The sequence below is a fragment of the Euprymna scolopes genome, chromosome 46, assembly GCF_053919585.1.
Source record: "Euprymna scolopes isolate OS-2025 chromosome 46, ASM5391958v1, whole genome shotgun sequence".
NCBI classification, from domain to species: domain Eukaryota; kingdom Metazoa; phylum Mollusca; class Cephalopoda; order Sepiida; family Sepiolidae; genus Euprymna; species Euprymna scolopes.
In genome coordinates, this window is record NC_136527.1 from 122,824,782 (window position 1) to 122,896,870 (window position 72,089).

A 72,089-nucleotide genomic window follows, 5' to 3' on the forward strand; every position below is an offset into this window, starting at 1 on the left:
AATACACGCTGATATGCCTTGGTCTATAAGATTGTAACCTATCTATACCTACATCCCCTCTTGTTTGGACTTAGAAATTTTTCACTTGAATACACGCTGATATGCCTTGGTCTATAAGATCGTCACCTATCTATACCTACATCCCCTCTTGTTTGGAATTAGAAATTTTCCAATTGAATACACGCTGATATGCCTTGGTCTATAAGATTGTCACCTATCTATACCTACATCCCCTCTTGTTTGGACTTAGAAATTTTTCAATTGAATACACGCTGAGATGCCTTGGTCTATAAGATTGTAACCTATCTATACCTACATCCCCTCTTGTTTGGACTTAGAAATAATTCAATTGAATACACGCTGAGATGCCTTGGTCTATAAGATTGTCACCTATCTATACCTACATCCCCTCTTGTTTGGACTTAGAAATTTTTCAATTGAATACACGCTGAGATGCCTTGGTCTATAAGATTGTAACCTATCTATACCTACATCCCCTTTTGTTTGGACTTAGAAATAATTCAATTGAATACACGCTGAGATGCCTTGGTCTATAAGATTGTAACCTATCTATACCTACATCCCCTCTTGTTTGGACTTAGAAATTTTTCAATTGAATACACGCTGAGATGCCTTGGTCTATAAGATTGTAACCTATCTATACCTACATCCCCTCTTGTTTGGACTTAGAAATAATTCAATTGAATACACGCTGAGATGCCTTGGTCTATAAGATTGTCACCTATCTATACCTACATCCCCTCTTGTTTGGACTTAGAAATTTTTCACTTGAATACAGGCTGAGATGCCTTGGTCTATAAGATTGCACTCTATCAATACCTACATCCCCTCTTGTTTGGACTTAGAAATTTTTCAATTGAATACACGCTGATATGCCTTGGTCTATAGGATTGTCACCTATCTATACCTACATCCCCTCTTGTTTGGACTTAGAAATTTTCCAATTGAATACACGCTAATATGCCTTGGTCTATAGGATTGTCACCTATCTATACCTACATCCCCTCTTGTTTGGACTTAGAAATTTTTCCATTGATTACACGCTGAGATGCCTTGGTCTATAAGATTGCACTCTATCAATACCTACATCCCCTCTTGTTTGGACTTAGAAATTTTCCAATTGAATACACGCTGATATGCCTTGGTCTATAAGATTGTAACCTATCTATACCTACATCCCCTCTTGTTTGGACTTAGAAATTTTTCACTTGAATACACGCTGATATGCCTTGGTCTATAAGATCGTCACCTATCTATACCTACATCCCCTCTTGTTTGGAATTAGAAATTTTCCAATTGAATACACGCTGATATGCCTTGGTCTATAAGATTGTAACCTATCTATACCTACATCCCCTCTTGTTTGGACTTAGAAATTTTTCACTTGAATACACGCTGAGATGCCTTGGTCTATAAGATTGTCACCTATCTATACCTACATCCCCTTTTGTTTGGACTTAAATTTTTTCCATTTAATACAATCTGAGAAGGCTTGGTCTATAGGATTCTCATCTATCTATACCTACATCCCTTCTTGTTTGGACTTAGAAATTTTTCAATTGAATACAATCTGAGTAGGCTTGGTCTATAGGATTCTCATCTATCTATACCTACATCCCCTCTTGTTTGGACTTATAAATTCTTTCCATTTAATACAATCTGAGAAGGCTTGGTCTATAGGATTCTCATCTATCTATACCTACATCCCCTCTTGTTTGGACTTATAAATTTTTTCAATTGAATACAATCTGAGTAGGCTTGGTCTATAGGATTCTCATCTATCTATACCTACATTCCCTCTTGTTTGGACTTATAAATTTTTTCCATTTAATACAATCTGAGAAGGCTTGGTCTATAGGATTCTCATCTATCTATACCTACATCCCCTCTTGTTTGGACTTATAAATTTTTTCAATTGAATACAATCTGAGTAGGCTTGGTCTATAGGATTCTCATCTATCTATACCTACATCCCCTCTTGTTTGGACTTAGAAATTTTTCAATTGAATACAATCTGAGAAAGAGTTGTCTATAGGATTGTCATCTCCCTATACCTACATCCCCTCTTGTTTGGAATTAGAAATCCAGAATTATCACATTCTTTCACCTTTGAGGACATGAAAATTTTCCAATTTTTCAAGGTATTAATTTTGTCTTTATTTTATGTCTTAATCAAAGAAAATCATCAAAAAATACCAAAGAATAGCATTAACAGCTTTCGATTCGATAGGAAACATTAAATATAACAGATGAATGATTCCAGAATCACCAAATTCCTCCACCTATGAGGTCATAAAAATTTTTCAAGGTATTAATTTTGTATTTATTTTATGTCTAAATCAAAGAAAACCATCAAAAAATACCAAAGAATAGCATTAAAAGCTTTCGATTAGACAGGAAACATTAAAAATAACAGATGAATGATTCCAGAATCACCACATTCTTTCACCTTTGAGGACATGAAAATTTCCCAATTTTTCAAGGTATTAATTTTGTATTTATTTTATGTCTAAATCAAAGTAAAACATCAAAAAATACCAAAGAATAGCATTAAAAGCTTTCGATTCGATAGGAAACATTAAAAATAACAGATGAATGATTCCAGAATCACCACATTCTTTCACCTATGAGGAAATGAAAATTTTCCAATTTTTCAAGGTATTAATTTTGTATTTATTTTATGTCTAAATCAAAGAAAATCATCAAAATATACCAAAGAATAGCATTAAAAGCTTTCGATTAGATAGGAAACATTAAAAACAACAGATGAATGATTCCAGAATGATTCCAGAATCACCACATTCTTTAACCTTTGAGGACATAAAAATTTTCCAATTTTTCAAGGTATTAATTTTGTATTTGTTTTATGTCTAAATCAAAGAAAATCATCAAAAAATACCAAAGAATAGCATTAAAAGCTTTCGATTCGATAGGAAACATTAAAAACAACAGATGAATGATTCCAGAATCACCACATTCTTTCACCTTTGAGGACATGAAAATTTTCCAATTTTTCAAGGTATTAATTTTTTATTTATTTTATGTCTAAATCAAAGAAAATCATCAAAAAATACCAAAGAATAGCATTAAAAGCTTTCGATTAGATAGGAAAAAATAAAAATAACAGATGAATGATTCCAGATTCACCACATTCTTTCACCTATGAGGTCATGAAAATTTTCCAATTTTTCAAGGTATTAATTTTGTATTTATTTTATGTCTAAATCAAAGAAAATCATCAAAAAATACCAAAGAATAGCATTAAAAGCTTTCGATTCGATAGGAAACATTAAAAATAACAGATGAATGATTCCAGAATCACCACATTCTTTAACCTTTGAGGACATGAACATTTTCCAATTTTTACAGGTATTAATTTTGTATTTATTTTATGTCTAAATCAAATAAAATCATAAAAAAATACCAAAGAATAGCATTAAAAGCTTTCGATTCGATAGGAAACATTAAAAATAACAGATGAATGATTCCAGATTCACCACATTCTTTCACCTATGAGGTCATGAAAATTTTCCAATTTTTACAGGTATTAATTTTGTATTTATTTTATGTCCAAATCAAAGAAAATCATCAAAAAATACCAAAGAATAGCATTAAAAGCTTTCGATTCGATAGGAAACATTAAAAACAACAGATGAATGATTCCAGAATCATCACATTCTTTCACCTATAAGGTCATGAATATTTTCCAATTTTTACAGGTATTAATTTTGTATTTATTTTATGTCTAAATCAAAGAAAATCATCAAAAAATACCGAAGAATAGCATTAAAAGCTTTCGATTAGATAGGAAACATTAAAAACAACAGATGAATGATTCCAGAATCACCACATTCTTTCACCTTTGAGGACATGAAAATTTTCCAATTTTTCAAGGTATTAATTTTAGCCAAAGGTCAGGGGTCAAGGTCACACTAAAAAGCAAAGGTCAAGGTCAAGGGTCAAGCCGGAAACGGTCAAAAAGCGTGAGATTTTTACCAAAAAGTAAAAAACTTAGTCCGTACAAACATCAATGGCTTCCCCCCGCCTCCCCCCTCGTTGCCACAGATCAAGGTCACGTGTGCATAAAGGCCAAAGGTCAGGGGTCAAGGTCACACTCAAAAACAAAGGTAAACGTCTAGGGTCAAGCCGGAAACGGTCAAAAAGCGTGAGATTTTTACCAAAAAGTCAAAAACTTAGTGCGTACAAACATCAATGGCTTCCCCCCGCCTCCCCCTCGTTGCCACAGGTCAAGGTCACGTGTGCATAAAGGCCAAAGGTCATGGATCAAGGTCAACCTCAAAAACAAAGGTCAAGGTCAAGGGTCAAGCCGGAAACGGTCAAAAAGCGTGAGATTTTTACCAAAAAGTAAAAAACTTAGTGCGTACAAACATCAATGGCTTCCCCCGCCTCCCCCCTCGTTGCCACAGGTCAATGTCACGTGTGCATATAGTTCTCTTGCATTTTTGATTACTATTTTACAGTGGTTGCTGGCGATTCTGAAAGCAGCTTTAGTTTCAGTGCATCTATTACGTTGGTAGCTATGGAAAAAGTGATTTCCGTGTGCGATAGCAACAGCACATTCAGGGGAGAACCATGGCTGGCTGTTAGGTTTTTGTTGGAATTTTTTAGATGGTATGAATTGGTCTGCCTACAAGTAACCATTCGGTCAGGTCTGATACTATAGAGGACACATCCTTTTTAAACATGGAATGGAGAGGTAGATCAGATATGAATGTACGGAAGCTATCCCAGTCTGCCATAGAGTATCAGTATACAGTACGGTGGAGAGTTACGTCTGTAGATTTATTATATTTCATTTTTATCTTAACTGATACGACGCAGTGGTCGAAGGATCCCAGAGGCGATAGAATGGAACGTGAGCATAGCTCAGGGGGAGTGGATAGAGAAAGGTTTAGAAGGCTTGCATACTAACCGGTAGTATCGGGCACACGGGTGGGCTCGCGAACAATCTGAGTGAGGTCATAGGCAATGGCAAAATCATGACAGAACCTCCCCTCATCATCAGTCTTATTTGAGTGGGTCAGCCATTCCACATTATGGACATTGAAGTCACCGCAAATGTGAATGTTAGCCGCGGGATGAGCAGACAGGATGTGGTTAATTTTCTCTTATATACTCTTAAAGACAGCAACTCCGCTGTTGTGGGGGCGATAGAGGGCAAATATAAATGCAGTGGTGTAAGCAAGTGCAACTTGGAAGCACATATAGGGTAAATTAGGGTCTTCTCTGGAGATATCCCTGCCACATGGGAAGCCATCTTTAATGTAGGCACATATTCCATGCCCGTTGCGATCTTGGGGGTCAGATTTAGATGTTAAGTTAGAGTATCCTTTAATTATGAACTCATCTAGGGAGGTGGTCGGCCCTATTCCAGTTTCGCTTCGAAAGAATATGTCAGGTTTCGTCTCCTGTAATTGGGTTTCAACCTCTGGAAGGTTAGAACGTAGACCCCTGATGTTGGAGAAGGAGACATGGTAGTAGGGGTCTACGTAGGAGGATGGGGTTCTAGGTTTATTCGTGTTTTCTTTGAGATATTTCATGTTGAGGATTTTGGGATTTGTGGAACAGGTCAGCATATTTGGTTAGAGCAGAACAGAGAGGGAAAGTAAGAGAGGAAAGATGGGAAATTTTTTTTTTTTTGTAGCACATAAGGTAAAGCCGTAACAATTACCCACTAGTATGGCATCAAGAGACCCCACCAGAGACTACTGCATGGTCCAGAATCCATTCACCAAATGGCAATACAGCAGCCCCAGTACTTTACACCTGCTGATAAGACAGCCTCCTTCCTGAGGGACAAAAAAGGAGAAGCGAGAGTTACTGGAGCTGCCGATAACACATCCACTGCATTATCTACTCTCCATTAAAAAAAAAAAAAGAACAAAAAAGGAAAACGGTAAGAGGGACTTATTTTTTTTTTTTTGCTTTAGGTACCTCGCAATAGAACCTTCAAGATTCACCTTATTACGTTTCAATAGTGCAGCTTGTGAACAGCTTATGTTTTTAGATTGGTGGCATCTTATTTAAAGGCTGGTTTAGGGTAATACCAGACATATTTAACAAAAACGTTTAAAACACGAGTAATAAGACATGATAAGTTATGTTAAGGAGTTTCAATTTTTAGTAAGACTGCAATAAGAGAACAAAGATAAATAAATAAAATATATATATATGTATATATATATATATTTTATTTATATATATATATGTTAATACACAAAAATTGGCAAAATTAAGACAGGATACATTTCAACAGTTATGGATAAAGATTTTAATTTAGCTCTGAAGGCACCAACCCTTTCTTCAGAGGTCATCTTGAAAACTGAATAGTAGCTAGCAGACCTGGGTTGTTCTGGTACTTAAGGGATGTGGTGGGTGTGGGGGTTAAATGCTTTTAACTTTTTTTTTTTAATTATTTATTTATTTTATTTTTTTTTTTGCTTTAGAACATTCCAAATTCACCTTATTACGTTTCAATAATGCAACTTGTGAACGGCTTATGTTTTTAGATTGGGGGCATCTTATTGAAAGGCTGGTTTAGAGTAATACCAGGCGTATTTAACAAAAAAGTTTAATAAATAAATAAATAATACACATCTCAATAAATTCTAATTAATTAATATATATATACCAATCGGCACGGACCCGACCATGGAAGATGAGATAATAAATAAACGTGGATTTATAAGACCGAAAAATCCAAGTAGTTGCTGCCCCTGATAATAGCCCCCTACACCAAAGTGGCAATGTGCCTTGTTTGGGGTGAAAATGTAATAAAAAAAAAACACCCTCCTCTCCCCATGTTAAGAATAGGTTTCTAAATAATGACATTATTTCAGTACGGTTAGATAGATGCACAAGTACAAAAACATTTAAGTAGGGCGTTTTGTCACATTTGTTGCACTACTTTTGCCACTTTGGTGTAGGGGGCTAGTCGGGTTAGGGTTAGAGTTAGGGGGTTATTATCAGGGGGCAACAACTACCGGGGTACTTTGTTGTCTTTCCCTAAATAAATGATAGCGAAATAATAATAAAAAAAAAACTTATTTAATACTTATTTGTCGTGTCAGTTGACCAAGAAAAAATTGGAGTTTTTTTTTTTTTTATTATTTCGTTATTTTTTATTTTTTTATTGGATTGTGTAGTGGACTTTCGGTCAGCGTTCAAGTTGCGGATAACTTGGCAAAGACTAAAGTTACCTCTCATGAAAGAGGAGAACTATTTATGGCACAATGGGAGATTCCATTGTGCACACATGGGCCAGTCTATTCTTTGGATTATGATTGGCTGAATCACCTGATTGGATATGCTTGTACATAAATACAAGCCCTCAGTCCAGCTCAATCTGGTGTCTGTCTTGTGCATAAGCTGGACCCTTGGTAAGTGTTGCTGCTATTATTATTATTATTTTTGTTGTTGTTATTGACTACTACAGTTCTTTTGATAAAAATATAAAAAATAGTCATAACTTCCTTGATTTTAATTGGATTTTAAAAATTTAAAAAGATTCTTTCTTAGCTCATCAAGCTCTTTCTATATATACCAATATTGAAATATTTTAAGCCAATTAAATTTTTTTTATGTGCATTGCTATAATAAATAAACGTAGATTTATAAGACCAATATTCTCAATATTAAGAATGGCTTTCTAAAAAACTGTTTTTATTTCAGAACGGTCCCTATTCCATAATAGTAAAATACTAATAAATAAACGTAGATGTATAAGACCAATATTCTCAATATTAAGAATGGTTTTCTAAATAACTTTTTTTATTTCAGAACGGTCCCTATTCCATAACAGTAAAATACTAATAAACAAACGTAGATTTATAAGACCAATATTCTCAATATTAAGAATGGCTTTCTAAATAACTTTTTTTATTTCAGAACAGTCCCTATTCCATAATAGTAAAATACTACCCCCCTCCTTATATTAAGGATTATTAAATTGCCTTATATTAAGAATTATTAAATTGTTACGTGAAAGTACAGAAGAATTAAAAATGATCACCCTCCCAATATTAAGAACGGCTTTCTAAATAATAACATTTGTATTTCGGCACGGTCCCTATTCCATAATAGCAAAATACTATCCTCCCTCTCTATATTAAGAATGAATAAATTGTTAGGTGAAAATACAGATGAGTTAAAAAATTCCCTCCCCTCTCCGTATTAAGAATGGCTTTCTAAATAACGCAACCACTGCCTTCCATAGTTGTCGTCTCACCACGTTTTTGGCCAAGTAAGTCTCTGGCCAGCTTTGGGTAGGATCAGATAATGAATAAACATGGGTTTATAAGATCACATAATACAACCTTGATCGCCCTTCAGGGCCCGTGGCACAGTGGATAGAGACGTTGAATCTCTACGGTTCCAGGTGAGAATTGTCTGAAGATAGCGGTTTCAATCCTACCCAAAGCCGGCCAGAGGCTTACTTGGCTAAAACCTGGTGAGACACCAACAATAACAGAAGACAGTATAGCGCAATGGATAAAAGCCTTGATTGTCATTAGGCAGTCGGGTTTCGATCCTGGCTTGAGGCAGCTACCTGTCTAGTTGCACTGATGAGCTTTGATACAGCGAAACAGTACTCCATAATGCTCCCTATCTTGGGTTGAGCATACTGGGAAGTGATAAACAAACTGCCATTAACATATTAAGTGACGCTCTTTGTGTAAACAAATCGAGCGGAGGCATTTGAACGATGTCAAAACATTGTTAATTCATGACCCTCACAGCAGCAGCCATATAGAGCACTTGGACAGAGACCTTGAATCTGCAGAAAAATAAATTCTGAAGGACAAAAATTTGATTTTCATTAATTAAAATGTTTTTTATCTTCACCAATTTTTTTTTTTTTTTTTTAGGTAAAAAAAAAAAATTGGCGGCTTTAGTTTTGAAATGACCATCTTGTGTATCTTCTCGTTTTCGTCTTAGTCATTGTTCAAATCTCAAAATAAAATCAATTTGCAAACACTTTTCGATTCCTATGCAGAGAAAGACTAATAATTGTGCCAAGTTCCGTTGCTCTACTGCTATGAGAAGAGGATCAAGGGCATTACTTATTGAGCGCCCTCGTGGATGAGATTTCTCTGGTCAGTAAATTTAAAAGATACAAACTTTCGACAAACATACCAATATTTTCAGTTACTTTACAACGGTATTATTTGGTGCCATATAAACAGCTCCATCCCTGAAACAAATTTTCAAAGAAGAAAGGATATTAAAAAAAAAAAAATTTTTAAAGGAAAAGGATTAAAAAAATAATTTTCAAAGAAGAAAGGATAAAAAAAATTTTTAAAGGAAAAGGATTAAAAAAAAAATTTTTCAAAGAAAAAGGACTAAAAAAAAAATAATAAAAAACGATTAAAAACAATTTTGAAGAAAGGATTAAAAAAAATTTTTTTAAAGGAAAAGGATTAAAAAAAAATTAAAAAAAAACGATTAAAAACAATTTTGAAGAAAGAATTCAAAAATAATTTTTAAAGGAAAAGGATTAAAAAAAACTAATAAAAAAAAACGATTAAAAAAAATTTTTTAAAGGAAAAGGATAAAAAAATAATAAAAAAACGATTAAAAACAATTTTGAAGAAAGGATTAAAAAAAATTTTTTAAAGGAAAAGAATTAAAAATAAATAATAATAATAATAAAAACGATTAAAAATAATTTTTAAGAAAGGATTAAAAAAGGATTTGGTCAAGGTATTCCAGCTGTCGCATTTACTACATTGATAATAATATATATATATATATATATATATATATATTCTTCACAAAGTTTGTACATGCAAACCAGTACTTTATTACACTTCTGGCCATCCATACAAACTTAAGAGGCCTTGATCAAAATCTGATAGACATCAGTTGGGGATCAGGGCTCTTTTAAGAATAAACACTGTTCCCTTTAGGTGAGGGTTCGGATGCAGGTGATCAATTCAGAAGTTTGTTGTTTTGCTAATTGGAAGCCTCCATTTAATAGCTTCGTCATTTTTTTTTTCGACCAAACGCCAAAAAATCAACTGCACTTTAGAGCCTTCCAGCAAGTGCACTTTAAAGGAACTTTTCGGCTTCTGTGATGTGCTATTAAAGTTCTTTCTCTCTCAAACATTATATTTGGTAATTCTTGGAATCGTTCCCAGTCGTACTGAACCTCTACTTACCACTGTTATTCAACAATGTTGACTGTGAAGGCATCCTTAGTGTGTGTGTGTGTGTGTGTGTGTGTGCGCAGTACCAATCCTATTCAGAGTAAAACCGGCTTCCTCTAAAGGAGTAAGTTTCATGGGAGTATGAAATTCACAAGCGTTCCCCAGTCGCATGTATATCCCCGTTAGGGAGATGATGACATTTAATTTTTGCAACTTTGTGCAGGGAGGTGTCGACGTCCTCCTCCATACAGCACCTGGTCTTCCCAAATTGGTCACCCACTTTAGTAATGACCAGGCTCAACGTTGCTCAACTTCAGTGATCTGACGGGAACCGGTGCGTCAACGTAACTATGGCGTGTGTATATATTTATATATATGTATATATATATGTATATAAATGTATATATATATATGTATATATATATGTATAATGAATTACCGTCGAAAGCGGTAGACCATTACCCGCATTAATTCTTGGTCTGAAGACGTAATCCCCCAACGTGGGTGATTACAAAAACATGTACGCACATATGTAGCCATTAATGTTTGTATAAATAAAATTAATATACCTGCTCTGTTCACTCATAGAGCACTATTTTGGTAGATACATGTTGTTTCATTGGATGTACTTCTAGGAAACTAAACTCTACTGGCTATATATATATGTATGTATATATATATATATATATATATAGATATAGATATGTATATAAATATATGTATATATATATATTTTGGTCTCATGGTCTTACTGGATTCCAGGACAAAAATTTATCTGGTCTGGTGCTCAAACTAAGGACTAATACTTTATCACCATATATGGGCACCCAGGGTAGTTAGATCTTTTTTATATTACTTACTAGCAAAAGTACCCGTCGTTGACTGGGTTCAAAAACAACCTACAGAAAATAGACTCTGATTTATGAAAGTATGATAGGTTATGAAAAGGAATGGTTGTAAAGAGATAGCTTCGAATTTGGGGGTATCAAAACCAAAGCAAAATATGATGAAAGTAAAAATAACATAGATAAACCCCATAATTTATTATACCATACCTGTTTGCACTGAAACACTTATCACAATATTCTGTGGATCTATATTAAAAAACCTTATAAACTTTGTGACAAATTTCCATTCTATGGAGGTCAGGTGCGAAGGAACACCCCATAATTTTATTATACCATATTTCTTCAAACTGAAACATAATTATCGAAGTATACTTACGCAGATAGATATGAAAAGTCTTTATTAAAGTTTGTGCCTATTTCCATTCTATGGAGGCTAGGCGCAAACGCAGACCCCACAATTTTATACCATCCCTATTTAAGTTAAAACATACTAATCAAAGTATTATTATGTACATCTATATCAAAAACACTTGTTAACTTTTTTTTTATTTTTAATTTTTTTATTTCAATACTTTGTGGACCAGGCACGAACGCAGACCCCACAATTTTAATGAACCACCGTTCTGCCAGATCAAACATACCCATTCCTGTGTCTCGATACATCTTCTATCATTATATGTAATCAGTTTTTAAAATAGTCAACCATATAGGAGCCTATTCGTGACCAGACACACACACAAAGTATTCTTATGTACATCTATATCAAAAACACTTGTAAACGTTTTTTTTTTAATTTTTTATTTCCATACTTTGTGGACCAGGCGCAAACGCACACCCTACAATTTTAATGAACCACCGTTCAGCTTTATATTATAGATATATATATTTATTATTTCCATCTTCATAGTTATTGTTCTTTCGCCATGTTTTGGCAAACTCATCCTCCGGCCTTCTTCAAGTGGTTAACTGTATCCCCACTAATTACTGCCTTCCATAGTTTTTGTTGGCCAACCAATCCTCTGGCCTGCTTTGGGTAGGATTGAAACTGCTATCTTCATACATTTTTTTTTTTTACATGGAAGTCACCACTTATCAAGGCCTGGAAGCCACTCGGGGATAAGGGTCATTGCGTGTACAGTACGTTAGTATTGGAGATTTGATAAAGTGTCTTACTTAAGGGGGCGGTTCATCAGGAATTTGTTTATGTTGGGCTTGAAGACATTCAGGTTGTAGTCAGGTGGGAAGCAGGCAGACGGAACAGAGTTCCACAGGCGTGCAGTTCTAAGAAAGAAGATTTGTTCATGGAATCTACGTTTTGATTTAGGCACAGATAAAGAGTGGGGAAAATTTTTGACAGTGGATACAGCTAGACGGGTGCTTTTCATGAAAGATTGGAGAGGGAGGACCAGAGATTGGAGTGCAGACGAGCACCTGCCATGGAAATAACGATAAAACAAAGATAGGCTCGCAATGTCAGAACTGTAATATGTATAAACGTCTTCTCTCATCACCATCGTTAGTTCCGTTATATATGATCCCCAATCTGGACCTCTATATTCATGATGTAATGCATTGACATAAGATGTCATATTCCAAAAATCACATGGAGTTCATATTCTGGTCCTTAATGTCCTCATGGCAGTAATTGCAAAATCTCTTCTTATGAAGGGGGAAATTAAAGTCACTGGAATGCTAAGAGAGAAATTCATGTTGAAGTAATGGTTGCCTAATCCCTAACTGGGTTAATGTTTTTTATGTATCAATTTCGAAAAGATGCTAAAACAGTTTATGATTTAAACATTACTTTATTTCATGTATAGTGTTGCAAGAGTTGGGTTTATATTATATTATCCATAATTTTTTAGTTTAATTTTGTGTATTTCGACACTTTGTGCTCTTTATAGTTATTGTTTTATGGACCTGGGAGCAATGGTAATTAAAGGGTGGCTCCACACTCCCCAAAGCCCACAAGCTGGGGCCTCAGCACTGGATATAGTTTAAGGTCATATCCAGGACCCCCATTGAGGGACTTTTACCCTCTGCAGGGTGGGGGGGGGCAGTCGGCATATTCTAATGCCCCACCGACAGGGCCCAGGGATAAGGGTCATTGCGTGTACAGTAAATTAGTATTGGAGATTTGATAAAATGTCTTACTTAAGGGGGCGGTTCATCAGGAATTTGTTTATGTTGGACTTGAAGACATCAGCTTTATATCATAGATATATATGTTTATTATTTCCATCTTCATAGTTATTGTTCTTTCGCCATGTTTTGGCAAACTCATCCTACGGCCTACTTCAAGTGGTTAACTGTATCCCGACTAATTACTGCCTTCCATAGTTGTTGTTGGCCAACCAATCCTCTGGCCTGCTTTGGGTAGGATTGAAACTGCTATCTCCATACAATTTTTTTTTTTTACATTGAAGGCACCACTTATCAAGGCCCAGAAGCCACTTGGGGATAAGGTTGGTTGGTTGTTTTTGTTTTACGGCATATCAACCCTTTTCGGGTTATTTAATGCTGAATCCAAAGATTTTGAAGAAAAATTTTTTCAATAGAATATATTTGTTGTTTTCACGTCGGTTTCTGTTTAACCCATAGTTGGGACCCTAACAGGTACTACCATTCCGAGTCAGATTGGACCTGGGAGCAATGGTAATTAAAGGGTGGCTCCACACTCCCCAAAGCCCACAAGCTGGGGCCTTACAACTGGAAATAGTTTAAGGTCATATCCAGGACCCCCATTGAGGGACTTTTACCCTCTGCAGGGCAGTCGGTGTATTCTAATGCCCCACCGACAGGGCCCAGGGATAAGGGTCATTGCGTGTACAGGATTGAAACTGCTATCTTCATACAATTTTTTTTGTTACATGGAAGTCACCACTTATCAAGGCCCGGAAGCCACTCGGGGATAAGGGTCATTGCGCGTACAGTACGTTAGTAATGGAGATTTGATAAAGTGTCTTACTTAAGGGGGCGGTTCATCAGGAATTTGTTTATGTTGGACTTGAAGACATCAGCTTTATATTATAGATGTACATTATCCATAATCTTTTAGTTTAATTTTGTGGATTTCGACACTTTTAGTGCAACCAGAAAACACCAAATAAAAGAGTAGCTCTTTCCGCTTGTCTCGGCATTGTTTCCAGTCGTCCTGAACCTCCACTTGCCACTGGTATTCAACAATGTTGACTCAGGAGAGGTATGGTTGGAGATTGCGCAACTCTTGCCACAAAAATTTCCCGCGCAGGCATCCTGACAGTGGGTATCCATAGTCTGTCAAGTTGGTTGGAGATTGCGCAACTTTTGCCACAAAAATTTCATGTGGAGGAAGTCACACATATACATTATTTTATGTTACTCCAAAGTTCTCAGAAATAAAGAGGTGCCCTTCCTAAGAACTAATACTTCATTGCCATATATGGGCACCCAGGCTAGTTACATATGAGAAATATATTTTTTTACTCGCATGTTATCTTTTCCTCCATAATGTTGACTGGATAGCGGGGGCATTTTCTTCAATTTTGGTGTAGTATATATATATATATATATATATATATATATATATATATATATATATATATATATATATATATATATAGAGAGAGAGAGAGAGAGAGAGAGAGAGAGAGAGAAAATAAAAAGGAACAAACCGTATTATGTGTTCACCGACGTTTCGTCTTTATTTCGAGACTTCCTCTGGATGAATGAGATTTAAAAAAAACCCAAAAAATATACCAGTACAAAATATTTGAAAATGTTTCACGTGCACAGTGTGACGCAGTTCTATTTCCGAGAAACGGAAAATTAATGTTGGAAATTCAAAAAGGAGGGGGGGGGGCTGGCGCTGTTAAAGAGAAGGAAATTTACACCCCCTGTAATAATTAACACATAATCTCAATCAATAAATTACATAAAAAACACTCATTTCATTTCTGTTACAAACTTATATTTGAATTTCAACAGATATATCTTTTTCCCAATAAGAATATAAACTTGCGTTCATAGTTTTAAAATTAAATTAACGACTATATGACGTCACTAAAATTTCCTTCTCTTTAACAGTGCCAGCCCCCCCCCTCCTTTTTGAATTTCCAGCATCAATTTTCCGTTTCTCTGAAATAGAACTGCGTCACACTGTGCACGTGAAACATTTTCAAATATTTTGTACTGGTATATTTTTTTTTTTTTTTTCTAATTTCATTCATCCAGAGGAAGTCTCGAAATAAAGACGAAACGTTGGTGAACACATAATACGGTTTGTTCCTTTTTTATTTTCTCTATTTTGTCGGAATACTATTTCCATTATTTTCATCATATATATATATATATATATATAGCATCTCTACACACACACACAAACACACACTTTCTTCCTTTCTTTCTTCCATAATCATTATCCATTAGCGTCGGTTTTAAAACGATATTTTTTTTAAATATGAAATTCTGAGTCTTAAACGCTCGTCTAGCGTTTCTTCTATGTTTGTTCATTTTACATTAGTTCCAGTTTTTTCTTTGTCGCCGAAGAGATTATACCGATTTTCCACAGTATATTATTACTGTTTTCGGTGTATCGAAACCAATGGTACGGCCTTGAAATATGTATACATAGTGTCATAATAAATATTATATATATATATATATATATATAAGGAATGTAAAAATACCAGCGGTGGTTGAGGTTATGTTTTGAGAAAAATAGAAAAACCGAATGAAATTATTAAAATAATCAACGTTTCGTCCCTATTTCAGAGGACATCTTCAGGATAATTGAAGTAAAAATGCAAAAAAAGAAAAAGTCATGATTCAAAGGATTCAAAAACGTTTCTCTTTTTTGTACGATCTATGACTTTTTCTTTTCTTGCATTTTTACTTCAATATCCTGAAGATGTCCTCTGAAATAAGGACGAAACGTTGATTATTTTAATAATTTCATTCGGTTTTTCTATTTTTCTCAAAACATATATATATATATATATATATGTATGTATGTATGTATTTTTCAGGGCTCTTTTAAGAATAGATGTTCCCTTTAGGTGTGGGTTCAGATGCAGTTGATCAGTTCAGAAGTTGTTTTGCTAATTGGAAGCCTCCGTTTTAATAGCTTCGTCATTTCTTTTGTTTTCTTCTAAATGCCAGAAAATCAACTGCACTTTAGAGCCTCCCAGCAAGTACACTTTTAAGGAGCTTTTCGGCTTCTGAGAATGCAATGTGACGTGCTTGGATAAAGCGGACGACGTTGAAAACGAAGATCCGCACGCCTGACAGCAATAAGGCCTCTCCCCTGAGTGGGTTCGGACATGTTTTTTTAAATCGTATTTTCTTGCGAAAGACTTGCTGCAAATTTGGCAAGAGTAAACCTTCTCTCCGCCGTGAGTCAGCATATGCGATTTCAAACAAGTCATACTCCGAAAGGCTTTGCTACAAACGTTACAAGAATAAGGTTGCTCGCCAGAGTGCAGTCGCAAGTGTGTTTTTAACTCGGGCTTCGTTTTAAACCGGGAACTACAGACAACACAAGAATGCGGTTTTTCTCCAGTGTGGCCCAACATATGCTGCTTTTTAACAGATTTGTACACAAATGACTTATCGCATATGTCGCAGGAGTATGGCTTCCGTCCGTGTTTCATCATGTGTAGTTTTAAATCGGTGTTTAGTGCAAACGTCATGCTGCAGATGTCGCAGGAGTATGGTTTCTCTCCAGTGTGAGCCCTTAGGTGCACTTTCAAGTCCGGTTTGTGTTTAAAGCAAGAGCCGCATGCTTCACAACGGTGCGGCTTTTCTGTCGTGTGGGATTTCTTATGTCTGCTCAGACGAGACGAGGTCGCAAACGCCGCATCGCAATTGTCGCACGCGTAAGGATTCTCACCGGTGTGAGCTCTAACGTGTGCTTTTAAGTTGTATTTGGTTTTGAATGACGACCCACACGCTTCACAAGAATATGGTTTCTCTCCGTGTGTTGGCAAATGTTGTTTTAAATTGTCTTTTACAACAAATGACTTGCTACAAATATCACAAGAATAACGATTTTTTCGTTTGGGTTTCATTTTGCTTCCTGTCGGTGTTCTCCAAAATCAAGGGGGGGGGGCGGAGCTAGCAGTACCCGTGCAAATAGTGTTATTTATTTTTAAATGTATTTTTTAAATAAGTTTTATTCATTTATTTCTTAGCATTATTTTTTAAATGTATTTTTTAAGAAAGTTTTAATTTCTTTCTAAGTGTTATTTTTTTAAATGTATTTTTTCAAAAAGTTTTAATTTCTTTCTAAGTGTTATTTTTTTAAATGTATTTTTTTAAAAAGTTTTAATTTCTTTCTAAGTGTTATTTTTTAAAATGTATTCTTAAAGAAGTTTTATTAATTTCTTTCTTAGTGTTATTTATTTTAAAATAATAATTTTATTGATATATTTCTTAGTGTTATTTACTTTTTAAATGTATTTTTAAATAAGCTTTATTCATTTATTTTTTAGTCTTATTTTTTAATGTATTTTAATAATAGTTTATTCATTTATTTCTTAGTGTTATTTATTTTTTCATATATTTTTTAAATAAGTTTTATTCATTTATTTCTTAGTGTTTTTTTTATTTTTTTCATATATTTTTTAAATAAGTTTTATTCATTTATTTCTTAGTGTTTTTTTTATTTTTTTCATATATTTTTTAAATAAGTTTTATTCATTTATTTCTTAGTGTTTTTTTTTTTTTTTCATATATTTTTTAAATAAGTTTTATTCATTTATTTCTTAGTGTTTTTTTTATTTTTTTCATATATTTTTTAAATAAGTTTTATTCATTTATTTCTTAGTGTTATTTATTTTTTCATATATTTTTTAAATAAGTTTTATTCATTTATTTCTTAGTGTTTTTTTATTTTTTTCATATATTTTTTAAATAAGTTTTATTCATTTATTTCTTAGTGTTATTTATTTTTTCATATATTTTTTAAATAAGTTTTATTCATTTATTTCTTAGTGTTTTTTTTATTTTTTTCATATATTTTTTAAATAAGTTTTATTCATTTATTTCTTAGTGTTTTTTTTTATTTTTTTCATATATTTTTTAAATAAGTTTTATTCATTTATTTCTTAGTGTTTTTTTTTATTTTTTTCATATATTTTTTAAATAAGTTTTATTCATTTATTTCTTAGTGTTTTTTTTTATTTTTTTCATATATTTTTTTAAATAAGTTTTATTCATTTATTTCTTAGTGTATTTTTTATTTTTTAACTGTATTTTTAAAGAATAGTCATCATTCCATTTCGATTGACTGACTTGTGTGCATTTTTTGTGCATGGAGGGGGGGTTACTGCTTCTTAGAACCTTTTATATGCTACCTAGTTTATAATATCTACAATTTATAAAACAAATTCTTTTTTTTTCTTTTTTTTTTTACACAGTGGTCACCACTTATCAAGGCCCGGAAGCCACTCAGGGATAAGGATTATTGCAAGTACGTACATTACGTTAGTGTGGAGTTGTAGTCAGGTGGGAAGCAGGCAGACGAAACAGAGTTTCACAGGCATGCAGTTCTTAGAAATAAGCTTTGTTCATGGAATACACGTTTTGATTTAGGCACACATAACGAGTGGGGGAAATTTTTCAAAGTGGATTAAATAATAAGTCGAGTATAGTTTTAATTTGGGCGACTCTTACACGCTATTTTCGCAGTATTTTTGGTCGATGGGCGCTTGTTTGGCTTTTAATATAAAAAAAGCGACACTGGATCCGTAGCATAATGCAGCTCCCAGGCACTCGTGATAAGGACATCCCTTATATCAGCCGAATAGGACTCGTAGAAATTCCACAGAAGGAGAAATATACTGGTAGCAGTGATATTGTGTTTGTGTGTGTGTACATTTCCCTACCAAACTACTCTGTCAATTTTCAGTCTACAGATTCGAGATTTGACATAAGGGGTATTGAGATTTGGAAAAATCTTTTTAATAGGTTTTTAGCCAGAAATTTGGCTGTCAAGGGGTCAAAGTTCAACGATTTGACCTTTAAAAACTCTACCAAACTCCTCCGCCAATTTTGGGTCTAAACGCTTGAAATTTTAGATGTAGGTTACTTGGACATGGATCAAACTTTTTAATTCGATTTGAGCCCAAAATACAAAAGGGTAAGGGATCAAAGCTAAAAAAAAAATTTGACCTCTGCGATCTCTACCAAATTACTTAGCCAATTTTTTGTCTAAATATTTTAAATTTTACATAAAGAGTATTCAAACATAGGGCAAGAGTTTTAATTGGTTTTGGGCCGAAAATTTGGCTTCTAACGGGTTAAAGTTGAAAAGGTTGGATCTTCGCGGTCTCTAGCAAACTAGTAAGCCAATTTTTGGTCTAAATATTTGAAATTTTACATATAGGGTATTCAGACATGCAGCAAGCTTTGTCATCAAACTGAATGGAAATGGCACGTTGTTTTGATTCATTTAATTTGTTTTATGGGGGCTCCAGTGCACAGGCTGCCAAAAATTCTTCTGTTCTTTCCTGAAGGGTTTCTCAATATCCTTAGTATGGCGGGTATGTCCAAACCGAATTACATGTCCACAACGCCAGGTATCCATGCTAGTACGAATAGAAAATAGAAATATAATGTTTAGAGAAATAGCATAAACAAAATGGGGTTTAGACATTTAATTCGTTAACAATAATTTAAAAATAGGTCTGACCTCTAGTGTTATGTAATGGATGGCTGGAACCATCCGATACATAACTGAAAAGAAAAAACTTCTTTAATAAAAGATTTAAAAGAGTGGGCATTGAATAATCGATTGTCCACCAGTCGAAACGAAAAAGTTTACGTCGTAAACAGAGAAATCGGACGACGATTTTTTTGTTTACAAAACAAGGAAACGTGACATTCCTCGTAACTCTGGAATGTATAGAATTTAGCATGAGTGATAAATTCACGTGTCGGTCAGCTGAAGAGAAATCGGACGATGGTTCGAGGTCAGGAGGCAGCGAAAAATTGTCAAAACGTGACCAAGAAACACGCGCACCGGTATCGAGCAATATGATTGACAGATCGCGTGGATGGGAAAAATCATGCTAATATAAGAGGTGAAGAAGAAGAAGAAAAAGGAGGAGAGAAAAGAGAAGAAGAAGAAAGAGACGCCGATAGGAAACGTGCGACTGTCGAGAGTATAACGTTTCCACACACCCCTCTCCATCACTGAAATGAACAGTAAGCCACACTGTTAAAGTTTGAACTATTGACAATCTCTGTGTAAACGAGAAAATAATTTGAAAACAAAATATATTTTTATATAAAATGCCAGTGTGTCTTACATCTTGATTTGTTATGCTGAGTTACGTCGGACCTTTGTATGCATGTTAATTTCTTTTGAGTCGAGATCGCTGTTATGACAAGCAATGACAGCTACAGAGAGAAAATGCACAGTCAAGGGGGAAATAACTGTCGTCTTAACTGTTACCATAACAACCAGAAATTAAACAACTAGACGATCACTTAAAGACGGCTACTGGGTTTTTGTTGCAGCGGGGAACTAACTAATTACGATCGTTCCCAACCTAGGAGTCCTGGCGCTATATAACACTAGCAGGCTAACACAGTATGGGGCCCGGCATTGTGTGTGCCCTTTCCAACCGGTCAAGTCTTAGCAAACTCTCTCTCCCATTTGTGTTACTCCTAAAAGACACTAAAATCTTCATATGATATTTAGAATTTCCAAAGAAAGGACATAAATTACAAATTCTTGTTGCCATTGCCAAACATTTTAGTAAGTTAAAATATTGACTTTTGTTTACATCTGTAATTATGCTAATTTGTTACAAAAATTGGTGCTAATGCAGAGAGTACACTTTTTTTTGGTTTGCAGTTAGTTAGCATATTTGTAAAACTCGAACTAACTTAAAATTCAATCGTAAAAATAATTGTAAATGTAATTGTTAAATAAGTTTTTTTACTGAATTTCTTCCTTGATTACGTTTTTTTTTCTTAACATAGAAAAAATATGAACAAAAATAATTCGGCACTTGTTGCACTAGTGCAATGTACACTTTTTTTGGTTTTCAGTTAGCATATTTGGAGAGTGCAGATAAGGGGCAGATAAGCGTATGTCAGGGGCAGATAATTCGATTTTGTGTATACAAGTTTCTTAAATTTATTTTAATTTAATAAATGTGTAAAAAAACAAACAAAAGAACTGGCGCTTCTACACTATTGAGACGATATTTTGAAGTTGATAAATGGAGTTTTGGTAAATATCCAGATACGCTACTACAGAACACCGACCACTCTAATTTGTTTTTTTATAGGTAATTGAGGTCGCTGACAACGAATCTGATAGTCAAACTTGGGGCAAATTTACCGTTTGCATGGTATTAACCCCCGAACCCACGAACTTCTTTCCACCATTTTAGTAAGTTAAAATATTGACTTTTGTTTACATCTGTAATTATGCTAATTTGTTACAAAAATTGGTGTTAATGCAGAGAGTGAGCCGCGCTATTTTTTTAAAAATCGTACTTCCACGTTTAATTAAAGTTTTATGATATGTTTTTTTACTCAATTGTAAGGTTAAAGTACAGAATAGGTACAAAACACCCTCCCTCATGTTAATGACTTTTTAAAGCACGGATCACTCTCTGCATGAGTATCAGAAAGTGGCCATTAAAAGTGATGATCAGAACTTTAATAATTCAACTTACTATTTTTCGAAGCTTATAACTTTTTTTTTTTTTTTACATAGGCGTCACCACTTATCAAGGCTGATAGGCCACTCAAGGATAAGGGTTAAAGAGTGTACAGTAGTCAAAAGGACAATATAGTAATCGATAGTAATGGAAGTTCGGTAAATTTGTAAACTTAAGTGGAACGGCTCATCAGAAACTTGTTCATGTTGGACTTGAAGACAACCATATTATAGACAGCTGGAAAGCAGGAAAACGGAAGACAATTCCACAGGCGTGCAGTTCTAAGAAAGAAGCCTTGATCATGGAATATTGATATTTTTTTTTTTTTTTTTTTTACAAAGGCATCACCACATTATCAAGGCCCAGAGGCCACTCAAGGATAAGGGTTAAAGAGTGTACAGTAGAAATTGGTCAATATAGTAATCATTAGTAATGAAAATTTGGTAAATTTAATAACTTATATGGAACGGCTCATCAAGAACTTATTTACTTTAGACTTGAACACAACCATATTGTAGTCAGCCGGAAAGCAGGAAAACGGAAGACAATTCCACAGGCGTGCAGTTCTAAGAAAGAAGCTTTGTTCATGGAATCTACGTTTAGGTTTAGGCACAGATAAAGAGTGGGGGGGATTATTGATAGTGTTTTCAGCTAGACGAGTGTTTCTTGTGAAAGTTTGGCGAGGGGGGACCATAGATTGAAGCTCAGTCGAACACTTTCGATGAAAATAACGATAAAGCCTAGGCACAGATAAAGAGTGGGGAGAATCACGGATAGTGCTCTCAGCCAGTCGAGCGTTTCCTGTGAAAGCCTGGCGAGGGGGGACCACAGACCGACGCTCAGTCAAACACCCTCCATGAAAACAATGACAAAGCAGAGACAAACTCGCAACATCTCCTCTGTGAGACAGAGGCTGCAGCGAAGAGAAAAGGACACCTCCCACCAGGCCACGATTGAAAAATGTAATTCAACCCTAATTTTTTTTTTTCAATTAAAGGAGCAAAGACCAAATTTTAAAAAAATAACAGGTTTAATAGCAAATCATGCAATATTTGCTTTTTAAGCGGTTTTATTTAAAAATATATAAAGAAAATCAACATCTTTTGACTTGCATATATAAATGCCAAAAAATCACTTAAAAAAAATATGTTATTAAATGGGTAGTTCCATTCTTCATTGTTAAGAATTTATCCATATTTATATTTTAAATTCCATGTATTTTTAAATAAAAGGATCTTTTTAAAGCGAGGGTCCTAGAAAATCGCATTTTCGTAACGTGTTTTGCAGCAAGCTTAAAGCGCTGCTGCTGCTAATATAAAATTTATCAAATATGGAATCGTCCAAGTGAGATAAATAATTTCTCTTTTTTATTGCGTGTGTTAACCAAAATTAGTATTTTTCATCCTCCATAGTTAAATAGAAATGCACATTCACTTATAAGTTTTTCCCCTAGAACAAAAAATCCACTTCATCGAGTTTTAAAAAAATTCTTTTAATGAAATACACGAGTTTTTGATTGATATACTTTAATACTTCTTTATCAACTGGATTTTTTATTTTTTTTAAATATCTAAAAAAAAAAAGAAGAAAACATTGAATGAAATAGAAAAATTTGCCGTCAGCATCTGGTATTTATTTGACGATAAAAGCATAAAGAAAAATCAACACTTTGGACTTTATAGGTAAATTTCCAAAAAAACTATTATTTTTTTTGTTTTAAATTAGAATTTTTTTCTTTATCCTTTTATCCCCCTTCCACTACAGATTGGAGGTCTTCCTCTAGGGTTTCTGCCATTACCTTAGATATTTGTTCATTCGTTACCATTTTCCCCTTCTGTCTTATAGAGCGTGGTGTTGTCAGCAAATATACCCGTCTCAGAGACAATTTTATAAAGGGAGGTTATTTATGAATATCAGGAATAATAAAGATCCAGGGATCGATCCATGAGTTACACTTGCATTTATATTTATATCCTACTAGCATTTCAGCCCGGCGTTGCCCGGGTGTTTGGAGGTGTATGCTGAGCAAAAAAAAAAAAAAAAGAGTAAATTTTTTTTTAATTTGACCCCTATTATGACCCCTTAAAATTTATAGTTTCGGGCTCAAATCACTTTATTAAGTTAGATCCAGGTTCAAGGAACCTATATCTAAAATTTCAAGTGTCTAGACCCAAAATTGTCGGAGGAGTTTGGTAGAGTTCTTAAAGGTCAAATCGTTGAAATTTGACCCCTTAACAGCCAAATTTCTGGCTGACACCCGTCACATCGATTTTCCCAAATCTCAGTACCCGGTATTTCAAATTTCGAGTCTATAGACTAAAAATTGACAGAGTTATTGCGTAGGGAAATGTACACAGACAGACAGACAGACAGGTTCACTTTTATAGATATATAGATTGTTTTGATGTACAATCACTGAGGATAACTTGGATTCTTCTGTTATTTAAGAAGGGTTTAAATATGTTAAGTATTGATCCAGTAATACTATAGGATCTGATTTTCCTGAGAAGACCATCATGCCATACCCTGTCAAATGCCTTAGATATATCTAGGGCTACTGCCCTAGTCTCCTCTGCTTTATCCAGTGCATGGTATATACATTCAGAGATTACGGTTAGGATAGACTTAAATTTCAGATTATTAAAAGAAAAAAAATTGAAAGAAAATTTTATTTTTATAACTTTTCACATGGGGGTGCAGTTTTTTTTGTTTTAAATTAAAATATTTTCTTTATTGTTCATCGGTTACAGACTTAAATTTCAGATTATTAAAAAAAAAAAAAAATTGAAAGAAATTTTTTTTTTTATAACTTTTCACATGGGGTGCAGTTTTCAATTATAACGTTGTACTAAATTGAACACGGACTTTGTGACCACGATGAAAAAAAAAATACTGCAACTCTCTTTGGTGTGAATTCGTACTTGGCCTTCGTGATCAAAGTGTAGTATCTGTTCTTCAGAGCTACACTTCAATTCCTTTCTTTCATTGGAGGAGAGATCCTTCACGACGGAGACAATTTTTATTTTTGTTCCTTTTTCTCCACGTTAAACAACGACCCTGATGTCGAACTGTCCCGTGGGGAAGCATTGTAAAATAGGTACTCTCTCTGATGTGACCGGAAGTTAGGGCTTAAAACGGATGGGTTAAAAAAAAAAAAAAAAAAAAAAAAAGAAAAGGAAGCTTTCTTTACTCCCCTCTTTCTCTCATATACGTATCTATCCCCCTCTCTCTTTCTCTCATCTATGTATGTATCTATCTTTTAATCGTGGGGTCAAAGTCCGTGTTCAATTTAGTACAACGTTATAATTGAAAACTGAACCCCCACATGAAAAATAAAAAAAATTTCAATTTTTTTTTTTTTTTTTTTATATAATCTAAAACTTAAGTCGATTATATTAACAGGAAAAAAGTTTTTTTAAAAAAAGGGTAAATTATGGAATTTAGAAGGCGGGAGGGGGCAGTCTCGACAACGTCCGCCCGAAAATAAACGTGTTAACTATTCTGTCTCTTAACCTAAAAGGCTTCTTGGGTTTTTATTATTACACACAAATTCGAAAAAGTTGCCAAAAAAACAAATATAGAACAAATAAATGTTATCAAAGGCAAGATAAGTTAATTTTCTACCTAACTGAATGGTTTTTAGTGTGTTTATTTAATGTAACATGTTTATTCAGCTCGAAAAACAGTGTTTACCGATGTATTGGAAAATTTGGTCAATGTCAAGTTTCTTTCCAACTCCTCAAGAAACTTTCAAATGACGATTTCAAAGGTTTTCGGTGGTGCTGAAAACGAATATCACGTTCGAATTTGGGATAGATAAGTAGTTTTCAGGATATGAAAAAAATTACTTTTTCCAAAAGTGGGGGATCACTTTCCTATATAGATTTAACGTAAAATGAGCACCCACTTTCTGGCCATCAAGTAATTTCTTCATATCATAAACAATTTAACCGTGATATTCGTTTTCAGCATAACCGACAACCTATAAAAGTCGTCATTTTAAAGTTTTTGGAGGGGTTGGAAAGAAACTTGACATTGACCCAAAATTTAAAATGGCGCGCAACTCTCTCTTTGACACGGTAAGTTTGGGAAAAGAAGTTAAAAATAGAAAAATAGACAAAATACTGTTAGAAACTCGCTCAGTATGTTACCGTAACATGGGCTGACATATATTCAGTGAGTTTGAGTTTCTAACAGTAGTTTGCATACTTTTTTTATTTTAACTCATTTTCCCAAACTTACTGTGTCAAAGAGAGAGTCGGGCGCCATTTTAAATTTTCAAAGAAATCAGTAAACATAGTATGGTTTTCGAGCTGAATAAACATATTACATTAAACACACACACACTCACATACACACTAGAAAATTATCCAGTTTGGTAGAAAAGTAACTTATCTTGCCTTTGGTAACATTTATTTGTTATATATTTGTTTTTTGACAACTTTTTCGAATCTATGCGTATAATAATACAAACCCGGAAATTCAACCGTAAAAATGGTCGCCGCTAAAACATTTTTGGTAGACACTTACCATCGTGTATTTCCTTCGCCGTTCGTTTTGTGTTGAAAAAGTGAAAATTAATAAAATAAAGAATTAATCGTTAAGTTTTTTAAAGCCGAATTTCTTCGATTACATTTTTTTATTTTTTAAAACAGAGAAATAAAAGAAGAGTTTTAAAGGGAGATAATTCTGTATGAACCAAAATAAATAGGCACTTGTGCACTAGTGCGATGTACACTTTTTTTTTTGTTTTTTTTTCAGTCGGGATATTTGAAGAGTTCATATCAAGGGCAGATAAGCGTACGTCAGGGGCAGATAACTCGATTTTGTGTTTATAAGTTTCTTACATTTATTTTAATTTAATAATGTGTAAAAAAAAAGAAAAAAAAAAGACTGGCACTTGTACACTATTAGGACGAGATTTTGTAGTCGATAAATAGTTTTCGTTTGTTTAGTTTTTTTTGTTTTTTTTTCCCCGGTGATTGTTCAGGTGTAGTCAGAATTAATTAACGTGTAATTGTTTATTTAAAAAAATGCAAAATAAAAATTATGGAAGTTAGATGGTGGGGGGAGGCAGTCTCGACAACGTCCGCCAAGGCTTTTGTAAAACTCGAACCTAAAATTCAATCATAAAAATGATCGTAGAAATAATCACTCGTTAATTAAGTTTTTTAAAACTGAATTTCTTCCTTGGTTCTTTTTTTTTTTCTTTTTCGTTTTTAAACAGAGAAATAGAAGAGTTAAAAAGGGAGATAATTCTGTATGAAACCAAATAATTCGACACTTGTGTTGTGCACTAGTGCGATGTACACTTTTTTTTGGTTTGTAGTTAGTTAGCATATTTGTACAACTCGACCTAACTTAAAATTCAATCGTAAAAATAATTGTAAATGTAATTGTTAAATAAGTTTTTTTTAACTGAATTTGGTAAAATCCATTGAAAGCGGTCGGTGGTTCTTATGAGAAATCTGTGTCTTATGTTATACATTAGTACATTAGGAGTCATTTCGAGTTAAAAGTTTATTTACTGCGCCCATCTGGACTAGCGAAAATCATGATTTAAATGTGTATGTCTCGTCTAAATAACTAACGATAATTCTCTGATATGGCCGACCAGACGGGTGATCAAAAAGTCAGATCGAGCGTACCGGAAAACGAAATGAGATCAGATTGACAATTGGCCCTTTTTTCTTTTTTTTGGGGGGGGGGGGGCTTGAACTTTGCGCTTTTCAGATTAATTTGTTATGTTTTATTTTCTTGGTGGATAATTTTTTTGGGGGGGCCGTGTTTTTTTTTTTTTTTTTTTTGCCCGATTTTTTTTTGGGGGGGGGGGTTCTAGAATAAAAAAATTAACTCGACTGTTTTTTATTCAAACGTAAATAAAATTCAATTTCGATTTGGCTCATTTCGTTTTCCGGTACGCGGTACGCTCGATCTGACTTTTTGATCACCGGTCTGGTCGGCCATATCAGAGAATTATCGTTAGTTATTTAGACGAGACACACACATTTAAATCATGATTTTCTCTAGTTCAGATGGGTGCAGTAAATAAACTTTTAACTCGAAATGACCCCTAATGTACTAAAGTATAACGTAAGACACAGAAAAGAAACATTTATAATGCGTACACAGCTTTATTTTCTCATAGAAAAACCGACCGCTTTCAATGGATTTTACCCTGAATTTCTTCCTTGAGTACGTTTTTTTTTTCTTAACATAGAAAAAATATGAACAAAAATAATTCGGCACTTGTGCCCTAGTGCGATGTACACTTTTTTTGGTTTTCAGTTAGCATATTTGGAGAGTGTATATTAGGGGCAGATAAGCGTATGTCAGGGGCAGATAACTCGATTTTTTGTATACAAGTTTCTTAAATTACTTTTAATTTAATAAATGTGTAAAAAAAAAACAACAACAAAAAAAAAACTGGCGCTTCTACAGTATTGAGGCGATATTTTGAAGTCGATAAATGGAGTTTTCGTTTGTTTGTTTTATTTATTTTTTTTTTCTGGCTATTGTTTCAGTGTACCCAGAATTGCTTACATGAATTAACGTGTAATTATTAAAAAAAAAAAAAAAAAAAAAAAAAAGTGAAAATTATGGAAGTTAGATGGGGGGGGGCAGTTTCGACAACGTCCGCCAAGGCTCTTGTAAAACTCGGAGTTAAAATTCAATCGTAAAAATAATCACTCGTTTTTTAAAACTGAATTTCTTCCTTGGTTCTTTTTTTTTTTTTTTTTTTTTTTTTCGTTTTTTAAACAGAGAAATAGAAGAGTTTTAAAGGGAGATAATTCTGTATGAAACCAAATAATTCGGCACTTTTGTGCACTGCACTTGCACTAGTGCGATGTAAACTTTTTTGGGGGTTTTCACTCGGGACATGTGAAGAGAGAGTTCATATCAGGGACAGATAAGCTTACACAGATAACTATTTTGTGTTTATAACTTTATAAAATTTATTTTAATTTACTAAATGTGTAAAAAAAAAATAAAAAAAAAATCTGGCGCTACTGCTACTAGGACGAGATTTTTTGTGTTATTGGATTTGTATTACTGTACACATAGATTCGAAAAAGTTGACAAAAAAAAACAAATATATTATAAATAAATGTTATCAAAGGAAAGATAAGTTACTTTTCTATCAAACTGGATATATTTTTCGTGTTTTTATTCAATGTAACATTTATTCAGCTCGAAAAGCACACAGCGTTTACCGATGTCAAAAATTAAAAATGGCGCCCGACTCTCTCTTTAACACGGTAAGTTTGGGAAAAGGTGTTGTAAATAATGAACCAGACTAAATACTATTAAAAAAAACACCGAATATATGTCAAATTATGTCACGGTAACATATATTGAGCGAATTTCTAACAATATTTTATCTAGTTTATTATTTATAACACCTTTTCCCCGAACTTACGCTGTTAAAGAGAGAGTCGGGCGCCATTTTGAATTTTCCAATACATCGGTAAACACTGTATGCTTTTCAAGCTGAATAAACATGTTACATTGAATAAAAACACGAAAAATATATCCAGTTAGGTAGAAAAGTAACTTATCTTGCCTTTGATAACATTTATTTCTAATACATTTGTTTTTTATCAACTTTTTCGAATCTGTGTGTACAGTAATACAAACCGTGTTGTTGTTTTTTTCCGGCGATTGTTCAGGTATAACCAGAATTGTTTACATGAATCCACATGTAATTATTTAAAAAAAAATAAATAAAAGTAAAATTGTGGAGGGGAGGGAGCAGTCTCGATAACGTCCGCCAGGGCTTTTGTTAAACTCGAACTTAAAATTCAATCGTAAAAATGATCGCTGAGAAAATATTTTCCGTCGACTTACCTTCGTGTATTTCGTTAGTCTTCTTATTCGTTTTGTATCCAAAAAATAAATAAATAAATAAATAATAATATAGAGGGAGACGATTCTGTACGAAACCAAATAATTCGGCACTTGTGCACTAGTGCGATGTACACTTTTTTATGGTTTTCAGTCGGGATATTTGGAGAGTTCATATAAGGGGCAGATAACTCGATTTTGTCTTTATAAGTTTCTTATATTTATTTTAATTTAATAAATGTGTAAAAAAAAACAACAAAAAAAAAACTGGCGCTTCTACACTAGTAGGACGAAATTTTGAAGTCGATAAATAGAGTTTTCGTTTGTTTTATTTTCAGGTGCTTATATTAATTCCCGTGTAATTATCTAAAAAAAAAAAAAATAATATAAAAAAATGTGGAAGTTAGATGGGGAGGGGGTCAGTCTCGACAACGTCCGCCAAGGCTTTTGTAAAACTCGAACCTAAAATTCAATCGTAAAAATGATCGTAAAAATAATCACTCGTTAATTAAGTTTTTTAAAACTGAATTTCTTCCTTGATTCTTTTTTTTTTTTTTTTTTAAACGGAGAAATACAAGAGTTTAAAGGGGAGATAATTCTGTGTGAACCAAAATAATTCGGCACTTGTGTAGCTAGTGCGATGTACACTTTTCTTGGTTTTCCGTCAGGATATTTGAAGAGGTCATATCGAGCGTAGGTCAGGGGAAGATAACTCTATCTTATGTTTAATAGTTTCTTACATTTATTTTTATTTAATAAATGTGTAAAAAAAAAAAAAAAAAAAAAAACTGGCGCTTCTACACTATTAGGACAAAATTTTAATAGTTTCTTACATTTATTTTCATTTAATAAATGTGTAAAAAAAAAAACCCCAAAAAATGGCGCTTCTACACTATTAGGACAAAATTTTGTAGTCGATAAATGGAGTTTTCAACCCCACCCCCCGGCGATTGTTCAGGTGTACCCATGTAGTTAAATACCATGACCCCACAACTCAATCTTCACTCTTCAATCCTGCAGTCCAATGCACTTCTGACAGCAATTGCTTCTGCCAAACAAAAAAGACACCCTCTCTCCCAAATACAGGCTTTTTATAGGACAAAACCGTCCAAAGTTATTTGCATACTCTTCCCATGATCTCTAGTCTATAAATAGACGCAGTGGCCATTCTCTTTTTCTTCTTTCTTCTTTCACTCTCTGAAGCGGGCGTTGCCAGTGGTAAAAGGTTTGCACAATTTTTTTTTTTTTTTTTACTACACGCCCCCATGATCATTACAGATCATTCACATCTCATAATCCCGTGTCCAGATCGGTGCATTGCGTTCTCTTTGCGGTCTCTGCATCGGCACCGGTTCATCTTCATCACTCCCTGGCTCAGTACCACCATCCTCATCACCTAAATGGACCACACACCTTAAATCTAAAACATGTCGTGGCATTCCATTGACACTTAAGTTGTTTGGGGATTGCACTCCTGTTATCACTCCTCTTCCCCACTGCGTTGTGCATCGGGCATTAGGCGGTTTCACCCAAACTTCTTCTCCTATTTGGATTCTGGCTGGTCCTTGATCATTAATTTCTGGTGACATGTCTCTAGGATGCCTCCATTCGTAATTAAAGATTGCTCTATGTGGTACTGTGTCATCTCTTTGCCCGACCTTAGGGGACATGTTGTACCAAAATGTGGCCTCTTCAGGCGATATTCTTCCTCTCTCAGCTATTGCTTTCACGGTCCGATGATGTCGCTCCACAATGCCATTTCCTCCAGGTCTGTAGGCTGCCCTGTAATAACTTTTAATCTTCCATTTTTTTAGCATCGTCTGAAAGATTTCTGAGCGAAAAACAGTGCCATTGTCCATTATCACCTCCCTTACTAGACCTCGTTCAAGCATCACCTTTTCTAATTCAGTTGCAACTGCAGATGCGGCTTCCACTCGCAGTTCCTTCCATATCGCCAGTCTACTTGGCCCACAATCAATTATTGATAAGTACGCTCCCCCTCGGTAGTGTGCTATGTCAATAGCTAGTCTCGTCCAGTTCGTTAAAACTCCAATTTCCCCAGGATTATGTATATTTGGGGCAGGATCGATCGATTGACACCGAACACAGTTCTTTACTATCATCTGAATTTCTTCCCGTTTTACATTCGGATCCACTTGCCTCACCAAATATAATGTTCTCTCCACTCCCATGTGATGCATGTCATGCAACTCTTTAATTTCTCCAATTCCAAGACAGCATATCGGCGCCTCCTCTTTCTCAATTAACCACTGTTTTTTTATCCGTGTTAGCGCATCTGCCTTGTTTCTTTCAGAAGGCACAAACACTGCTTTTATTTGCAGTTTCAATTCAGACATCAACTCTCTAAGCATCCCTAATCTCCGCTTTATTATCACTTCTCCAGCACCCTTTGTTCGTATTCTGCCACTCTCCTCCACAGTAGAGTTCACCCAACTGAGTACAGTGGCTGAATCAGTTCTTATTTCAATATTTGTCAGTCTCCATTTGATAGCTAAATTGACACCCTTTAGAACAGCATATAATTCAGCTATGTTAATGTGATTAAAGTCATCACTTTTCCTCAGCCAAGTTGCATCTTCTGCCACCACACCGCCAATCTCGACAACCACGCCAGTTGCAACATTGCTTGCATCACACCACACGACTCCTGTGCTCACTTCAGGTATGTGCCAAGCACCATTAACAGGGTCTTCTTTTTTCACCTCAGCTAGAACCTCCTGCATCACTTTCATGGTTTTGCAATCAACTTTTTCTTCCCAATCCATTCCATTTGCTCTTCTTTTCACATAACTGCATGCTAATCGCAGCCATCCAGCAATTGGATAATGCCCCAATAATTTACCACAGATCGAAAATAGCTCCCGCCTACTAATTTCTCCTCCCATCTCTGGGATCTCGTTGCCTCTCCTGAACATTAGTGCACCCATCTTATTTTTAATAAGCTTAAGGCCCAGTGCCGCTCCTCCGTCCAGGGATTCCGGAGATTTTGCTGCTAACCCAAACCCCTTCAAATGTTCCACAACTTCCTGTGTCGATATTTTCATTACGTCTACCATTATATCATCAATGTATGAATCAGTGGCCTCTTTCGTCCTACTTCCTTTCTTTAATACTGTTTTTAAAATGGCTGCCATAATCTTTGGTGCGACATTAAGTCCGAATCCTAATCGTGTTAGGCAATAGGTTTTTCCTTTATAACAGACCAGCTGGTACTGCCATAGTTCCTTTGCCACATGTAGTTGCAGGTAGGCAGAATTTAGGTCCACTATTGCGGTCCCGCCTACCAACTGTCTCCACTTTCTTATCTTTTCATCACACACATCTATTATGTCGCTCCCTGTATGACACGCCACAAAACGGTTCAACTCACGAAAGTCGAACACTGGCCTAACTTTTCCTTTTATGGCCTGAAATACTGCCATCAATGGCAACACGCCTTTTCTTTCTCCTTTCCATGGTAACAGAATACCATCCGATATCCATCTTTTCACCTCTTTCTCGAATTCTAATTTCTTATTGCCTTCCATTTATAATATTGGACTTTGTTCTGCAATACTGGAGGCTCTCCCTTCCATGTCCATCTTACTGTCCATTTATCTCCATCGAAGTTTGTTTCAAAGTCTTTATCCTCGATTTTGCAAACATTCAGCTGATGGGCAGCCACGGCACATTGTATATCTCCAAACTTCACTTTGGCTTTCTTTATAGTTACACCTCCCAGCTCATTAATCACGTCCATTCCAATTATGACGTCGATCCCATCAACGATGTGATTCATCAAGATTGCCCTCACCTTTACGTGCATTCCACAGACTTTTATCTCCACTTGTCTGGCTCCTTTACATTCTATATTCCTCCCATCAACTGCTTTCACTGTACCGCTCCTTCCATATCCCTTCAAAAGTTTGGAATTGATTAAAGTAGTGGTGCACCCAGTATCGACAAGTGCAGTCATTACAGAATCATTCACCTCTACTTCTATTATAGGAAGAGGCCAGTATCGCGCCTTCATTTCATTGCTAGGGTAGCTTGCGGCGCAGAAGCTCCCCCTTGCCTGTTTCCCTGAATCTGAGGACAATATCTCGCAATGTGGCCAAATTTTCCACAATTGTAGCATGTTGCCCTGGCCCTAGGGATCTCTGTGCAATCTTTTTTTTAGGTGCGGTCCTTGACATCTAAAGCACTGAAGGCTTGCTTCTTTCTTTCCCTTATTAGTCTCATTAGTTTGCGCACTTGCGGCCAATGTCCGAGTTTCTACGACCCTTTTGCTGACTAAAAGCCGTGCAGTCGGTATCAGTTTGCTGACATCCATTCTCTCTATGTTCGGTAGCTGCTGTTATGCCACAGATACATCGTCTGGGAATCCAGTTATGAATGCCAGTTTGGCTGTATGTTCCAGCCCTCATCCCAGATATCCCGCCAGTCCAGCCAATCTTTTGATTTTATTAGCATAAACATCCACCGATTCTCCTGTCCACTTGAATCGTTGCAGTTTTTCGTATGCCTCAAAAGGCCCCTCAGTGAAGGCGGTCACGAATCTCATCTCTATCAGTTCTGCATCTTCTTGTTCTGCATTATTCATCTCAAGATAGAGAGCGAGTGCATCTCCCTGCAAAAAAAGTGGAATAAAACTGGCAAGGTCTGGCACATGTTGAAGCTTAGCCACCAGTTTTACTTTCTTTATCCATCCGACCACATCACCTTCTCCACTAAAAGGTGGTATCACATCTTTTCCCAATCACAACATCCCAGATTCCATGATCTGTTCTTGGCCGAAATAGCTTGTGGTTAAATACAATGACCCCACAACTCAATCTTCACTCTTCAATCCTGCAGTCCAATGCACTTCTGACAGCAATTGCTTCTGCCAAATAAAAAAGACACCCTCTCTCCCAAATACAGGCTTTTTATAGGACAAAACCGTCCAAAGTTATTTGCATACTCTTCCCATGATCTCTAGTCTATAAATAGACGCAGTGCCCATTCTCTTCTTCTTCTTCTTTCTTCTTTCACTCTCTGAAGCGGGCGTTGCCAGTGGTAAAAGGTTTGCACGATTTTTTTTTTTTTTTTTTTTTTTTTTACTACAACCCAGAATTGCTTATATGAAATCAAGTGTAATTATTTATATAAAAAAAAAATTGAGGAAGTTAGATGGGAGGGGGAGGGGGCAGACTCGACAACGTCCGCCATGGCTTTTGTAAAACTCGAACTTAAAATTCAATCGTAAAAATGATCGTAAACATTTTAAACAGATAAGTGGAAGAGTTTTAAAGGACGATAATTCTGTATGAACCAAAATAATTCGGCACTTGTGCACTAGTGCGATATACACATGTTTTGGTTTTCAGTCAGCATATTTGGAGAGTGGATATCAGGGGCAGACAAGCGTGCGCAAGGGGCAGATAACTCGATTTTGTGTTTATAAGTTTCTTACATTTATTTTCATTGAAAAAATCTAAAAATAAAAAAAAATGGTGCTATCAGGACGAGATTTTGTAATCGATAAATGGAGTTTTCAGATAACAAAACAAAAAAAATGATTTTTTTTGTCAATTTTCATAAATGACAATGAAAGCTTCCAAATTATGCAGTCGAAATTATCTGAATATTACTGAATTATTAAAAAAAAAAAAACTTTAATCGTGTTAGTAGGTGAAAAATTGCGGCCATCTTGTTTAAATCGAAACGGAAAATTACCTCCCCCTTTTGTAACTTATGGCCCAGGTATTTATAAAATTGGGATTTAACGGGTGGTTAAGGATGCCATAGAGGTCACAACAAAGATTCTGTAGATTCTGACTCCATATAATTAAAGACAGACGAATGTTGCAGGTTGAGAACCGATTTTATTTACTACCAAGAATTTGTATTAGGAGAGGCAAAGTGTTCGTAGGATCGAATGTAGTTTAACAAAGGAGATGAATGTTCGTAAAATGTTTGTAGGTATATATGAATTGACAAGGAATGAATGTTCTTAAACTGTTTGTAGGTATGTATGAATTGACAAGGAATGAATGTTCGTAAAATGTTTGTAGGTATGTATGAATTGACAAGGAATGAATGTTCGTAAAATGTTTGTAGGTATGTATGAATTGACAAGAAATAAATGTTCGTAAAATGTTTGTAGGTATGTATGAATTGACAAGGAATGAAGGTTCGTAAAATGTTTGTAGGTATGTATGAATTGACAAGGAATGAATGTTCGTAAAATGTTTGTAGGTATGTATGAATTGACAAGGAATGAATGTTTGTAAAATGTTTGTAGGTATGTATGAATTGACAAGGAATGAATGTTCGTAAAATGTTTGTAGGTATGTATGAATTGACAAGGAATGAATGTTTGTAAAATGTTTGTAGGTATGTATGAATTGACAAGGAATGAATGTTTGTAAAATGTTTGTAGGTATGTATGAATTGACAAGGAATGAATGTTTGTAAAATGTTTGTAGGTATGTATGAATTAACAAGGAATGAATGTTCGTAAAATGTTTGTATGTATGTATGAATTGACAAGGAATGAATGTTTGTAAAATGTTTGTAGGTATGTATGAATTGACAAGGAATGAATGTTCGTAAAATGTTTGTAGGTATGTATGAATTGACAAGGAATGAATGTTTGTAAAATGTTTGTAGGTATGTATGAATTGACAAGGAATGAATGTTCGTAAAATGTTTGTAGGTATGTATGAATTGACAAGGAATGAATGTTTGTAAAATGTTTGTAGGTATGTATGAATTGACAAGGAATGAATGTTTGTAAAATGCTTGTAGGTATGTATGAATTGACAAGGAATGAATGTTTGTAAAATGTTTGTAGGTATGTATGAATTGACAAGGAATGAAGGTTCATAAAATGTTTGTAGGTATGTATGAATTGACAAGGAATGAATGTTCATAAAATGTTTGTAGGTATGTATGAATTGACAAGGAATGAAGGTTCGTAAAATGTTTGTAGGTATGTATGAATTGACAAGGAATGAATGTTCGTAAAATGTTTGTAGGTATGTATGAATTGACAAGGAATGAATGTTTGTAAAATGTTTGTAGGTATGTATGAATTGACAAGGAATGAATGTTCGTAAAATGTTTGTAGGTATGTATGAATTTACAAGGAATGAATGTTTGTAAAATGTTTGTAGGTATGTATGAATTGACAAGGAATGAATGTTCGTAAAATGTTTGTAGGTATGTATGAATTGACAAGGAATGAATGTTCGTAAAATGTTTGTAGGTATGTATGAATTGACAAGGAATGAATGTTTGTAAAATGTTTGTAGGTATGTATGAATTGACAAGGAATGAATGTTTGTAAAATGTTTGTAGGTATGTATGAATTGACAATGAATGAATGTTCGTAAAATGTTTGTAGGTATGTATGAATTGACAAGGAATGAAGGTTCGTAAAATATTTGTAGGTATGTATGAATTGACAAGGAATGAAGGTTCATAAAATGTTTGTAGGTATGTATGAATTGACAAGGAATGAAGGTTCATAAAATGTTTGTAGGTATGTATGAATTGACAAGGAATGAATGTTCGTAAAATGTTTGTAGGTATGTATGAATTGACAAGGAATGAATGTTCGTAAAATGTTTGTATGTATGTATGAATTGACAAGGAATGAATGTTCGTAAAATGTTTGTATGTATGTATGAATTGACAAGGAATGAATGTTCGTAAAATGTTTGTATGTATGTATGAATTGACAAGGAATGAATGTTCGTAAAATGTTTGTATGTATGTATGAATTGACAAGGAATGAATGTTCGTAAAATGTTTGTAGGTATGTATGAATTGACAAGGAATGAATGTTCGTAAAATGTTTGTAGGTATGTATGAATTGACAAGGAATGAATGTTCGTAAAATGTTTGTATGTATGTATGAATTGACAAGGAATGAATGTTCGTAAAATGTTTGTAGGTATGTATGAATTGACAAGGAATGAATGTTCGTAAAATGTTTGTATGTATGTATGAATTGACAAGGAATGAATGTTTGTAAAATGTTTGTAGGTATGTATGAATTGACAAGGAATGAATGTTCGTAAAATGTTTGTAGGTATGTATGAATTGACAAGGAATGAATGTTTGTAAAATGTTTGTAGGTATGTATGAATTGACAAGGAATGAATGTTTGTAAAATGCTTGTAGGTATGTATGAATTGACAAGGAATGAATGTTTGTAAAATGTTTGTAGGTATGTATGAATTGACAAGGAATGAAGGTTCATAAAATGTTTGTAGGTATGTATGAATTGACAAGGAATGAATGTTCATAAAATGTTTGTAGGTATGTATGAATTGACAAGGAATGAAGGTTCGTAAAATGTTTGTAGGTATGTATGAATTGACAAGGAATGAATGTTCGTAAAATGTTTGTAGGTATGTATGAATTGACAAGGAATGAATGTTTGTAAAATGTTTGTAGGTATGTATGAATTGACAAGGAATGAATGTTCGTAAAATGTTTGTAGGTATGTATGAATTTACAAGGAATGAATGTTTGTAAAATGTTTGTAGGTATGTATGAATTGACAAGGAATGAATGTTCGTAAAATGTTTGTAGGTATGTATGAATTGACAAGGAATGAATGTTCGTAAAATGTTTGTAGGTATGTATGAATTGACAAGGAATGAATGTTTGTAAAATGTTTGTAGGTATGTATGAATTGACAAGGAATGAATGTTGGTAAAATGTTTGTAGGTATGTATGAATTGACAATGAATGAATGTTCGTAAAATGTTTGTAGGTATGTATGAATTGACAAGGAATGAAGGTTCGTAAAATATTTGTAGGTATGTATGAATTGACAAGGAATGAAGGTTCATAAAATGTTTGTAGGTATGTATGAATTGACAAGGAATGAAGGTTCATAAAATGTTTGTAGGTATGTATGAATTGACAAGGAATGAATGTTCGTAAAATGTTTGTAGGTATGTATGAATTGACAAGGAATGAATGTTCGTAAAATGTTTGTATGTATGTATGAATTGACAAGGAATGAATGTTCGTAAAATGTTTGTATGTATGTATGAATTGACAAGGAATGAATGTTCGTAAAATGTTTGTATGTATGTATGAATTGACAAGGAATGAATGTTCGTAAAATGTTTGTATGTATGTATGAATTGACAAGGAATGAATGTTCGTAAAATGTTTGTAGGTATGTATGAATTGACAAGGAATGAATGTTCGTAAAATGTTTGTAGGTATGTATGAATTGACAAGGAATGAATGTTCGTAAAATGTTTGTATGTATGTATGAATTGACAAGGAATGAATGTTCGTAAAATGTTTGTAGGTATGTATGAATTGACAAGGAATGAATGTTCGTAAAATGTTTGTATGTATGTATGAATTGACAAGGAATGAATGTTCGTAAAATGTTTGTAGGTATGTATGAATTGACAAGGAATGAATGTTCGTAAAATGTTTGTATGTATGTATGAATTGACAAGGAATGAATGTTCGTAAAATGTTTGTAGGTATGTATGAATTTACAAGGAATGAATGTTCGTAAAATGTTTGTAGGTATGTATGAATTGACAAGGAATGAATGTTCGTAAAATGTTTGTAGGTATGTATGAATTGACAAGGAATGAATGTTCGTAAAATATTTGTAGGTATGTATGAATTGACAAGGAATGAATGTTCGTAAAATATTTTTAATTATTTTATTTATGTTTTTTTATTTTTATTTATGTTTTTATTTTTTATTTATGTTTTTTTTTATTTTTCATTTATGTTTTTTATTTTTTTATTTAAGTTTTTTTTTTTTTTATTTATGTTTTTTAATTATATTATTTATGTTTATTTGTTTATTATTTATGTTTTTATTTTTTATTTATGTTTTTTATTTTTTATTTATATTTTTTTTTATTTTTTTAAATTATTTTATTTATGTTTTTTATTTCTTATTTAAGTTTGTTTTATTTTTATTATTGTTTTTTTATTTATTTTTTTTATGTTTTTTATTTTTTATTTATGTTTTTTTTATTTTTTATTTATGTTTTTTATTTTTTATTTATGTTTTTTATTTTTTATTTGTTTTTAATTTTTAATTTATGTCTATTTGTTTATTATTTATGTTTTTATTTTTTATCTATGTTTTTTATGTTTTATTTGTTTTCTATTTTTTATTTTTTTTAATTATTGTATTTATGTTTTTTCTTTTTTATTTAAGTTTGTTTTATTTTTATTATTGTTTTTATTTATTTTTTTTATGTTTTTTTTATTTTTTTATTCATGTTTTTTTTTATTTATGCTTTTTTTTATTTATGTTTTTTTTATTTATGTTTTTTAATTTTTTTTATGTTTTTTATTTTTTTTTTATGTTTTTTATTTATGATTTAGGTTTTTTATTTTTAATTTGTGTTTTTTTATTTTTTATTTATGTTTTTTATTTTTTATTTATGTTTTTTAATTTTTTATTTATGTTTTTTATTTTTTATTTATGTTTTTTAATTTTTTTTTTGTTTTTTATTTTTGATTTATGTTTTTATTTTTTATTTATGTTTTTTATTTTTTATTATGTTTTTTATTTTTTATTATGTTTTTTATTTTTTATTTATGTTTTTAGTTTTTATTTATGTTTTTTATTTTTTATTTATGTTTTTATTTTTTATTATGTTTTTTATTTTTTATTTATGTTTTTTATTTTTTATTATGTTTTTTATTTTTTATTTATGTTTTTTATTTTTGATTTATGTTTTTAGTTTTTATTTATGTTTTTTATTTTTTATTTATGTTTTTATTTTTTATTTATGTTTTTATTTTTTATTCATGTTTTTTAATTTTTTTTTAGTTTTTTATTTTTTATTTATGTTTTTTATTTATGATTTATGTTTTTTAATTTTTTATTTATGTTTTTATTTTTTATTTATGTTTTTTAATTTTTTATTTATGTTTTTTATTTTTTATTTGTTTTTTAATTTTTTTTTTGTTTTTTATTTTTTATTTATGTTTTTATTTTTTATTTATGTTTTTTATTTTTTATTATGTTTTTTATTTTTTATTATGTTTTTTATTTTTTATTTATGTTTTTTATTTTTGATTTATGTTTTTAGTTTTTATTTATGTTTTTTATTTATTATTATGTTTTTTAATTTTTTATTATGTTTTTTATTTTTTATTTATGTTTTTTATTTTTTATTTATGTTTTTTAATTTTTTTTATGTTTTTTATTTTTTATTTATGTTTTTTATTTATGATTTATGTTTTTTATTTTTAATTTGTGTTTTTTTATTTTTTATTTATGTTTTTTATTTTTTATTTATGTTTTTTAATTTTTTATTTATGTTTTTTATTTTTTATTTGTTTTTTAATTTTTAATTTTTTTTTATTTTTGATTTATGTTTTTATTTTTTATTTATGTTTTTTATTTTTTATTATGTTTTTTATTTTTTATTATGTTTTTTATTTTTTATTTATGTTTTTTATTTTTTATTTATGTTTTTAGTTTTTATTTATGTTTTTTATTTATTATTATGTTTTTTATTTTTTATTATGTTTTTTATTTTTTATTTATGTTTTTTATTTTTTATTTATGTTTTTATTTTTTATTTATGTTTTTATTTTTTATTTATGTTTTTATTTTTTATTTATGTTTTTATTTTTTATTTATGTTTTTATTTTTTATTTATGTTTTTATTTTTCATTTATGTTTTTTAATTTTTTTTTGTTTTTTATTTTTCATTTATGTTTTTATTTTTCATTTATGTTTTTTATTTTTTATTATGTTTTTATTTTTCCATTTATGTTTTTTATTTTTTATTTATGTTTTTTATTTTTCATTTATGTTTTTTTATTTATGTTTTTTTTTTATTATTATGTTTTTATTTTTCATTTATGTTTTTTATTTTTTATTTATGTTTTTTATTTTTCATTTATGTTTTTTATTTTTTATTTATGTTTTTTATTTATTATTATGTTTTAATTTTTCATTTATGTTTTTTATTTTTTATTTTATTAAATTATTTTATTTACGTTTTTTATTTTTTTTATTTAAGTTTGTTTTATTTTTTATTCATGTTTTTTAATTTATTTTTTTATTCATGTTTTTTTTATTTTTTTATTCATTTTTTTTTTTAATTTTTTTATTTATGTTTTTTATTTATGTTTTTTTATTTTTTATTTATGTTTTTTTTTCCCTGTTATTATCATCGATTACAGACTTAAATTCAGATTATATAAAAAAAAATTAAAAAAGGAAATTCTTTTCATAACTTTTCGCGTGGGGGTTCAGTTTTCAATTATAGCGTTGTAGTAAATTGAACATGAACGTTGTGACCACGATGAATAGATAGATAGATACATAGATGAGACAGACAGACAGACAGACAGACAGAGGGGGGGTTGATAGATAAAGGAGAGCGGGAGGAGGGAAGAGGAAGAGGGTAAAGAAAGCCTATCATACTTTCATAAATCAGAGTCCATTTTCTGTTTTTGAACCCAGTCAACGACGGGTACTTTCGCTAGTATATATATAGGGGGGGGGGGAATTAAACAAAACGAGATTTGAACGTGGATTCGCGAGGTATATATACTTCACACTTCCGGTTATAAGATAGACGAATATTGGCTGAAGAGAGCTTGATCAGTCCAACAGGTGAGGGGCCGGGGACCGGCCCAGCACCTGTTGGACTGAGGTACACCGCCTGGGTAATACCTAGGAGGTCCACCCTCCCAGGCCTTGCCACCGGGCTTTCTGGTGGGGCAAGTTTATTGCTTGTTGCCTGAGGCGCCCCGACCGGGGAATGCCGACGGGGTTACTCAGGCAATTTTTAAAATTGCAGGAGTGCCCCTCCTTTAGGGGAGCCTGCTAGGTTACCACTTTCCGGCCTTGTGCCACATTTTGCTGAGTGGACAGCAAATAAATATAATCCATTTTAAATGGATAGTACCAGTCAAGGATCCGTCACTTGACACTCAGCCCAACAGGTGAGGGGCCGGAGACCGGCCCAGCACCTGTTGGACTGAGGTACACCGCCTGGGTAATACCTAGGAGGTCCACCCTCCCAGGCCTTGCCACCGGGCTTTCCGGTGGGGCAAGTTTATTGCTTGCTGCCTGAGGCGCCCCGACCGGGGAATGCCGACGGAGTTACTCAGGCAATTTTTAAAATTGCAGGAGTGCCCCTCCTTTAGGGGAGCCTGCTAGGTTACCACTTTCCGGCCTTGTGCCACATTTTGCTGAGTGGACAGCAAATAAATATAATCCATTTTAAATGGATAGTACCAGTCAAGGATCCGTCACTTGACACTCAGCCCAACAGGTGAGGGGCCGAAGACCGGCCCAGCACCTGTTGGACTGAGGTACACCGCCTGGGTAATACCTAGGAGGTCCACCCTCCCAGGCCTTGCCACTGGGCTTTCCGGTGGGGCAAGTTTATTGCTTGCTGCCTGAGGCGCCCCGACCGGGGAATGCCGACGGAGTTACTCAGGCAATTTTTAAAATTGCAGGAGTGCCCCTCCTTTAGGGGAGCCTGCTGGGTTACCACTTTCCGGCCTTGTGCCACATTTTGCTGAGTGGACAGCAAATAAATATAATCCATTTTAAATGTGGAAATTGATGAATCGCACAGGTAAAAAATTCATTTTTATAGTATGAAAAGGTTAGTAATTGCAATTAAGAATAGGAAATTGGATAAAAAAATTTTTGTAACATGTCTTCTTCCTAAGATTAAGGGTGGTGGTGTTTGATCAACACTGCTGGGGAGCCATGAAGTAATATACTGTTTTGTTTTTAAATCCCGGAAACAGTGTTTCATGGTAAACAACTGATGATCCCTTGAAAAATTAAAAAAAATTGGTATTATAGTAAATTTGAGAGAGTTGATGCAGTGATTGCAGGTGATTAAATGACTTACTGACTAAGTGTTTTTTTTGTTTTTTTTTTTAACGAATGATAAAAAGTAATTTTTTGTGTAATTTCAAATGTTAAAAAAACTTCAAAGACTATATATATATATATATATATATATATATATATATATATATATAAAAGTGAACGTGTCTGTCTGTCTGTCTGTCTGTCTGTCTGTGTACATTTCCCTACGCAATAACTCTGTCAATTTTTAGTCTATAGACTCGAAATTTGAAATACCGGGTACTGAGATTTGGGAAAATCGATGTGACGGGTGTCAGCCAGAAATTTGGCTGTTAAGGGGTCAAATTTCAACGATTTGACCTTTAAGAACTCTACCAAACTCCTCCGACAATTTTGGGTCTAGACACTTGAAATTTTAGATATAGGTTCCTTGAACCTGGATCTAACTTAATAAAGTGATTTGAGCCCGAAACTATAAATTTTAAGGGGTCATAATAGGGGTCAAATTAAAAAAAATTGACTTTTTTTTTGTTTTGCTAAGCATACACCTCAAAACACCCGGGCAAAGCCGGGCTGAAATGCTAGTATATATATATATATATATATATGTATATATGTTTAGAGACTGCTGCCGTGCTCAAAAATATTGCAAACACAGACCCCATGATATTATTGTACAACCTTTGTTCAAATTGAAACATACTTATCTAATTATTAATCATTCATGTAGAATGTTTTAGAATATTTTCGATTATAAATAAATAGCAAATAATTGTGGGTCTGATGTTTATAGTAATTCGTAAATAAGTAAATTACTAGCAAATACTTTGTGGTCTGAAATTAATAGTAATTTCTTTACTAGTTTGGGGTTGAGAACAACAGTAAACCAGTAGACCAACTGTAAATTAATAGCAAATAATTTTGGGTCTGAAATTAATAGTAATTTCTTTACTAGTTTGGGGTTGAGAACAACAGTAAACCAGTAGACCAACTGTAAATTAATAGCAAATAATTTTGGGTCTGAAATTAATAGTAATTTCTTTACTAGTTTGGGGTTGAGAACAACAGTAAAGTAGTAGTAAATAATTTATGGTCTGCAATTAATAGTAATTTGTAAATCAGTTTTGAGTTGAGAACAACAGTAAATTAATAGCAAATAATTTTGGGTCTGAAATTCATAGTAATTTATACAAGAAGTTTGGGGTTGAGACCAACAGTAAATAACATCAAATAATTTTGGGTCTAAAATTATAGTAATTTGTTAATAAGTTTGGGGTTGAGAACAACAGTTAATTAATCGCAAATAATTTTGGGTCTGAAATTAATAGTAATTTGTAAATAAGTTTAGAACAACAGTAAATTTAATAGCAAATAATTTTGGGTCTGAAATTAATAGTAATTTGTTAATAAGTTTGGGGTTGAGAACAACAGTTAATTAATAGCAAATAATTTTGGGTCTGAAATTAATAGTAATTTGTAAATAAGTTTGGGGTTTAGAACAACAGTTAATTAATAGCAAATAATTTTGGGTCTGAAATTAATAGTAATTTGTAAATAAGTTTGGGGTTGAGAACAACAGTTAATTAATAGCAAATAATTTTGGGTCTGAAATTAATAGTAATTTGTAAATAAGTTTGGGGTTTAGAACAACAGTTAATTAATAGCAAATAATTTTGGGTCTGAAATTAATAGTAATTTGTAAATAAGTTTGGGGTTGAGAACAACAGTTAATTAATAGCAAATAATTTTGGGTCTGAAATTAATAGTAATTTGTAAATAAGTTTGGGGTTGAGAACAACAGTTAATTAATAGCAAATAATTTTGGGTCTGAAATTAATAGTAATTTGTAAATAAGTTTGGGGTTTAGAACAACAGTTAATTAATAGCAAATAATTTATGGTCTGCAATTAATAGTAATTTGTAAATCAGTTTTGAGTTGAGAACAACAGTAAATTAATAGCAAATAATTTTGGGTCTGAAATTCATAGTAATTTATACAAGAAGTTTGGGGTTGAGACCAACAGTAAATAACATCAAATAATTTTGGGTCTAAAATTATAGTAATTTGTTAATAAGTTTGGGGTTGAGAACAACAGTTAATTAATCGCAAATAATTTTGGGTCTGAAATTAATAGTAATTTGTAAATAAGTTTAGAACAACAGTAAATTTAATAGCAAATAATTTTGGGTCTGAAATTAATAGTAATTTGTTAATAAGTTTGGGGTTGAGAACAACAGTTAATTAATAGCAAATAATTTTGGGTCTGAAATTAATAGTAATTTGTAAATAAGTTTGGGGTTTAGAACAACAGTTAATTAATAGCAAATAATTTTGGGTCTGAAATTAATAGTAATTTGTAAATAAGTTTGGGGTTGAGAACAACAGTTAATTAATAGCAAATAATTTTGGGTCTGAAATTAATAGTAATTTGTAAATAAGTTTGGGGTTTAGAACAACAGTTAATTAATAGCAAATAATTTTGGGTCTGAAATTAATAGTAATTTGTAAATAAGTTTGGGGTTGAGAACAACAGTTAATTAATAGCAAATAATTTTGGGTCTGAAATTAATAGTAATTTGTAAATAAGTTTGGGGTTGAGAACAACAGTGAATTAATTGCAAATAATTTTGGGTCTGAAATTAATAGTAATTTGTAAATAAGTTTGGGGTTTAGAACAACAGTAAATTTAATAGCAAATAATATTGGGTCTGAAATTATTATTTATTTTATAAGAAGTTTTGAGTTGAGAACAACAGTGAATTAATTGCAAATAATTTTGGGTCTGAAATTAATAGTAATTTCAGGAGTTTCAGACTTATTTCCATTTTATGAACATCCGGCGTGAACGCAGACCCCACAATATTATTGTATTATCTTTAGACAGAACAGACATTACACTTCTACAATTCTCGCCCATGACCAGAAAAGTGTATTTCAATTCAATAGCGATATCCGATAAACTTTTAAAAATTACTTTTTTTTGCGCTTCAACTTCGACGATCGGGTGTTCCCATTTTTTAAAAAGAATGACGAATGATAACGTATGTACAAGCACGAAACTGTCTTATCGTATATATATATATATATATGTGTGTGTATGTGTGTGTGTGTGTGAAAAGTATATATTGAATAAAATTCTAAGATAATGACGTAGTTTCTATTACATTCATTAATAAATCATAATGCTATAATACATGCTGTTATCTGCATTCAAACCAGTCACACAGTCTCGCCTCGTGAGCAAGATAAAAAAAAAAAAACCTTCGGTGAACATTGCCAGTTTTTTTTTGTTGTGGCCACAAAGTCCGTGATCAATTTAGCACAATGTTATAATTGAAAACTGAACCCCCCCCACCTGAAAAGTTATAAAACTTCTTTTTTTTTATAATCTGAAACTTGTTATAAACAGGAGAAAAGTAGAAAAAAAAAGCGAAAATTGTAGAATTTAGATTTGGGGGGGGGAGAGGCAATCTAGACAATGTTCGCCCGAAAAGAATGCTTAAAATTCCGGCAAATAACTAGTTTCCAAGATATGAAGCAATCTTACACATACAACAATGGCCGCCACTTATATCATAAACAGTTACATTGCTTAATATCCAGAAAACTACTTATTTGCGGAAACTTTAAATTCGAGATTTGTTTTTGCCCGAACATCTATTGAATACAATATTTTAAGGTAGGTTTTGGAAAATTAAAGATGGCGTCTCACACCTTCTTTAACACCGTAAGTTTGGAAAAAGGTGTTATAAATAAAAAAAACTATACAAAATACTATTAAAAACCCGCCGAATATATGTCAAGGTAACATATATTCAGCGAGTTTTTAACAGTATTTTATCCGGTTTTTTATTCATAACATCTTTTTCCAAACTTACCGTGTTAAAGAGAGAATCAGACGCCATCTTGAATGTTCCAATACATCGGTAAATACTGTATGGTTTTCGAGCTGAATAAACATGTTACATTGAATAAAAATACTTAAAAATATATCCGGTTTGGTAGAAAAGTAACTTATCTTGCCTTTGATAACATTTATTTGTAATATATTTGATTTTTGACAACTTTTTCGAATCTATGTGTACAGTAATACAAACCCCACAGTTAGTTTGGAAAAATGAGTTAAAAATAAAAAATATACAAAATACTGTTAAAAACCCACCGAATATTGTGGAGTGGCATTCAGGGTTTGTATTACTGTACACATAGATTCGAAAAAGTTGTCAAAAAACAAATATATAACAAATAAATGTTAAGAAAGGCAAGATAAGTTACTTTACTACCTAACTGGATATATTTTCGTGTGTTTGATGTAACATGTTTATTCAGCTCGAAAAATATAGTGTTTACCGATGTATTGGAAAATTAAAAATGGCGCCGGACTTTCTGTTGAACACAGTAAGTCTGGGAAAATAAGTTAAAAATAAAAAAATATACAAAATACTGTTAAAACCCCCACCGAATATATGTCAACCTATGTCACGGTAACATATATTGAGCGAGTTTCTAACAGTATTTTGCATAGTTTTTTTATTTTTAACTCATTTTCCCAAACTTACCGTGTTCAGCAGAGAGTTTGGCACCATTCGCAATTCTCCAATACATCGGTAAACACTGTTTGTTTTTCGAGCTGAATAAACATGTTATGTTAAATAAAAACACTAAAAAATTATCCAGTTAGATAGAAGAGTAACTTATCCTGCCTTTGGTAACATTTATTTGTTATATGTTTGTTTGGGAAAATGAGTCAAAACTAAAAAATTATACAAGAATAGCTTTTTGGCACTTTGTACAGTTTAGTCAACACATTAAAAAAATGAAAATATCGAAAAAAAAAAAAAAAGGGTTATATTGTACGTATGCATTTAATTTGATCGAGTGTTTTTTTTTTACAGTGGAAAAACACGTTTTTATGAGAGCATAACAAAGATGGCCGCCAATGAATACAATGCATAAAACAACTTTTTATATCTCGATAACTACTTATTTCTGCAAAATTTCAATGCGATTTCCGTATTCAGCATAGCCGAAAACCAATAAGAGTCGTCATTTAAAAGAAAATTTACCAAAAAAACTGTTCATAAGGGAAGTACGGTTCATATATATATATATATATATATATATATAACGGTACTTGTGCAGTTTAATCAAGACATCAAAAAATGAAAATATCGAAAAAAAGGTTATATTGTACGTATCTGTTTTGGACTGAAGATCTCGGAAAATTCAACGCTATTTCACACGATTAATGGTAGCCGAATGGATACGTCCTCCGCTAATCGAGCCAGAGATGTCTCGTGTCGCGGGGTTCGAGTCGTTCGACTGGTAGTGGTCGTGACACCCTGCACTGAAGAATCCCGAAAGGATGAAACACTAGTGTCTGTAGGTATTTGGTTGTTGTAGTAAAAAAATAATTATATATATATATATATATATATATATATATATATATATATATATATATATATATATATAACGGTACTTGTGCAGTTTAATCAAGACATCAAAAAATGAAAATATCGAAAAAAAGGTTATATTGTACGTATCTGTTTTGGACTGAAGATCTCGGAAAATTCAACGCTATTTCACACGATTAATGGTAGCCGAATGGATACGTCCTCCGCTAATCGAGCCAGAGATGTCTCGTGTCGCGGGGTTCGAGTCGTTCGACTGGTAGTGGTCGTGACACCCTGCACTGAAGAATCCCGAAAGGATGAAACACTAGTGTCTGTAGGTATTTGGTTGTTGTAGTAAAAAAATAATTATATATATATATATATATATATATATATATATATATAACGGTACTTGTGCAGTTTAATCAAGACATCAAAAAATGAAAATATCGAAAAAAGGTTATATTGTACGTATCTGTTTTGGACTGAAAAAAAAATTTCATTTAATTTGATCGAGTATTTAAAAAATTTTTTTTTTTTTAAGCGGAAAAACACGTTTTTATGAGAGCGCGTTGAAGGCAGACATCTTGGATTTTGTTTACATTTTTGTTTGAAATTTTCAGAAACAACACAGGAGATAACTTCAGTTAAAGCGCCGACACTCCCTCCCCATCTTTAATTCTAGCTTTTCTTCCTAAAAATTGAACCTTTTGTTCGGTAATACAACAAATTCTGGTTTCGATATAAAAAAAAAAACTGCTTGATGAAATTAAGTGAATTACATGCAATATAACCTTTTTTTTCTGATATTTTCATTTTTTAATGTTTTGACTAAACTGTACAATTATCGATTTATTTGTTAAATATTTGTTTTTGTTTTTCTTGACAACTTTTTCGAATCTATGTGTATAGTAATACAAACCTGTAATTTATCTTGCCTTTAGTAACATTTATTTGTTATATATTTGTTTTTTTTTGGCAACTTTTTCGAATCTATGTGTATATTCATACAAACCTGTAATTTATCTTGCCTTTGGTAACATTTATTTGTTATATATTTGTTTTTTGACAACTTTTTCGAATCTATGTGTATAGTAATACAAACCTGTAATTTATCTTGCCTTTGGTAACATTTATTTGTTATATATTTGTTTTTGTATTTCTTGACAACTTTTTCGAACCTATGTGTATAGTAATACTTACCTGTAATTTATCCTGCCTTTGGTAACATTTATTTGTTATATATTTGGGGTTTTTTTACAACCTTTTTGAATCTATGTGTATAGTAATACAAACCTGTAATTTATCTTGCCTTTGGTAACATTTATTTGTTATATATTTGTTTTTTGACAACTTTTTCGAATCTATGTGTATAGTAATACAAACCTGTAATTTATCTTGCCTTTGGTAACATTTATTTGTTATATATTTGTTTTTGTATTTCTTGACAACTTTTTCGAACCTATGTGTATAGTAATACTTACCTGTAATTTATCCTGCCTTTGGTAACATTTATTTGTTATATATTTGGGTTTTTTTTACAACCTTTTTGAATCTATGTGTATAGTAATACAAACCTGTAATTTATCTTGCCTTTGGTAACATTTATTTGTTATATATTTGTTTTTTGACAACTTTTTCGAACCTATGTGTATAGTAATACAAACCTGTAATTTATCTTGCCTTTGGTAACATTTATTTGTTATATATTTGTTTTTGTATTTCTTGACAACTTTTTCGAACCTATGTGTATAGTAATACTTACCTGTAATTTATCCTGCCTTTGGTAACATTTATTTGTTATATATTTGGGTTTTTTTTACAACTTTTTTGAATCTATGTGTATAGTAATACAAACCTGTAATTTATCTTGCCTTTGGTAACATTTATTTGTTATACATTTGTTTTTTTTTTGACAATTTTTTCGAATCTATGTGTATAGTAATACAAACCTGTAATTTATCTTGCCTTTGGTAACATTTATTTGTTATATATTTGTTTTGTTTTTTTGACAAATTTTTCGAATCTATGTGTATAGTAATACAAACCTGTAATTTATCTTGCCTTGGGTAACATTTATTTGTTATATATTTGTGTTTTTGAGAATTTTTTTTCGAATCAATACGTATAGTAATACAAACTTGTAATTGTATCTTGCCTTGGGTAACATTTATTTGTTATATATTTGTTTTTTTGACAACTTTTTCATATATAGTTTGTACACACTCTTTGTCTCGCGGCAGGACCACAAAAAGCCCTTTGTAAACAAGGGGATGCGAATCTTAACCATAGCAAGGTAAAATGAATAAGGTGATACAGAGCACAGACAAAGGGTCTTTGTCTAAAAAAAAAAAAAAAAAAAACGCGAAAAACAAGAAAACAAAAACGCGCGAAAAAAAAAAAAAAGAAAAAATCTGGACGAATTATCTCCCTTATTTTCGCTCTTCAAAGAATTCGATTTCCATTTTCGCCGGTAAAAAAAAATAATAATAGTTGGTTCATTTATCTGCTTGAATTTATTTATTTATTATCTTGAAGAAGACGGACAATCGAACAAAGAGGATACAAAAGGGTACGTATAATCTGCAATTGACAGATGTGCCGTTTAGTTGTACAAATAGCCCCCAACCCCAACCCTGTTATCACCGGTAGACACATCGGTACGATACATCCAGAAGTTTGTTTACGTATAATTTATTTTAGATTAACCACAATTTTTTTTTTTTTTTTTTTTACAAATAAAAAGGTTTTATTTTGGGCAATGTCAAGTTTCGCGTTTGTATTACTGTACACATAGATTCGAAAAAGTTGTCAAAAAACAAATATATAACAAATAAATATTACCAAAGGCAAGATAAATTACAGGTTTGTACAGTGTATAGTCTATACACATAGATTCTTTTCATTTTGAGAATTTGTTTTAGTTTTTAATTACTAACACAGCGGAGAATGTAACTCTCTACCCCCCCCCATTTCTTATTTTGAGCTGAGAATTTATTTTATTTTCATTTTGAGCTCTTTTTCCGATCCGACGTTACCTTTTATAGGCACTCCTCCTGCACTTTACGACCCGAGCTAGTTTTTAACGCTATTATTTAGAAACCTATTATTTAACATGGGGAAGGGAGGGTGTATTGTAACTATTCTGTACTTTCACCTAACAATTCGGGTTTGTATTACTGTACACATAGATTCGAAAAAGTTGTCAAAAAACAAATATATAACAAATAAATATTACCAAAGCCAAGATAAGTTACTTTTCTACCTAACTGGATATATTTTTTGTGTTTTTTATTCAATGTAACATGTTTATTCAGCTCGAAAAACATACAGTGTTTACTGATGTATTGGAAAATTCAAAATGGCGCTCGATTCTCTCTTTAACACGGTAAGTTCGGGTAAAGATGTTATAAATAATAAACTAGACAAAATACTGTTAGAAATTCGCTCAATATATGTTACCGTGACATAGCTTGACATATATTCGGTGTTTTTTTAATAGTATTTTGTCTAGTTTATTATTTATAACACCTTTTCCCAAACTTACCGCGTTAAAGAGAGAGTCGGGCGCCATTTTGAATTTTCCAATACATCGGTAAACACTGTATGCTTTTCGAGCTGAATAAATATGTTACATTGAATAAAAACACAAAAAATATATCCAGTTTGGTAGAAAACTAACTTATCTTGCCTTTGGTAATATTTATTTGTTATATATTTGTTTTTTTACAACTTTGTCGAATCTGTGTGTTGGTGTATCAGTTGACACCCCTAACACGAAACTGCGAATAAAATATAAAAATCTCGTAATTTCTCTGTTAAAAGTGGGTTGTTTATTTTCTTTATGGATTATACTTCCAAAATAAACTATTAAAGTTGTTTTAAAAGTAAAAGAAATATTTTTTTTTTTTTTAAACAGTAATGAATTTTATGAACTCAATATTTTTCAATTTTTAAACTTTAAAAATCTATCAAAATTTTTCTATCGATTCTATTTTTACGATATTTTCAGGGTCAATGTGAAATTTTAAGCTCTTTCCAATAAACCGAATATAATACTTTAGACAAACGGTTTTTTTTTAATTCGCGCCCCCCCCCCCATTTTCAAATGTCTATTAAAAAGTAGTGATGGGACGATGCCAAAATTTTTCCCGATTCCGATTCCGTTCAAAATTTCCGATTCCGATTCTTGTAAAATTTATACATATTTAATTAGAGATTTTTTTCGTTTGTTTTTTTCGTAAATTTTCAAATTATTACATAAACCCCTGGTTAATGTCCGCGTATATTTTATCTCAAATGTTTGCCTTGTAATTGATAAAAAATTGTAACACAACAAAACATTTATTTTGATTTTAAAACAAAGCTATATTGTACCAGTTCGTATTTACTGTATAACATGCTACTTACATGAATAGTGGAAAATATTCGAAGATTGGTAGGCAAAATAAGAAAACGATGTAAGAACAATATATTTAACAACGCCACTTAGCAAAGCCACATCTCATTGTTACGAACGAATTTCTAAATAATAATATTACTATTATGAAAACCATTTTTAACGTGAGATTGCGTGAGCTTTCTGTGCTTTCTCTCGCAGCTAAATCCCTATTCCAAAATGAAATATTACTTTTATAGATTACGTGTTAGAACATTTTTTTAATTGGCGGAAAGAAAAGCGATCATTTAGAATTTAGAGTGTAAGATCAGTTTCGAATATAAATTTAATGTAAAATGATCATCATTTCTGGCCATCCTTTAGAAGAATGCAGTTTATTTTCAAAGTAGCGAAAGAATTGTCTAAAATTAAAGAAATATTTTGCCCAGAAAAATAATATCAAACATTATTGCTAATTAAATGAAAAGTAGAATATAAAAGTGTTGGGTTTTGTCGGTATGTTTGCTGCTCCCTCACTCGGCAATCGGTATTGACAAATATAACAAGCCGTGCATGCATGGTCCCCCTCTATGTGAGGAGGGGGGATCGAATAAAGTGATAAAAAAAGTGATACATAACTGATAAAAAAAACAATTTTGAGTGAAAAAAAATTTTCAAAAGTTTTCAGAAAAATGACTAAGTTCAACTTTTGCTCCACACCCAATATTAGCCCTAAAACCTCCAGGGCTTGTGACTGATTTTTCCCAGGGTCAGTGATACTTCCATCATGTGTATATCAGGTATGCCCATGGTTTTGCCAAGTTTCAGAAAAATCTAATTAATGGATGAAAAGTTATTCTGAAAAATATGTCAATTTTGTCTATTTAGAGTAATTTTGAGGTATTTTTTTACCTCTTTTGCCCCCATGGGGGAGCTGATTACTTGTAAAAATGGACAAACGGCTATGTTTCAGGCCTTAAGACATGTAAATTTGAGTTCAGCACCATAAAAAAACACTAAATAGAGATACATAATCACATTTTAGACAAATATGAAAAAAAGAGCCTAAAAAAGGGGTGGTTTTTAGCCCTAAAAGTTCCCGGGGGGGCGCAAACCAGAGTTTTGCCAGGGTCAGCGATACTGAATTTACATTTGCAACAATTGCCTTCACATTTTGGACAAGTTTCAGTAAAATCTAATGGACTGGAAAAAAGTTATGGGGCCAAAAGTGTCATTTTAGCCATTTTGGGCATTTTTGACCCCTTTTCAGCCCCTGGGGGAGCAATATATATATGGAGGCCTCGCTGAAGCCCGCCAATCTCACTCAAAAGTTGAGTTGAAAGTATTATGGGGTAATTAACACCTTCGATGCCGTTGGTTTCAACAACAATACTTTTTCACACCCACTTGCCAAATTTCTCAAGGAGTTTAATATGAAAATATGAATGGAGTTTTATTTTATTTTCCTGGAGCCACATTGTCTGACACCGTCGCATTTTTCTTGGGGGTTTCGGAAAAGTTAAAAATATACATGAATATCTCACAATGAATTTATCAAAGTCTGGATAAAATAGATAAAGAGAAAACATTTAGAAATTTTTCAGATTGAAAAATAAATTATATTTACATTTAAAAGTCCCCCCTCATTGAAATTCTACTTTTGGACGATATTTGTAAACCCACTAAAAACCAAATTATTTTTAGATCTAGGATGAAGCTCTAAACTGTCTTCACGTATTAAAAAAGGGTGCTTGTGCAGTTTACACTATGTTAAAAAACGAAAAATAAAAAAATATATATATTCTACGTACTCGTTATGGAATGAAGTTCTCATAAAAAAATCACGTAATTTAAATCAAATAGTTTTTATTTTATGCCGTAAAAACGATTTGGGAAATTCGGAATCTTCCTAAAAAAACTGCGATAATTAGTCAAGGGAGCGTAAAACAAAAACTATTTAATGAAATTACATGATTTTGTTATGAGAACTTCATTCTATAACGAGTACGTAGATCTATAGAGTTTAGTTTTACTAATAGTTTAAAAGAAATAAATATTTATAATCGGTACAAGCAATTGAAAATTAACTTTTGAAAAATATTCAAAGAATCGATTTTGGAATCGGAAATTATACACAAATTTTTTCGATGCCGATTCCGATTCCCCGAAAATTACCGATTTAACTGATTCCCGATTCCGATTCCGATTCATCGGCACAACACTATTAAAAAGTAAATAATTAATGTACTCACCAAAGTTTTATATATCACAAATTGAAGAGAAAAGGTCAATAAATAATATATTCAAATTTAAAACAACAAAAAAAGTAGTGTTTTTTAGAAATTTACCTGTAAAGTTCGAAGTTTAAAACTTTTTTTAAACCACGTTGTTTTTTCTTGTTTTTTTTTTATGAAACCTTGGTCCTTGCTCCTTTAATTGAAAAAAAAAAATTAGGGCTTGAGTTACATTTTTCGAGTAGTTATAAGCTTGGAAAGACAGGGGGTCGAATAATTCACGCCTCCCATTTTGAAATGTCTATTAAAAAGTAAATAATTAATTTATGTACCAAAGTTTTATATATCACAAATTGAAGAGAAAAGGTAAATAAATAATATATTCAAATTTAAAACAAAAAAAAGAAGTGTTTTTAGAAATTTACCTGTAAAGTCCGTAGTTTAAAACCTTTTTAAAAAAAAAAAACACGTTGTTTTTTTGTTTTTTTTAAATGAAACCTTGGTCCTTGCTCTTTTAATTGAAAAAAAAAATTAGGGCTTGAATTACATTTTTCGAGGAGTTATAAGCTTGGAAAGACGGGGTGGAATTATTCACTATTTTTCACAAACCTATGTGTACAGTAATACAAACCCCAAGTTTCTTTCCAACTCCTCAAAAAAATTTAAAATGACAGTGGTGCCGAAAACGAATATCACATTTAAATTTGGGGCAGATAAGTTGTTTTCATGATATGCAGAAATTACTTTTTCAAAACAGGGGGATCACTTTCCTATAAAAATTTAACGTTAAATGAGCACCCACTTTCTGGCCACCTAGTAATTTTTTCATAGTAAACATTTTACTGTGATATTCGTTTTCAGCACGAAAAACGACTCTGTTTCTTTACTAAGAGATTCATTTACATTTTTCCTTTTTTTTTTGTTTTCATAATTTAGAACGCTAATAATGCTGTCAGTAACTTGCACGAACGGTTTGCAAAAACATTTGTTTTTCGTTCTTTCTTTTGTGGGGGTATTCAGTTATAGAACTTGTATAGTTTTTAACAGGTGCTTCTTTAGTTTAATCGGTACTCATGCAGAGAGTGATCCGTGCTGAAATAATAACGTTATTATTTAAAAAGCCATTCTTAACATGGGGAGGGTGTTTTGTACCTAATCTGTACTTTAACCTTACAATTGAATAAAAAAAACATATCATAAAACTTTAATTAAACGTGGAAATATGATTTAAAAAATAGCGCGGATCACTCTCTGCATTAGCACAGTTTAATTAAACGTTTTTCTGTAATAGTAATAAAAAACCCTGAATTTTACGTTTAATTAATTAGTTGTTGTTGTTAACTTCTTTCAATTCCAACAAATTCTCTTGAAATAACAGTGTGCTGAAAACGAATATCGCATTTAATAACATTTATTTGTTATATATTTGTTTTTTGACAACTTTTTAAGAATAGTAAAATATACAGAGAATTCGGAATATAGACATTTTGGCATTTGGGGGAAATTATTGACTGATTATATTATTACTGCTCGGTGTTGCCCAGGTGCTTGTAGGTATATGCTGAGCAGACAGGTGTTTCTCGTGAAAGATTAGCGAGGGGGGACGAGAGAGTGGAGCTCAGACGAGCACTTGCCATGAAAATAACGATAAAGCAAAGAGGGCTTGCAACGTCTCTTCTCATCCAAGTTGTAGTCTGGTGGGAAGCAGGCAGATGGAACAGAGTTCCACAGGTGTGCAGTTCTAAGAAAGAAGCTTTGTTCATGGAATCCACGTTTTGATTTAGGCACAGATAAAGAGTGGGGGAAATTTTTCACAGTGGATTCAGCTAGACGGGTGTTTTTCGTGAAAGATTGGTGAGGGGGGACCAGAGATTGGAGTTCAGACGAGCACCTGCCATGGAAATAACGATAAAACAAGGATAGGCTCGCAACGTCTCTTCTGTGGGAGAGAGATTGCAGGGTAGAGAAAAGGGCATCCCCCACTAAGCTACAAAGTCTATTTTGTACTCTGTCAAGGCAGGATAGGCTGTTTTTAGCAGCTCCTGCCCAGATATGGCAGCAGTATTCCATCCTTGGACGTACTTGGCTTTTATATAGATAGAGAATTGCAATTGTAAAGGTCAAACCCAGAAGCTTGTCAAAACATGGAGCCTCCCCAAGGCGAGAGCCATCCATTTCAATTGATGCCAGATGGGGGATCAGAGCATTGATGATGTAAAGATAGAAGCTTGGTTTTAGATGCATTAAAAGTGACCAGCCACGTCTTCCCCCACTGAACCACGCGCTCAAGATCAGAGGAGAGAGAATCAGAGAGAACTTCGTCATTTACAGCCTTTGATGTGTTGCCATAGATGGTTGTGTCATCAGCATAGATGTCAACGAATGATTTAAGTATGTGTTTTGGGAGATCATTGATGTAGATCAGAAAAAAAGAGTTGGGCCCAGGATGGACCCCTGAAGGACTCCAGCATTAATACTGTGGGCCTCTGATTTCTGCCTATCAACCACTACTCTTATGAACCTATCGGAGAGAAATGATTTAATGATTGAGAAAACATTTCCAGTGATACCGTAGCTGGAAATCTTGTAAAGTAGGCCCTTATGCCATACCTTATCGAAGGCCTTCGATATGTCAAGAGCAATTGCCCTGGAAAGGAAGCCTTTGTCAAGAGATTCACTAATCCTATGAGATATAACCATTAGCACATCTGCTGTAGATCTTGCAGAGCGGAAACCATATTGCATGTCACTAAGAAGATTGTTTCTGCTGAGGTGGTTGACTACTTTATTTAATATGGATTCCAACGACTTACTCATGATACACAGGAGACTTATTGGTCTGTACTGAGAGGGAGATGACTTATCATCTGAATTCTTAAATACAGGGTATACTGATGAGGTTTTCCAGGGTGTTGGAAAGCACTTCTCCTTGAGGCAACGCTTAAACAGTTTTGTAAGTATGTGGGCAAGTTCTGGTTGGAGCTTTTTCAGCACTATAACTGGAATGCTGTCAGGACCAGTTGCTTTACTGGAATCAAAGTTCTTTATTAGCTTGGCGACCTCATGCACAGTATGTATGTTGGATAGTGTGTTGTCTGTTATAGGAGGAAATACGGGGAGTTGATGGCATTCATCGCATATGCTGATGCAATTCTCTATCTATATAAGAGCCAGGTACGTCCAAGGATGGAATACTGTTGCCACATCTGGGCAGGAGCTGCTAGAAAGGACTTGGCCTGCCTTGATAGAGTTCAAAATAGACTTCGTAGCCTCGTAGGAAATGTCCTTTTCTCTTCCTTGCAACCTCTATCCCACAGAAGAGATGTTGCGAGTTTGTCTCTGATGTATCGTTATTTTCATGGAAAGTGTTCGACTGAGCTTCAATCTATGGTCCTCCCTCGCCAAACTTTCACAAGAAACACTCGTCTAGGTGTAAACACTTTCAATAATTACCCCCACTCTTTATCTGTGCCTAAACCTAAACGTAAATTCCATGAACAAAGCTTCTTTCTTAGAACTGCATGCATGTGGAATTGTCTTCCGTTTTCCTGCTTTCCGGCTGACTACAATATGGTTGTCTTCAAGTCTAACGTAAATAAGTTCTTGATGAGCCGTTCCATATAAGTTATCAAATTTACCAAATTTTCATTACTTATGATTACTATATTGTCCAATTTCTACTGTACACTCTTTAACCCTTATCCTTGAGTGGCCTCTTGGCCTTGATAATGTGGTGATGCCTAAGTAAAAAAAAAAAAAGGTAGCTGCAAAGTTCTTGGCAAATAGTCTGGCTTTATCTGATGCTGACGAGATGACCATTGGGATAGAACGCACGCTTCTGTTTGCTATTTGCCAAAACTGGTGTTTATACTACGCTGGATATTGTCCTGAAAAAATTTTTTAAAATACAAAAAAATAAAAATAAAAATACCAATTCCATATATGCCCCAAAATAAATTATTTAAAAATAGATACCCCCAACCTCCCCATGTTAAGAATGGCTTTCGGAATAGACACTTTCCACTTCCCCATGTTAAAAATGGCTTTCAGAATAAACAGCGCCAACCTCCTCATGTTAAGAACTGCTTTTGGAATACACACACCCTACATCAAAATCCATTCTTAACATGACGGGGTTGAGGGTGTTTATTTATTTCTAGGTACAGGCAGAAATAGTTGAATAAACATAGCAGGGCAGTTACATCAAAAGCCATTCTTAAGATGGGGAGGTTGGCGGTGTTTATACTATGCTGTGTGTACTGTCCTAAAAAAGTTTTAAAAATGCAAAAAAAAATAAAAATACCAATTCCATATATGCACCAAAATAAATTATTTAAAAATAGATAGCCCAACCTCCCCATGTAAAGAATGGTTTTCAGAATAAACAGCGCTAATCTCCCCATGTTAAGAACGGCTTTTGGAATAAACACTCCCAGCCTTGAAAGCCATTCTTAACATGACGAGGTTGAGGGTGTTAATACTACGCTGGGTATTGTCGTAAAAAAAGACGAAAAAAAAAATTACAGAAGGTGGTACCGATTCCATATGTGTGCCAAAATAAATTATTTAAAAATCAAAAAATATATTCTTTACAATGTTTGTAAAAGTTCAACTAACCCTATTATTCCTAGGTGCAGGCAGAAATAGTTGAATAAACATAGCAGGGCAGTTACATACAAAAGCCGTTCTTAAGATGGGGAGGTTGGCGGTGTTTATACTATGCTGGATACTGTCCTGAAAAAGTTTTAGTAGAAATAAACATAACGGGACAAAGTTTTGAAAGCCGACTTTTTGATTCGGCATTGTGTCCCGACGCAGCACAGCTGCTAGTTTTCAATATAAATAAAACACTAGAAAGAATATACCATAATAGTCAAGAAGCGCTTTAAGTTGACTTACACCTGTCAAGTTCCAATTTTTAATTTTCGACTCCCTTAGCAGCTATTTTTGCCAGCTAAAATCCAAATTAAATTTGTTCCGCCGGTCTGGATACCTTATATATCTAGTTTTAGATCTACAGACGAAAAATTGACAGAATAGTTTGGTAGAGACCGTTCAGCATATTTTTACTCTGTAGACCAAATATTCAAAAAGGTGGTACCAATTTCATATGTGTGCCAAAATAAATTATTTAAAAATCCAAAAAAAACATTCTTAACCACGTTTGTAAAAGTTCAACTAACACTATTATTCTTGAACACCGTAAGTTTGGGAAAAGGTGTTATAAATAAAAAACTATACAAATTACTATTAAAAACCCGCCGAATATATGTCAACCTATGTCACGGTAACATATATTGAGCAAGTTTTTAAGAGTATTTTATCCGGTTTTTTATTTATAACACCTTTTCCCAAACTTACCGTGTTAAAGAGAGAATCAGACGCCATCTTGAATTTTCGAATACATCGGTAAACACTGCATGTTTTTCGAGCTGAATAAACATGTTACATTGAATAAAAACACAAAAAATATATCCAGTTTGGTAGAAAAGTAACATATCTTGCCTTTGATAACATTTATTTGTTACATATTTGTTTTTTGACAACTTTTTCGAATCTATGTGTACAGTAATACAAACCCAAATATTTTTTGATTGAATTGTTAGGTGAAAGTACAGAATAGTTACAATACACCCTCCCTTCCCCATGTTAAATAATAGGTTTCTAAATAATAGCGTTAAAAAAATAGCTCGGGTCGTAAAGTGCAGGAGTAAGGGTTAGGGTATAAAAGGTAACGTCGGATCGGAAAAAGAGCTCAAAATGAAAATAAAATAAATTCTCAGCTCAAAATAAGAAATGGGGGGGGGGGGAGAGTTAAATCCTCCGCTGTGTTAGTAATTAAAAACTAAAACAAATTCTCAAAATGACAAGAAATGTTAGATTCTCCGCTCAAATACCAATATAACAAATGGGAGATAAAAGAAAAATTAAATTCGCTAAAACAAATTATTTTTTACTTGTAAACTGGTTTATCAAAAAAAAACATTCTTAACCACGTTTGTAAAAGTTCAACTAACACTATTATTCTTTAACACCGTAAGTTTGGGAAAAGGTGTTATAAATAAAAAAGGAGTGCCTATAAAAGGTAACGTCGGATCAGAAAAAGAGCTCAAAATGAAAATAAAATAAATTCTCAGCTCAAAATAAGAAATGGGGGGGGGAGTTACATTCTCCGCTGTGTTAGTAATTAAAAACTAAAACAAATTCTCAAACATTATTCCTTGGTACGGGCAAAAATGGGCAGATAAAAATAGATGAGTTTTGGAAGCCGATTTATCATAATTTTTTTTGTAGGTTACTGAGTACGTTTTGATTGCATTTGAAAGACTAAAGTTAATTTCCAAAAGAAAAAAAAATATTTCTACATGTAAAAAAAAAAGTTTTTGGAAAACTTATCCTACAACATTTTTATATTCTTTTCTTCTTTTTTTCTTCATTCTGAATTATCATTGGACTCCCACTTTTTTAAACAATTTTCTTTACAATTTTTCCATCGATTTATCTTTGATAAAACACTATATGTACATACAATAAAGAAAATTGGCTGTTTCTTTTTTTTACTTTTCGTAGTAAAATTAAACGCTCATGTTTTCCCTTCTGTCAACCGTCAGGAAGAACAGGCATTTAACATTCATTGTATGATTTAAACGGATATATCATTTTAATTTAAGATATTGCATTTCTCAATTTACTTGGCATCTGCAATAACCATTAACAGGGACAATTTTTACATTTGTGCGACTTACATCTACACCATGATATCTTCCTACATGGGCAAGCATATGTTGCGTGTTCTATAGTCGGAAAATCATACAATCTCTACATCTGCACAGAAAAAGGGGCACCTCAAATTATTGTGTATCCACAAATATTGAGAACATAAACATAAGATATATATTTTGTCTTTTTCGTTTTTTGTTCCATTTAAACAAACCGAGCTACAGCAATGCGTGACCGGGTACAGCTGATATATATATATATAACTTATCCTACAACATTTTTACATTCTTTTCTTTCAGCTAAATTTTGAAAAATCCTTTGAAAGGTAAATATTAGTTTTCTGGGTCTATCTATACTATTAATAAAATTCTAAATGTTTATTTATGTGTGTCTGTGTGTATATTATATATTGTTTTTTTTTTACACAGTGATCACCACTTATCAAGGCCCGGAAGCCACTCAGGGATAAGGGTTATTGCAAGTACATTACGTTAGTGTGGAGATTTGATGAAGTGTTTATTTAAGGGGGCGGTTCATTAGGAATTTGTTAACGTTGGACTTGAAGACATCCAAGTTGTAGTCAGGTGGGAAGCAGGCAGACGGAACAGAGTTCCACAGGCGTGCAGTTCTAAGAAAGAAGCTGAGTTCATGGAATCCACGTTTTGATTTAGGCACAGATATAGAGTGGGGAAAATTTTTCACAGTGGATTCAGCTAGACGGGTGTTTTTCGTGAAAGATTGGCGAGGGGGGACCAGAGATTGGAGCTCAGACGAGCACCTGCCATGGAAATAACGATAAAACAAGGATAGGCTTGCAACGTCTCTTCTGTGGGAGAGAGGTTGCAGGGTAGAGAAAAAGGCATCCCCCACTAAGCCACGAAGTCTATTTTGTACTCTGTCAAGGCAGGATAGGCTGTTTTTAGCAGCTCCTGCCCAGATATGGCAACAGTATTCCATCCATGGACGTACTTGGCTTTTATATAGATAGAGAATTGCATCAGTAGTGAGATATCTTCTGGAGCGGTAGAAGGATATCTTTAAAATTGATTTTTGGAGTAGTCTGTCAAGCAATAAGTTTCCTTGTAAATTTTAATTGACAGTCTTTATTTCTTCTGAGTATGATGAGCTTTACTGTTTTAAAATGAATCATTTCTCTTTGCAGGTATCCTTCTAATTTTCGCCTTCAGAGAAAGAATATTTTATCTGCAGAAAATATGTTTGCATAATATCATCCAGCTGAACCAGTATCGCTCCCTGACCAACTGACCAACTCCGTTTTCTATTGCCTCATTCAACTTACAGATTTGTAACATGTGACTTTACAATCACGTTTTCTCTATTCAAATTTGAAATCTATTTGTTTGAGTATTTTAGCATTCATTTCGTCATTCAACTTGCATATTTTAACATGTGGCTTTTTTCTCACGTTTTCTCTACCACAAATCTGTTGTTTTTAAACCTATTTGTTTGAATATTTTAATTAATTTGTTTGAATAATTAATCATATCGTCCCGCTCAGCCAGTATAACTCCCTGACCAACTGACTAACTCTAACTCTGTATATATCTAACTATTCGTTTTCTATCATGTATTTCAACTCACATATTTTTAACATGTGACTTTAGAATCACGTTTTCTCGATTCAAATCTGTTATTTGGAAACCCATTTGTGTGAGTATTTTAACATTCATTTCGTCAAAGTTCTTTTGTTTATTGTTCTACTAAATTACCGAAACTTAAAAACATATTTCTAACAACTTTACGAGGGGAGGTTCTTTCTAAGTTTCCCCACCAGAGAAAGAATATTTTATCTACAGAAATATCATACCATTCAGCTCGACTAGTATCACTCCCTGTCCACCTGACCATCTTTTTCCAACTCCTTCTAACTCCGTATATATCCAACTATTTATTTGCTATTGTGTCATTCAGGTCACATATTTTTACATGTGACTTTTTAATCACGTTTTCTCTACCCCAAATCTGTTATTTTGATACATATTTTTGGTTAAATATATTAATTTGTTTGAATAATTAATCATATTGTCCAGCCTGATCAAATGCCAAACTGATAATTGTAGCCAAATTTTCACAAACAAAAAAGCCAAATCGAACATTTCAATTATTAAAAGAAATAGTGTGTTTGCAAATATATAAGAAGAATTTATATATTTTTCATTGCGCATTTCAGGTGCAAACATTATCACATACTTACGTTTCCTGTTGAAAGTAGTATAAAATAACAAAAATTGTTTTTGACGATATTTAATGGTCTTTTGGCTATTCTGAAACAGTCATAGAATTTTTCGCTCATCTAAACACATGATGAGCGTCGCACGTTTAATTACTTGCAATCTTTAATTGACTTAAATCAGTGATTCTTTCCCTTCTTTTAGATACGGAAATGGCCAAGCAATAAGACGTTTTCAGCATTTTATAAATTATCATTTATCGCCAACCAACCACTGACCGCTTCTTTTAATCACTCTGTTGTATTGTCGAGTCAAGTAGGATAACAATACACAGATATAAACTAGAAAATACATTTATTCCGTTAGGTACAATAATAGAAGTCCATGTCGAGTAGCAACAACTGGCGAATTGGCAAGTAAACCGCAAAGTGTTCGCATTTCAATTCGCACGTTGAACTGACTGACACACCAGTTTTCATCTCCTTAAATATACGTGAACCACAGTCAAGTGTTCGAGTCATTTATAAGAAAGCCACATGGGAGGCCTCGAAGCACTTGAACGCCAGACAGTATTCGAGCTGTGAGACTTTCTGTTATTTTTCCAATTTATATATATTTTGTCTAAGATTCCTAGCCTATGTCATTGCATACCAATCTGTTTATTAAAAGTTAAGGTTCACTGTAAACACATACGTTACACCAAAATAAAAACGCTTCAGATAATGTCTTGATATTCAATTAAGTTTCTCACATGACATCTTATGAAGTTAGTAGAAATGTTACAGACTTTTGAATCTCAAACACTTTCAATACTGTGCACTGATATTTTCTTTTTTTGGAATATAAGCACATTCATGATTTTTTTTACAAACGCCAACAAATGTCACATTTTGTAGCAATGTACTGAAACAATTATAAAAATAGGTATCTAGGAAAAGGCCACTACATATGTTATAAATTCCAAATTTCCACAACCTGGCAAATACTGGTACACGCTAGCAAATTTAGATTTGCAATTACAGAATATGATTCTAATTTTTTCCTTTGCTCTTTATTCTAACACTACACTAAGTTTACTGTGTTATTTCGCTACAGTTGATATTGTGTAGAACAATAAGAAAATCATAGTGAACAATGCATTCAACAAAATCTCACACACATTTCTAGATACCTATATCTAATAAGTTCAAAAGAAAGGACACACTTAGGGAGGTATTTTGGTGGTCAAGTCACTAAATAGAGATTAGCTGGTTTCCCGGCATAGCCCAGGATGTAATAAAGATTGACTGAAATACATGTTCTAGCTGGTTTCTAGGCGTTGCCAGGGATGTAATATAGACACATTATGTTGTATATTACCTGTTCTCTTCTCCCTAAGGTAAAACAATTTCATATACATGCTGTAATTTACCTACGCTAGGGATAAAACATGAACAATACCAGTCCTAGGGTAGATAAAACAAATAATACATAGAGATGAAAGCTTTATTCTTGTTAATGTTTGTATGTAATAACATTAATGTTAAGGTGTCTTCAGTTGGTATAATGGTGAACATTGACCAAAAAATATTTTTAAATAAGTAAATTCTAGTAAATCGATCCCCCATTTTGGAAACATCAACGGCATGTGGTTATGATTTACCTTCCAATCTTCTTCAGCTGTCTCTTGTCGAACTTGGAATAATATGACTAAAAAAAAACTTGACCAACTTTCTCCAACTCCTAATTAACTCCATATATATCCAAGTATTCATTTTATATTGTTATTCAACTCACATATTTTAACATGTGACTTTATAATCACGTTTTCTCTACCCCAAATCTGTTATTTTTAAACCTATTTGTTTGAATATCTTAATTAATTTGTTTGAATAATTAATCACATCGTTCAGCTCGACCAGTATCACTCCCTGACCAACTGACCAACTCTCTCCTACTTCGTATATATCTAACTATTTATATTCTATTATGTATTTCAACTCACATATTTTTAACATGACTTTAGAATCACGTTTTTTCCATTCAAATTTGGCATTTTGAAACCTATTTGTTTGAATATTTAAATTAATTTGTTTAAATAATTAATCATATCATCCAGCTCGACCAGTATCACTTCCTGACCAACTTTAACTCCATATATATCCAATTATTCATTTAATATTGTCATTCAACTCACATATTTAAACATGTGACTTTATAATCACGTTTTCTCTACCTCAAATCTTATTTTGAAACCTCTTTGTTTGAATATTTTAACATTCATTCCATCAACGTTATATTTCTCTTTGTCTTTGTATACAAACTAAATTTGTATACCAGCAAATGTTATTTATCTATCATTTAACTTTTAATAATAATAGTTGATTTTCCTAAATCAAATATCAGCAAGACAACCCGGTGTCACCCCAGCATAATCTAGCAGCTGAAGTCCAAATTAATTTCAAAACCACATGGAAATACAAAAAGAGAAGTCGTTTTCTTGTCAAGTTTGCGGTATGACGCTTTCGAATAGCACCAACTTACGAAACCATATGCGCACACACACTGGAGAGAAACCATTTTCTTGTCAAGCATGTGGTATGGCGTTTTCCCTAAATGCTAGCTTAAAAGCGCATATTCGGATACATACTGGGGAGAGGCCTTTCACCTGCCAAATCTGCAAATCGTCCTTTACGCAGAGTTCCACGTTGAAGATGCATCTACGGCTACATACTGGGGACAGACCATTTACTTGCGACCTCTGCGGGTCATCCTTCACGCAGACGTCAAACTTGAGGAGCCACATGAAAAGACACCTTGGTGTCAAACCGTTCTCTTGTCAGTCATGTGGGAAAGCGTTTTTGGACAATTCTTCTCTGAAAAAACATACCCGCGTACATACCGGGGAGAAGGCTTATTCTTGCGACGTTTGCAAAGCTAGTTTTTGTACTAGTTCTACGCTAAAGAACCATAAGCGGCTTCACGCGGAAAAGCAACCATTTTCTTGCGAAACGTGCGGTTTGGCATTTGAAGACGAATCCAAACTAACAGACCATGTAAAAATACACACAACAGAAGAACCATTCATTTGTAGACCGACGTTCTCAAATGCTCCTCGCATGACACCAAATACCCCAAAACGCCCACGGTTGTCTTGTAACATCTGCAGTCGACAACTGTCCAATAAAGTTAATCTGAAAAACCATATGAGAACTCACACAGGAGAAAAACCATATTCCTGTGAAGTCTGCGGTACCAGATTTTCAGTGAACTCAAGCTTGAAAGTGCATATGCGCATACACTCTGGAGAGAAACCATATTCATGCAGCATATGCAGCGCAGCTTTCACGCAGAGCTCGACGTTAAAAAATCATATGAGATTACACTCTGGCGCCAAACCATTTTCTTGTCAAGCGTGCGGCCTTGCATTCACTCAGACGTCCAACTTGCAAATCCATCTCCGGCAACACACTGGGGAAAGACCTTTTAGTTGCCCCGTCTGTGAAATATCGTTTTCCGACAGTTCCAATCTTAAGAAACACATAAGGATTCACACGCGCGAAAAACCGTTTGTCTGTGACATTTGCAAGTCATGCTTTTCGGCGGGTTCGAGTTTAAAAAACCACATGCGCGTTCACTCTGGCGAGCGTCCATTTACGTGCGAGGTGTGCGGCTCAGCTTTTGCGGAGAAGTCGAATTTAACGAGCCATATGCGGGTTCACAGCGGCGAAAAGCCATTCAGTTGTAATGTGTGCGGATACTCTTTCTCCCATAGCTCACATATCAAATCACACATGAGAGTGCATACTGGAGAGAAACCTTTTTCTTGTCAGACATGTGGAATATCGTATTCACAAAAATCCAGTTTAAAAAACCACATGAAAATACATGCAAAGGAATCTATCTCTTGAACTAACCACTGCAGATCGCTCGGTCAGTTGCATTAAATAAACTACTTTATCAAATGGCATGATTTTTGGAACATGCTAAATAGATATATCCATCTTACACAGCTCAGTCATTTGCATATGTTGGCTTTCGTCCAGGTGCTGCTGCAATACACACATCTGTGCATTGACATTTTCAAAAGTAAGTAATTGAGAACCCAATCCATCTAATGAGACCAAAACAAAAGATAAACCCCTTCTGCAGTTTTCACCCCATTAGCCTTCTCCCACTTTTTGGTAAAATATTTGAGTCCTTAATTAATGAAGCTCTTGTCCATCACCTTACAGCTGCTAAACTCCTAACCGACAATCAATATGGATTTAGGCAAGCCCGTTCCACAGTAGATATCCTAACTATAATCTCTGAATGTATATACCATCCACTGGACAAAACAAAAATTCTTGTACTGAAATTGAGTAAAACCAAGAGACTCAAACGAAAGACATACTACAGCATATGAAAATGGTTAATTATGTTCTCAATTTCTTTACTAACTCAGAACAACTTAACATGAGGAATAGATACCCCCAACCTTCCCATGTTAAAAACGGCTTTATAAAATGGTGTGATTTTCAGAATACGCCAAATAAATACTGTTAGAAATTTGCTCAATATATGTTACCGTGACATAAGTTGACATATATTCGGTTGTTTTTTAATAGTATTTTGTCTAGTTTATTATTTATAATACCTTTTCCCAAACTTACCCTCTCCGAGAGAGAGTCGGCCGCCATTTTGAATTTTCCAATACATCAGTAAACACTGCATGTTTTTCGAGCTGAATAAACATGTTACACTGAATAAAAACACGGAAAATATATCCAGTTTGGTAGAAAAGTAATTTATCTTGCCTTTGATAACATTTGTTTGTTCTATATTTGTTTTTTGACAACTTTTTCGAATCTATGTGTACAGTAATACAAACCCCACAGTTAGTTTGGAAAAATGAGTTAAAAATAAAAAATATACATATATATATATATATATATATGAAAGTAATACAAACCCAAATTTTTTTCTTTAAATACAAATTATGTCGAGTGTTACTTTTGAACAAAAAATGTCCGACATAATAGGATCACGTCTTAGGAGTCTCGATAATTGCCCAAAAATAGAAAATTAAAGAAAATACTGGGATAGATATAACTTTTAAAACAAGCGCCCCTCCCCCCTCCAAAAAAAATAAAAATAAATTTGCATATTTTTTAGGAAATTTCGGTACTCCTGCAGTATTTTACCCACCGATTTCACGATCTTAGCCGAGCGTTGATCGACATCCGTCGGAAAACGCCGGAACATGGCGAGCGGTACGATACTCTATCAGCCAATCAGGGCGCTTCAAACGAACGCGGAGCAGACGAATAATTTTCATTGAAATTACACACATAGCGTTTCATTTCAGTTATTTTATTGTTCAAAGTAAAAATACACAGCCTTTCATTTCAGCTTTTTAATTTAGCGATAAAAAAAAAAAAACCGGGAGCTGTTGGAAACATATTTATGCGAATTTATGTGGAGACAAAAATTTGGACAACCCTTTTGTCTCCATAATAAATCAAATCGCGGAAGGCTACCCGGTTTGGGAAGGAGCTTCTTCTTTCCACATCCTCTGAAAACCCTTTGCTCCCTACTTTGCCTAGTCAGTAGAAAATCTTCCAGTCGGAACTAAAGATAAACAGTAATTGTTGTGTCCCCCCCCTACAAACATTACTGGAAAAAAAAAAACATTGTTGTTACAGTTTAATAACGTTTTGTTAAAAACGAATAAGAAAAAAAAAAACATTGAAGTGTTTATTACTGTTGCTTATCCCCCCCCCCCCAAAAAAAAAGCTATCGGAAAACAAAATGAACCAAAAAAAAAAAAAATATTCAACAAAATAAATTTATTTTACTTTAGAAAAAACTTACGGTAAGTGTTTGTGATTTATTTTATCCAAATTTTTTGTATTAATTTTATCCATTTTGTTGTGTGTGTGTGTGTAATATCTTTTCCTTGTAATGTTGTTGCTATTCACATACTTTTAGCGTTCTTGCACCGTAGCTCCGAATTCTCGGCTTTCGTCGGCGTTAACGCCGAAAGCGTTCGTCAACGCTCGGCTAAGATCGTGAAATCGGTGGGTAAAATACTGCAGGAGTACCGAAATTTCTACAACAAAGATGGGCAGATACATAAAAGACAAAGCCATCAGAAGAAGTAAGTTGTAAAATAATATATATATCGCTTTACATTTACATCACTCATGAGAGACGATTGATTAATTTGTTACTTTTAGTTATGCAAGAAAATTGTTTTAAAAGATATGTCCTATTTTATGAATTTTCGAATGGTAAAGCAAATAGGCCAGATATATATATATATATGTGTGTGTGCGTGTTTGTTATAGAAATTGCATGATAAAGTTGTAACCACATAACATACTACAAACTTTAGATCAAGTTACGATAACTGCATATTTTTTGCAATCCAAATGACGTTATTAACTATATGAAATGCTATTTTTTCTTTTTTCTTTTTTTCTTTTATTTTTTTACTTTTTCTTTTATTTTTTATTTTTCTTTTATTTTTTACTTTTTCTTTTATTTTTTACTTTTGCGGCTGAGGATTGATTTGCTTTTACAGATACCATCAATTTTTCATAAGACTGAAAGGAAGCCAACAATCTATCTATCTATAAAAATAAATTTATTTTTCTATATAGTAATCACCATGCTAAATGCACTTTTGCCAAGAATCGAGTGGGGTATATCTGCTTCTGACGCACGTCTATGACAAGGATTGTTTTTTAGAGTCTCATGCCGCCAATATCTGCAACACACATAAAATTTTCAGGTCATGAATGCAGAAGTTCAGTCATCTTAATACAGTTTACAATCTCCCCATTCGGACGGAATAAAACAATAGGAGCTATTATATATATATATATATATATATATATATATATATATATATATATAATATGGAACAAGCTATCAGGACATAAAAAATAATCTGCGAAAGGTTGTTGTAGTCTCGTGTTCTTATATACGCATATTCTATTGAAGTTTTAGTTAGCAAATCAGCTTCCTAGTTTCCACAGCTCCCTTCCTAATCACCCTTCCATTGTGTGTGCTTTTTTTTTTAGCAGAGTTGACCTATTTTAAACCTATATGTAGTTAAATGTGTGTTTTTTTTAGTATTATGTTAGTTTATATATATATATATATATATATACACATAAACACACACACACAAACACACACACACATATATATATATATATATATCCTAGTGTGAATGAAACGCGGAATATTCTGTGTAGCTTAATTGCCATATATATTTTTCTCACTTACTACCTAGTTCTACCTATGTAATGAGTACTGTTGGAGTAAATACTTAGTTTACGCATAAAATTATACTTTCGTATATTAATTCATGTGATTAATTGAAATAGTCATATATATATATATATATATATATATATATATATATATATATGACTATTTCAATTAATCACATGAATATATATATATATATATACAGAGAGAGAGAGAAAATATTACTGTGTTTGGGTTGGTAGGTGTGCACATTAGTCTTTTAGATGCAAGTGCTTTTTGCCTGATCAAGTCTACATCATACAGACTATGAAAGTCATATATTTCTAGTGTAATCACATAATATGTAACTGTTGGTTTTTGAATACTTTTCAAATTAACTAAGGATCACTCGGCTAATATTCATTAAATTTGCTTAATATGAAGGGCTTATCAAATCCGTTTCAATTCTTTGACTTGTAATTCTATAATAACTCTAATCGCTCTTCATTTGATTTGTGAAAAGGAGCAACTGGCTTAATAAAAAAGAATCTTCAGAAAGA

The 72,089-nt window shown here is 32.9% G+C and overlaps 3 protein-coding genes across 3 annotated transcripts; 1 reads left to right on the top strand and 2 right to left on the bottom strand.

Moving 5' to 3' along the window:
* Positions 1-15,975: 15,975 nt before the first annotated feature.
* Positions 15,976-17,609, bottom strand: LOC145270365 (uncharacterized). The gene has a single exon (XM_080126014.1). It carries the CDS (start codon positions 17,083-17,085, stop codon positions 16,117-16,119), a length of 969 nt encoding a protein of 322 aa, XP_079982140.1. The 5' UTR covers positions 17,086-17,609; the 3' UTR covers positions 15,976-16,116.
* A 1,099-nt stretch (positions 17,610-18,708) lies between these two features.
* LOC145271144 (uncharacterized) lies at positions 18,709-32,791 on the bottom strand. Its single transcript, XM_080126682.1, has 2 exons — positions 29,545-32,791; positions 18,709-19,605 (listed from the first exon to the last, which is right to left on the bottom strand). Exon 1 carries the CDS (start codon positions 32,694-32,696, stop codon positions 30,825-30,827), a length of 1,872 nt encoding a protein of 623 aa, XP_079982808.1. The 5' UTR covers positions 32,697-32,791; the 3' UTR covers positions 18,709-19,605; positions 29,545-30,824.
* Positions 32,792-50,879: 18,088 nt separating this feature from the next.
* LOC145271217 (uncharacterized) lies at positions 50,880-69,097 on the top strand. The gene is made up of 2 exons (XM_080126779.1): positions 50,880-51,356; positions 63,279-69,097. The coding sequence occupies exon 2, from the start codon at positions 66,759-66,761 to the stop codon at positions 68,196-68,198; it is 1,440 nt and encodes a 479-aa protein (XP_079982905.1). The 5' UTR covers positions 50,880-51,356; positions 63,279-66,758; the 3' UTR covers positions 68,199-69,097.
* The last annotated feature ends 2,992 nt before the right edge of the window (positions 69,098-72,089 follow it).

Coding starts and splice junctions, on each gene's coding strand:
- LOC145270365 (XM_080126014.1), bottom strand. CDS start 17,085: ATGAAACCCAAACGAAAAAATCGTTATTCTTGTGATATTTGTAGCAAG.
- LOC145271144 (XM_080126682.1), bottom strand. CDS start 32,696: ATGGCAGCCATTTTAAAAACAGTATTAAAGAAAGGAAGTAGGACGAAA.
- LOC145271217 (XM_080126779.1), top strand. CDS start 66,759: ATGGAAATACAAAAAGAGAAGTCGTTTTCTTGTCAAGTTTGCGGTATG.